Consider the following 71030-nt stretch of genomic DNA (forward strand, 5'->3'; position numbering starts at 1 on the left):
GTGTGATGGAGGGAGAGTAGACAAACAAAAAATAGAGAGAATAATAAATGGAAGGAATCCTGCTGCAAATGAAGCTAACACTTACCTCTCTCTCTCTCCAACTTTCTCCTTCTCCAACTTCTACTGCAATTTTCTGAACCGACCCTTCATGCTTCATAATATAAGTTGAGTCGTCCTCCTCGTTTTTTCTTCGCACTTGATCATGCTCTGATCAAATTCCCGAGTACATGTACTCCTCCATTGGTTTGCTGACCCACTTTTTTCCCGGTACCCCGGGGGCGAAAGCTAAACTTTGATTTACAGCGGAGATCCCACACCCAAAAGGCAAAACTATTCTACATTCTCAATTCCTCGGCGTGCAGCTCTGGTCCAGTCAAGCAGTAAATAATGTTAACTTGTATAGCTTGCTCTAAACAACACCTCAATGCCGCATCTCTTCCCCAACCCCAGCATGATGACGACGACGACGCCGCCACCGCCGCTATTTCCACTCCCTCCACTAGACAAGCCATCAAAGCCCTCACTTCTCAAGTACTGTAGTTTGATGTCCATCCATTACTCTGCCCTTTTCATTCTGCTACATAATTCTCTAAGGAGTAATATTTTCATTCCAGTTTTACATTTGTTGATCATTAGGCATTATTATTGTGTTTTAGATCAAGGACATTGGAATAAAGGCTTCGGGTACGTACAAGAACTGCAAGCCCTGTTCTGGCTCTTCCAACCACCACAATAACCGCGGGGATGACTACGCCGATTCCGAACCCGGCTCTGTCTCCGGCCGCTATCACTTCTCCTACACTAGAGCTGCTGCTGCTGCTGCTGGTAGCTCCAATTCTATGCCAAGAAGGCCCTGGGAAAGGGAAATGGAATCCAGATTGAAAGTGCTTTCCAGCGGCAAAACCATGCCCGCCTCCGTCAGCGGCCGGACAGAGTCCGTTGTGTTTATGGAAGAAGACGAGCCCAAGGAATGGGTCGCTCAGGTCAAGCCTGGCGTCCTTATCACTAATTAATATAATTAACTCCATTTGCTAATTGAGTTTTGTCTTTGCTAATTAGGAATGAGGGCACCAGAAAGAAAGCATGAAATAGTTTTTTATGAGTTTTCCTGCTTAAAAAAATGGAAAAAGGATTTTAAGTACGGGCATATGCTCTCACGTGACTTATTTCTATCAAAAAATGATGAAAACCCATCAATTGTCTAATTTTGAGCAAAATTGAATAGATTGGGGACCACATTTATTATATGCAATCGATTGGGGACTAATTTCGCGCGTCGGTAATAAATTGGGGACCAAAACTCTAATTCTCCTAATTATAAATTACCAATCAAGTATGCAGCTAACAATATAAGACTAAACAAAACCAAAAAAGCATTAGCATTGCAAAAGATAAAAGGAGATGACAAAAGATTGGCAAGTAGTTTTACAAACAGCTTGATATCTTCAAGTACAAGTTAGTCTTATAGAGAAATGAGATGACTTGCTGAATACTTAATATAAAGTGCAATGATAGGCTGTAATTACAAAAGATCACATATTGAGATCCATTAAGGTGCACAAAAGAACAATTTCTTAATGGATGTCAATATTATGTCAAAAGATGCAAGATTAGTAATTCAGCTGTAAAGTGCTTCGACATTAGCAAAATTAGCAATTCAAAAGGCTTCAAGGAAGTTCAGAGTTCATCATCACGCTGCCTTTTCTAAGGACTTGCAGGTGCATTGGTGGGCAGCAAGGTAGATGTATTAGCTTCAGCAAAATTCAAACCAATTTCAGAAGGCACGGTTCTAAAAACCAAGGTCGTTTTTGCTGTGGTCACTGGAGGCGGCACTTTGTTTGCAGTAGCAGAAGATTCAGCGATGGTATCAAGCAATTTTTTGGTTGATGGACTGAACAATTCATTTTTCTTGGCAGACTGCAGGACAGTAGCATGAAGGTCTGGAATTTTTTCATTCGTTTCTGCAGTCGTGATTGCCATTGGAATGTGAACTGATTCTTCAGTAGTGTATGCCTTGATAATATTATACTTTCCTTCCTTCTGGCCTTGATAATCTGCCTCATAGTAGCGAATGAAACACACAATCGAATGCTTTCCGATTGCATATGCTAGTTTAACAGAAAAGTTAAGCTCCAGCAATTTTTTGTTTTAAAGTATAAATAATTAGCAAGTGTATCCTGAAATATTAGTTATTTGTTTGGAAGTAGAAGTTTTTATTGTAGATTTTGACTTGGGCAATGATATTCAAATTCTGAGTAACTTCATGTTGCGTAAAAAGAATTGGATCCCAATCATAAGTTATGGAAGGAAACAAAACATATTATACCCAAGACATTATGGAATTACTGTGAATGATGGCAAAACCAAATAATTTTTGTTTCCTACAATCATTACACTTTTACATGGTGAGAGCAGTATTCATACCCAAGAAAAAAGCATAAAAATCAGATTATTCGGTAGTTATTACTTGTGCCTACTCATTAGACTATTCTGAGTCTGTTGAAATTATTTGACTCATTCTCGACATGCAGTTCCAATTCGCTTGAGATTGGATCTGTCATGCGAAGAATGTCCACTGCTCTAATTATCCAATCGTGCACAAACTTTATTAGTATCAAATATACAGTTCCAATTGTGCACAAAATTTCTATTTACTTATTTACCTAAAACTAATCAAATCTGGCAAAGAAGGGGCTGGAAGAGGTAACTCGATATCCAATTTACAGGATAGCTCAATTGGACTCAAATCTCAGAACCTTATCGAGAAAAATGTATCAATTGATAGCTATTATTGTTTTTTCCTGAATACCACCACCCCTCCTTTTGCTTTATGGGTTTCTTACAACTAAATTTCTAATAAATTATCCTCATACAACAGTAAGAATTTGACAGTTTGTAGCCTCAGTAACTAATAGAAAAGGCTACAAGCATGAAAGTTCAAATTAGCAGGAAAACCAACTGGCTGGGTATCACACACAAAAACAACAAAAAAATGGAAAACAAAAATGAAACTGGCAATTCCACTAGAAATATAGTCCACATGATATAGGAAACTTTCAAGTCAACAGAAATATAGAAAGCTATAATGGGCAGCAGAAATATAGGCACATGAAATTCATGGTAGTTGAAGGGGGAAATGAAGAAATCTATGAAGGGAAAAAGAATCGACAATATGGAGTGAAGCAAGCCATCTCTTTGGGATTTTTTGCTTCTATATCTTATAATTTTTTGGCTTCCATTATTTCTTATAGTAAGAAATTGATTTTCTAGAAATGGAAGTGATCTGCTCATAGATAGTTGGCTGTTATTTAGGCTTATAAGAAGCAAATGAGGCACATTAATTACATTTGAGAGTCCCGGACCACGAAGTCGCGACAGCCTATCTAACCGTTTTTGCCTCCATCTTTGAATAGCTTGTTTTCTATAACTAACTTTATCCATATTTTTCAGTCACCTCAAATGGAGAAATACCAGTAGCATTCTCAGAATCCTCATTTATAACAAAATATATAAGAAAAGAAGGACGCTAGTCCATCAAGGCAGACATGATAAAATAACTAAAAGAACTTCTCTAAGGTAATGGCTGACTATCAGACATCTCGATCACTATTTAGCCAACCATATAATTGCTTTATGTTATACGGTTATTTATATACTTTTATGCAAACAATATCAGACAATCAAATGAACAGAAAATAACGACAGAACAAAGGTAAAACCAACTAGACACATGACTAATTAAAGCTTAAGGAATTAAGCATATAGAGCCACCAAATTCTAATAACAAAAGCATAAAAAATCTTGAACTAAGGAGACAATATAGCTAATTACAGAGTTTTTTGTAAAAAGAAAAGTAAAAATTATTTATATAATATAAAAGTCAGAATGAAACATTAGACATACCTGGCAACAGTAACAATAAATCAGAGAGGGAAACGTACAAAGCTATGCGTCTAGGATGAAGTGTAGATTATCCAAGTAACAAAATACAAGGAAAAAGAAATATCAGGGAAAGAACATGAACAAAAAAGGGCAAAGAAAAACAGCAAAATAGGTGCATACATAATTCAAACTTTAGAGGCAAACACAGCAAGAGCAATGATGCACTATAAACAAAACAAAGTAATTTTAATAGGATATCAGCGGACACCTAAAAGCACAACTGAGCCGAATGCCAAGTTAATAACCTTTATTTTCCTTTAGAAATGTTTATTACATTTGATGCCTTTGGAGCCCAGCTTTTGGCTAGACTACAACAAGTACCACCATTCAAATCTTCGTTCTTAAGAAGTAATCATCAAGTTTTTCATTCTCCTAATGTTGTGTCTAGATTAGACAAAACAACAAGCATATTACATGCAACTTGGGGTAAAATAGGCACAATAACCTAAGTTGCTTAACTGATAGTCATATAAAGGAGTGAACGAGTTTTGCCTAAAAGGGTTACAATGAATAATAGCTGAAGGATGCTCTATATACAATATCCTTAAGAGGTGACCATCAAGCTTTCCATTGTCCTAGACAAGTCTAGACTAAACGAAATAGCAAACAAGGCACACACTAAATAATCAATTAGAAACAAGAAATACGAAGCCCTAAGTTGTTTAACCAATAGTCACTTAGATGACTAAACAAGCTTTGCCAATAACAACCTCTCTGCATTGACCTTAAAGTTCTCTAAAAAATAGATAATCAGTCTTATTCCTCATTTAGAACAACAACAGGTCACATATTTTAGATATGTCTATTGTAATTAAAGACAAAAGCACCAGTAGCAGGAGATTGAAATTAGTTAAAAATGAACTTATCATGTAATAATAACTTTAGCATAATAGATACAGCCCCAAAATCAGCACAAGCAAAAGTTTGTCTCACAAAATATATTGTGCTAATGATTTTGGCTCACAAAATATGTTATTATTGTCCATTGTTATAATCTTTTTTCTAGTATATATAGCAATTTGGCTGTTTGATAGAACATTGATCATATGCAAACCAATAGGACAGTTCAGTTGGCCATAATTACATTAGCAAATGGATCTCTCTTTTTTGTAGGTATGTCACTAATAATATATATATTCAAGAATTCACCAAATTTCAAAATAAGGATTATTGCACTGGAAGCTGGGTTCATATCTTCATTTTTTTGCTTATTTTTTCAGGTGAATAGGTTGCAGCAGCACAATTGGATTGAGAAAATATTAACACAATTACCTATTAAAATAAAAACTATTTGTTTCATAAAGGATTACACAAAACAAATAGCACCAGCAAACTTAAAATAAATGAAGCAGAAACTGAAGGAAAACTACTAAAAAGAAAAGGGAACGCTGAAATTTCACTTTTGAAAATACAGTCGCATAAATGAAGAAAAGCTGCTCATAGATTCAAGAAAGACAATAAGTTGACCTTCAAGTTAAAGGATTCCTTGACTAATGATATGAACCGTAGCAGAAAGAACCTATCAATTAAAGCATATGTGTATATTAGAATTTATTAATCCGTCTATTACTCATACGGGAAAAATTTGACAAAAAAAAAGGGAAAGACTTTTTCTCACCAAAGAGACTTCAAAGAAGGTGTAAAGATCAAAACGCTTCTTCTTGCAGTTCATAAGACAGACGAACCAGCACCATGCACTGATAAATACCTCTATTCCATTTTTTGATTTCATAATTTACTGGAAAATTTACAGGCTAAATGAATAGGAAACCTATTTCTTATCATAATTGGAACAAGGGAAAAATCACATCTGAAAAGATATTTCTCATCATAATTGTACGGCTGAATGGGAAAACTAATGAGAATAGAATGTCATACCTAATCTAACAAAAAGTTCCCAATTTCCCTCCTTTGAAGTACAATTATCACGTGACTGCCCCACAATTCTTGCAACATGAAATCAATAGAAAGAGAAATTGGTTAACATGAAATCAATTCTTGCAACATGAAATGGGTTAATTTGATATTAGAGAAAGAGAAAACCACGGCAAGTGTAGGCAAGGCAGTTCACCTGCTCCTAATTTTCCTCCTTTGAAGTACAACACCATGTGAGTGAGCAGCAATTTCTGCAACATGAAATCAAGTGTCTGGAGTGGCAGTTGAGCTACTGGCTTCAACGGCAATTTCTGAAAGAAGGAACTCACAAAACCCATCTCTCGAATCACATAAAAATCCCAACTTTTTGGCTAGAATAGACGTTTCGGATTGGGTTTGGTAGAATAGCCATTTGGAATTGGATTTGCTTAGAATAGGTGCGTCGAATTTTTGGTCAGAATAGCCGTCTGGTCAAAATAGCCGTTTGGTAGAAAGAAAAGAAGAAAAGGCTTCCCCGGCAATTTGAGAAAGAAAGAGTTCAATGCCAAAAGAAAGAACAGGTTTCGTACAATTTGGAAGGAATATTTGACTCTTCCACATGGCTAAAGAAAAGGAAAGCAATACTGAGAAAGAAACAGTTCAATGCCAAAAGAAAGCTACTAATCCCACTGTCAATTTGAAAGAAATATTAAGAGAAGGCTTCAACAATTTGCAAGAAATATTTGGCCTTGCCACTTGTCAAATAAATGAGAAGCCATTTGGCAAAAATAAAGGAAAGCACTAAACCTTCCTCCTTAAGAGAAGGCTTCAATAATTTGCAAGAAATATTTGGCCTTGCCACTTGTCAAATGAATGAGAAGCCACTTGGCAAAAGTAATGGAAAACACTAAACCTTCCTTCTTTCTTATATACAAGGTAGATAAAACAACGCACTCACAACAAGAAAGACATCTCTGAGCTTTTCTGCCGTCTCCCTCTCAATTCCACAACACAAAAAAAGGAAAAAAAACACAAACAACTCAAACCCAATACCCCAACTCTCGGTCCCTCTTTGCCTCTCTTAAGTTCACACACCCATCCACAAATCAAACAAAAAGGGAAACAAGCGGTCAGACCATTGAGGTTTAGAAATTTCACCACAAAACTCAACCAAGTGACTACAATATTCTAGAGGTATTTTTTCTTTTTTCTTTTCTTTTTTTTTGTTTTGTTTTTCACATTATATTCATATTTCGTTGCTTATTTCTCCTATTTTTGCTGTCTTGCATCATTGTTGTTGTATTGTTAAAAATTTGGGAAATGGCTTGTGCTAGATTAAGGAAAAGAAAATATTTTTTGTGCATGCATGCCAAGTATTTGAAAAAATGCTTAAATGGGAAACCAAATTAAAGTACCCATTATTGTGCATATTTTTTGTTAAAATAGATGATTATATGGTTAGTGCAAGGCCTGAAAACGTGGGGTTGCTCAAACATTTTGAAGTTTTGAGCTTTAGAAACATGTGAATAATTTTTCTTCATTTTTGGACTTTTATTTTAATTTCGTCATATTGTTGTCGCTTTTTATTGATTTCAGCTCATAGTTATGTTGTAAAAATCATAAGGAGTGTTTTGGTATAAATTGTATGATTTTTAGTGATGGTTATAGTGTTTTTAAAAAATAAAAGACTAGGCTGTTTTTTGGCATTTTGGCCACTTTCGGATTATTTTTTGTAAAAATTAACTTAAAAAACGAATTCTACGCAAAAAATCGAGTGGGAGGTGTATTTTGGTAAAATTTTGTGATCAAAAAAATCGCCGGCGACTGGCGACCAGCGGCGCCACCAGCAGCCGCCATGAAGAAGAAGAAACAAAAATAAGAAGAGAAGGAAAAAAGAAAAGAAAGGAAAAGAAAGAAAGAAACAAAAAAAACAAGAAGACTTGCTTCTTGATTTTCGGTTGGGCCACAAACCTTTGTTTTGGGTTTTTAATCTGGACTTTGGGTAATTTTTCATGAAAAACAGCCCACATTCTTCTTCCGGGCTGGATGGCTCTGGGCCAAGAAAAATTAAAAGAAAGGTCCGATGGCCTTTTGTTTTAAGAAATCAGAAGCCAATTTAGCAATTAAGTCCCTAGTCTTTCGATTAATTTCATTGTAGACCAAACATTTTAAATTTCTTTCAGTTAGGCCCTTAATTTAATTGAAATTTGGTCACTAAACTTTATCTTTTATTTAATTTTGACCTTTAAACTTTGAAAAATATATTTTTGACCATAAAATTTTTTTAAATTTTTGTAATTCAGTCCCTAGTGAATTTTGACTCTCTCTATTATAATTGTTTCTTTTCTTTAATAGCTAATTATGTTACTTTTGAATATATTTAACTTGTGATTTTTAGATGTTCTTAAATTTCTTTATGTTTGATATATTAATGTGAAATTAGTATTTTTATCATCATTATTATTATTTTCAATTAGATTGGTGCCATTATTCTTTTGTTCATTTTGAGTATAAATAAGATAATTTGACTCTATTTAGTCACCATTTCAAAAGGGAGGTACCCCTATTATTATTTAAATGTCAATTATGTGCTCTTATGTCCTCCTACGTGCTCCTATGTGTCTATATGTGTTAATCATCAGTGTATTTGGATAGTGGGTTATTTGAGATATTTTTACTGTAACACTTTTTGTGATGTGATGTATATGAGATAAAAAAGTAATTGGGAAGATAAAAAACTGTATTGAAAATTGTAATGGTGATATAAGCAAATATATTTGGAGAAATAACCCACTATCCAAACACACTCCATATCATTTAGGATTGCATCTCATTTAAGAAATTGCAAAATAAGTTAGTTCATTTGCTTATCTAAATTAGGAGAATTACTTTTTGAACATGGGAAAATGAACGATTATAACTTTTTAGTTTAAATACCCTATTTAATCCCTGTATAAGAAAATTATGTCACGAATTTTTGCCTCTCATACCTGTAATATTGTATCCCTATTCTTTGGCCACTTATATCTAGATATATAATTTAATTTTCTTTTCTTTTCTTTGAATTTCATTCATGCATGCTCCTGACCTCTTTCAAGAGATTATTTTGGATTTCGCAATTAATGCGATTGGTATCAATTAAACCCTTGAATGGACATTTTGTCCCTTCCGATATTTTCTAAATTTAGGTTTGCATTCATGTAGAAAATATCCAAACATGATAAATTTAAGGATTAGATTAGAAATTTTTTTGACTAAACATCGCAACTAGTTTAGACTAGATTGAAAGGGTGCCTTAGGTTTGAGTTAATTTAACCTTTGACTTCCTTTTCTTCAATCGTGACTCCCGAACTCATTTTCTCTTGTTTTTCAAAGACCTGGAGTTGTCGAAAAGGGTTTTATTTTATTTTATTTTGTAAAAAACATTTTTTGGGTGATTTGGTATACCCAAACTCAATGCCAAGTAGCGACTCCTATTTTTTCTTAAAAATCCTTTTAGACTAAATTTTGGGTCCAAATTGTCGCATTTTTCAAAGTCCTAATTTTAGACCTTTTTTTTTTACTTATTTTTTAAATAAAATCACATCTTTTGTAAATACAATTTTTATTACGAAAAATGGGGTGCGACATAAGCAAACATATATTATTGTCCAATTTTTATTTTTTCTTTTTAAGTATAAGTTGAAAGGTTTAAATCTAGGATCTCTCACTTATATTTCCAACTTGGAACCATCCAATTCATCTCTGCTCCCATTGTCCAAATTTGATTGATTAACTTTATAAAGGCATTTGAAACTTTGAATTCCAACCTCGATAAAAGTTAACTAATCGAACTTGGTCGGCAATTTATGTATATTGAATATTCAAACGAACTTTACCCCATTTCCCATAATATGCAAGTAATAATAAAGTAACATCGAACGCAACATGTCCTGAATAATTATTGAATGTGTAAAGTGGCAAAACTTAGACGCAAACTTTAGGGTGCAAAATATAACAAAAATAGAAGTTTGAGAGCAAAGTGAGAACTGTCAAGTATATAAGGGGTGCGAAGGGGAATTAATCCTTGCAATTTGCATAAATTCCAATCGCCCGTCATCTTTTCTGCACCAGTAAGTTTTGGAGACGTTCTTCTGAGTTTATAACGGAGTTACACATAAAATGATGGCGGAAGAGAAAGATACGACGGGAGTGCCGTGATCCCGTGAAGCCGGTTAAATCTTCCTCTAATTCTTTCAATTCTTGCACCCTTGCCTATTTATTATTGGAATGCTTGTTAAACACAATTTCAATGACTAGTTTTGAGCCCATTTCATGGGAAATTATAGTGTTTTGTGATTGTTATCCTTGTGACCCGGTTTGACATGGTATGGGAATAGAACCCTTAAGATTTAGTTGGATTTTTGTGATAGTTAAAGTTCAATGAATCAAATAAAGTTTGAATCTTAACTGGGGCATTTTTTTTTTTTGTTTCTAACACTCTTTCTAGTTTAAAATACCATGTTTGGGTATACTGAGAACTGCAGCTGATGGAGTTTGATTAATTGTTTCATTTTTTGTGAGATTAAAGTTTTTCATTACTGTCTGAAAGATGAAATAGTACTGATTCGAGGCTTTTCTTGACAAATCACTGCATGATGGAATGTTTTCTAAGCGATATTTGACTGGACTAAAGATGCTTCAAATCCAGATTCAGTTCACGATTTGGGACTTGAAAAAGAATTAGTGAAACAATTATTAGAGGGAAAATAGGTGTAAAGGTGAGAGCTCGGCAGAAACTAGTGAAACATGATTCAGATTGTAATGTATAGCCCATTTACTTGGCAGAATTTAGGTTCTGAATATCTGAGATAGTTGATGAAGGCTTTGATATATAATGACAAATCTGAAGTAGTTCAAGGATATGCGCATATGGACCTGTTTTAGATAGGTAACATTTTGTCTTTTGGAAAAATAATGTAACTTTACAGTCTAGAAGGGCTGCTGCTTCAGGCTAGGAATAATCTTCAAAATACTCCAAATCCCTACTTAATAATTGGCAGCAAACGGATCTTTTTTTCAGGTTGTCCACGCGATCTGGTTGTAAAACTTATTTTATCAGCTATTTAATTTGAATGCCATGCTGCTATTGGTTTACATAAAACCTTGCTGAAGATTTTATGTCGTTTATGCTTACAATTTATAAGTCTCTCCTACAGTTAGTTATGTATAGTCCCTATACATCCACAGACACTCAAGTAATACATATTCCTTATGTCAGTACTACTTGTTGATGCATTCCTTATATTTTTTATTAATCCATGTATGCTCTTGTATGTTCTTACTGATAGAGAATATGGGAAGAACAGTGATCTTAGTGATAATCTTCAAAATTGTGTCTTGTTAACGTCTGGATAGAAATTACTGTAAACGCTTGGTACAACTGGAACTTGAGAGCAATCACTAATATGTGCTCGACATTTGTCGTAGTCTACTAAAAAATTATACTGTGTCATTGACAAGGTCATCAATTTTGTGCATATCAATAGAACAAGGGGACACTCTGGGACAACCGAAAGTATAAAGTGGAATGGAAAAAATCTTACTCTGAACCACCAATTCCAGCCCTCAACACACCTTTAGACAGCATCACTGACCAAAAGGATGGAGAAGAAGAGCGATTTTAGATGTGTTGAATGTTCTTTTCCAATCAAGAGTCTCTACATCCAGTATTCTCCCGGAAACATCCGCCTCATGAAATGTGTATTAAATTCTTCTCTTCCCTTCTCACTTTCCCACTTTCTTTTCTCATTCTTTATTTGGTGAGAACCCAACTTCTTCTTCTTCTTCTTCTTTATAGGGGAATTGCAAAAAGGTGGCTGATGAATATATTGAGTGTGAAGTCATGGTAATTCATTCATTCCCACCTATAAAGTTGAAATATCATGTTTTTTGTTTTCATATTTTTTTGTTTTTGGGTAAATGTGTCTTTAGCTTGCTAATTTGTTCTTTCGGTGTGATGTAGATTATTCTAATTGATTTGATTCTGCACAAGCCTAAGGCATATAGACATTTGTTCTACAATATGTTCACCAGAGATATTCTGGATTTTGAGGTACATGTATGCCTATCTTTTTCACTTTTTTCCTTGAATATTTATACATGAATCTCAGTTTTTTAGATTGGTATTTGTTATTTCTATGATATCTGATGTGTGTGTTTTTTAATGGTATCTATCTACTGGGTTGTCTTATGTTCTTTGTTTTTTCTTTTGTTGGTTTTGCAGTGTTTAATGTGGAAACTACTATTGGGTTTTTTAATGTTGGATTCTTGTATCCTTCTGGTTATGTTATTGTAGTATAAAGTGGCAATGTTTCAAAGTTCAAGAAGACTAGAGCGACATGATTAGTATTCATGCATATCCAAGCACTCATTTTCCTTGTTCTAATAACTCTGCCTCAAATATATCACCTTTATTTGGTGATATCAACCCCATGTGTTATTGTGTGAGGTTGGTTGATCTATTGGGTTTTGTTAAATGATGTACTTAAAGTCATTTGGATTTATATGAATGGCCTTATCCATTTAAGACAGAATATGGGTGTTAAATGTGAATGACTCGGAAAGCATTTCGTTAATGAGCTTTGCTGCAGTATTGCGGTTTTCTGGAAAGGTTCGTATCCCTTTAGTCTGAAGTACCTGAATTTCGTATTCCATTTTGCTTTGAATTTTGTTTTTGATGTCAATGAATGAAAATGAATCTTGTGTGAAATTGAATTTTCATTAACTTAATTCAAATGGGATCAATTATATGGTTGCAGGTCTTGATTGATGTTGTTTTGGGAAATTTCTTGTTTATGTCTGTGGTACTCATCGGTTCTGCAAAGTTTCTGATGAATACTTCAGTTGGAGTTCTGGAGTAAGTGGTCCTCAAGCCATCTTTACTTTATTTTGTTGCAAATATATATGGCAGCATTTTCTTTGGACCATTGTGTTTGCAAAATTGCTCTTCCTCTGTCTGTTTTAGATGAATAGCGGTGACCTGTGTGTGCGAAGCTCACTTATTTATTTTTCTGTACTCTTTTTCTTTCACCTAAACTCTTTTATTTTTGAAACTCTCTTTCTCTCTCTCTTCTAAATACATATTTTATTTATAAGCAAGCAAAACAGTGGATCTTTGCAAGAGGAGTATATCGTGGTCAACTCTAGGCCTTTGTATTTGTTAAATATTACAATATTCTCCTTTTTTTTTAAACTGTGTATAATGACCCAAAACTTTTTCTAACCTGTTGTGCGTTTTCATTGGTTTTCAATTATGTGTATTTGTATTGTTTGACCTCTGGCAAGAAGTTCATTATTCCTTTTCAAGAATGATCAAATGCTTCTTATTCTTTATATCTTAAAGCTTTAAGTTTTATTTTTAGTTTCATCACAACCAGGAGTTTGTAAGCCTTTTCACTTAGGTTTTCATGGTGGTTGCATGCAATTTTTGGAATAGTGACATAAAAACGCTATCATTGCCCATAACATGATATCAGCTTTTTAGCTTAATTGCTTGGTATTCTTGCCATCAACTCTTTTCATCATTTTCATGATATCAGTCGTTTTTAGAGTTTATAGTTTTGGTAGCATTTTAAGTATCTAAAACTGAGCAGAGTAGTTTAGTATTTTGATTTTGTCAAGCTCTAGTCTGAACAATTACCTAGATGGCATGGTGTAATAGACTAATGTGTATTTACACCATCAGTACAACAAGTGTTTTGAAAGGATGCGAAGAGGCATGATTCAGGGGATTTATTCCTGAAACAGCTCCTCTATCTGTATATTTAAGTAATAACAGTTAGTTGTCTCTGACATGTGGCTTAATTTATTTTTAATTTGGTTTTCTAATTTTTTTATCCTTGTAATACTTGAGCATTTTCCTTTGCTTTGCTTTTGTTTTAGTTTTATTTGTATATATCCCAATCTATTTATTTCCTGCCTCCATCAATAAATTCGGTTCGCCGCAGGATCAATTCAACAATTTTTTGCACTCCTTAAGAAGCATGTGTGTAGTAGTCAAGAAGGATATTTGTTGGATGATTTTCTAAAATCTCATGCAGCTGAATTTTTTTGTCACGATCTAAGCTGACTTTCGATTGAATAAATTTCTAAAGTCACCTTTTATCTTTTTAACTGTAGAAACAATTTAGAAACCTAATGTCAAGGAAGATTAATTGCAAAAAAAAAAAGTGTCATCTCTATGGATGATATTTCTTTCATTGATGTGCTCTACTTTTTGTCTATTATGGAGCTTGTTTCTTTGGTCGACGTATTTACGTCAATGAGATAGCCAGTTCCTGATTGAGTTGGCTTGCTGCTTAGGAACTGTGACAGAACATATATTTATAGTTCTTCTCATAAGCAAAAGTTTTTAAAAGTGCAATTTGATCCTAGTAATATGTCCTTGCAGTTATTTGTATAGCGAGTAATTATTTGTGCATTGAGCTTTGGTAAACTTGAACTTCATTATCATGTAATACTTTATGGGAAATAACTGGGAGAAGGAACATGTTAAAGCTTGGGTATAGGCAGTGTATTTGGCAGTGTGTATATTTAAAGTTGGCATTGTATTTGTGGGCATTAATACTAATTCCTTGGTTAGTATGGAGTTTAGTTTACCTGATATCTTATCCTTGATAGCAAACTGTTGAAGAAATCATGAAAAGCATCAAACATGGTTATAGCTTTTAATGTACTGCTTTTGACTCTCGTGATATCTTTCATAGAATCAAAGTAATTGAATCTGAGCAGTTAAGTAATAGAACTTTAATATTGTCAAGCTGTGGGAGCTAATCTTTGTATTATCAACATGTCAGATTGTAATATTTTACTGCGTAGTTGCACCATAAATATAAAAGGGTTTGAAATGCTGTGTAGAAAGAGGCGTGATTTAGGGAAACTTTCAGAAAAAACTCTTCTATCTGCATGTCATGCTAAAATTTTTTAGTGATAATCGGTTAATAATTCCCTTAGCTGAAGTATCATTTATGTTTAATTTGCTTTTCTTATTAGTTTTTCCTTGTAGAAAATGAACATTTTTTTCCTCTTTTAGTTTCATCTGTATGAGGTAGAATTTTGCCTCCATTCGCAAGTTCTGTTAGCTGCAGTGTTAGGTTTAAGAAATTCATTTGCTAATTAGAATGCATACTTTTAGCTAAGAGTTAAGTTAAAAGGTCATATGTCAGTGACTTTCTGGAACTTCATACAACTGAGTATTGTTGACACTGAAATAGGCTTCTAATTTAATTAATTTGTGAAGTTTGTAGGCTTGTCAATTTATAAATGAGGAAAAACTTTAGAAACTTGATGTCAAGGAAGAATAAATTCCAAGATAAGTGCTTACAGATTTGGGCATACGGTGATGGTGAACCCCCCCCCCCCCCCCCAAACCCAAATTGATGTATCTAACTTTAATTTCGAGTAATAAGGCGGATTTATATGTCACAACGTGATAACATATCCCTGGACTAGTTGGCTTGCTGCTAAGAAACTATGATTTGAAATATGTTAATGGCTTAATGGGTCATTTTATGAATAAAAGTTCAACTTAATGAATTAGAAGTATTAAGTGCAATACTTCCACCTTAAACATTCTGAAATACAGCTATTTATGCCATTTTTTTATGAAAAAGAACTTATCTAAACTTGTATCTTGATTTTGTGCTTGTTGACCACGTATCAATCACAAAATGGCTAGTCTGGAGTTTGATTGCTTGATATCAAATTGTTACTTGATGAAATCATGAAAAGCCATCAAATATGGTGATAGCTTTTAGTGAATTGCTTGACTCATGATTTGTGAGGATTTTCTTGAGTTACTAGCATTTTTTTGTACATTAGTCACTGAGATGCTGTGCTGTGGGTTGAGTTATGTATAAAATCATTAGTCCAGATTTTGGGATATCATTATCTAGTTGTAATTAAGTTGTTTGGCTATCTGCTTGCATCAAGATTTAAACCTTGTCGTCTTAAATATAGTTGTTTCTGAACTATAGAGGGCACGAGAAAGAAGATGACTAAGAGTTGAAGAGCTAATAATATGTAAGAGAATGAAAAGTACTAAAGATCTAGTGGCCCTACAGTGGGATACCTGTGATCTTTGCATTTTGGATCAGTTTGGCATTTTATCGTAGGAAATTTATTGTCATTGTGAATTTTATGATATAGCTACTTTTGACAGGTAGATCATCTGGCTTGTAGGACTTATGAAATATTTCCTTTGATAGCTCTAATAACAAGTATCTTAAGTTTGCTTCTAATAATGAAATACAATGAATTAGAGAAGTTATTACTGGTAAAGTCACTTTCATTAGATTTTGAAAATAATGATTAGATTGATTATGAGTTGAAATTTGATTGTTACAAAATCTCTGGACATGCTTCTGGAAGATATAATGGTTTCACAGTACTTACTGACTTTATATTGGCCTACACTTTTGTGGATTAATTAGTATTGACTTGCTTGAATCATGAACACAGCCCGTGGCTTTATTGGGACATAGTAATAGTCAACCTGTCAGTTGCTCCTACCTAAGATGGTTAAGATACTTTTGATTGGTCTTGTTGTTAGTACTAGACTTTAGAGAATGAAAAGCAAGATAGTATTGTTGGCAAGTTAGAGGCACGCATCTTGTTAAGGATGAGCAAAAAAGCTTTCAGCACTTGATTGAAGATTTTGCTGGGAAACCTATCTAGAATTTCTGGCTTTCATCAATGGTGGTTGAAATTGCAAATTTGCATTAGTGTTTTGATGTGGATTTGAGATTTATCTTTCCAGTTCATTTAACAAATGCTATACTTGTGTAGGATACTAACTTGATTCTCAACTGGACAGGTGCAAAGATACAGTCCTTACTATGCTTGTTTCCAGTTACTTCAAGATATTTCTTATTGCCATGATGGTATATTCCTTAATTTAGCTGTATGCAACTATTTAGTTTCTTTAAACTGCATAAGCACGTATAATTATTTTCTTATTGGTAAAGGTTTGTATTGTGAGTGCATACGCGCACACACACACATGTATGCACAATTAGTGAAAATTTACCCACTTGATGTTCAGTTTGGAGTTTACAGGTATGGGAATTTCCTTCTTCCATGATCATCATGATTGATATGTTTGTTCTGTCATCAAATACAGTTGCTTTAAAAGGTTAGTAAGTATCTCTACAAGATACAGTTGTTGAGGCTTGAAATTGGTTGTATATTTGCTTTAATTCTGAAGTTGTGAATTCTGAAGTTGTGAGAATGCCTTAATTGGCTCATTAATGTGCTTGATTGTGCTTTGTAAGTGGTTAGAATATGATCTAATTGGCTTCTGTATGTGCCTGGTTTTGCTTTGGATGGTATCTGTTGGACATGTAGAATCCATTTACTTTTAGTAGGTGACACAGTCTGAAATGTTAAGCTCCTTTGAATGGAAACAATATCGAATCAGTCAAAGCATCTACATTTCTATATGCATATGATGACATGAGAACTTTTGGGACCTCAAAGATACGAGTAATGCTCATAAACGAACTTTCCATATATTGATGTCTTAATGTTGATAATGATTCATTTGTTTATAAGTAAATTTATGCCTGCAACTTAGGTAAAGTATATGATTCCTGAACTAGTGTATTTGCATGGCGGTGATATTAATGACTTAAACTGCACATTTTGTCTACCTATTCTGTATCTATTAGATGCTAATCTTATTTGTTCTATCAAACCAGTGATTGCCAACTCAGCTACCATTAGATGCTTTGGGGTCTGCTTCGCTGCGCATGCTGTGAAGTTTTTTGTCAGTGAATGGCTCAGAACACTGCATTTGAGCTAATTATATTCTTATTGGGACTCTGTTCCGTCTGAACATTTGGATCCTTATTAGATTTGAAACCAACCGAGAGCATCCTGCGCTGGCTCGCTGAACACAAGCTCTGCAATCTGATTTGAACACATCAATGCCTCGGATTGTTGACCACAGTCATACCTAGCAGTGCTGGCTTGCATGCATTGCTGGCCACGAGGACATTATCTGGAGACACTACAATTTGGTCCCCTCATAATCTGCTTCCCTATAGACGTGGTTTTGATGGATGGTAAACAAAAGCCTCATTAGGATGACACTCTTCGAAGTTTTCTGCAGGGGGTTGTAAAATTCCTACCTATCAGACGGCACTCATTTGAACTAAGCACTTGACTTTCATCAGTCAAATGTGAGTCATCAAAATTGGGATGCTTTTGTGGATGTGCACCACTGGAAGCAAACAAAATTGAAACTTTCATGTTACTGTATTTCATCCAGTTTTGATTTTGGTCACTTTTGTGAAATGGTTGATATTCATTTTCCCATATGACTTTACTGTCTCATTTGATGACTTGGATTGATTCAATAGATTGCTACGTAGCAAACAGAATTCTTGTCTAATCCAATGTTGGTTTTGGTGGGAAATGATTGTTTGCTATCCCCCTAAACAGTATGTCAAAACAATTGAGTAACTTGGTGCTGCACTCCTGAAATAGCTCACTGTAAATTCCTGTGCAGACTTGAGCTTTTACATGTACGCATATAGTTTGGTTCGTATGATCCCATCCTTCTATGTGTTTTTGTGGCTAGGCTAGCCATCTTTTCTTAATTGTCTACTTGGTGATAATTTGCAATTCTTGGAGATCTTTCAGGATCGAAGTAACTTTAAGAGGGATTTAATGATTCATCAGATATGTTTTCTGCTGTGATCCATTTCATGTCAACTCTAATTAGTTATCAAAGGACCTAATTTACAAAGGGAATGTCGGCTCTCAAGAACCATAAGGTTCTCAGTGACCGGCCGGTTCGCCCCCCGGTAACCTTCGTCACCGTCGGTTTCTACAACCAACCCTTTAGTATTACTGTAAATCAAAAAGAGCCACCTTAGTTGGGAATATAAGAAATATCAACAGCATAGCCAATCCCGCGAGCGAAACTTGTCTGCTACTATCATGTTAGATGGTTAACTTTGGATTCTAGATAGAAATTTATTCATCAGTTGTTCTCCAAAAAATTCCATGCAACCTCTCCTACTCGCATATAGGGTGTTATCCTGCTCCGATGCTTGTTCATCTGTGGCTTGGTCAAGATGAATTCGCAAAGTTTTGCTTTTAAAGTTGGAATTGCAAAGAAAGCATCATCTTTTGATTTTACTTATCACTGTGTGGATCAAGGGCCTTTACAATCACCGGATCTAATTGTACGATACAACGTAAATAGTACTCCCTCCGTCCCACTTTGATAGTCTTGTTTTCCTTTTTCGTCCGTCCCAAATTGTAGTCCACTTCCCCATTAAGGAATGTAATAATCTTTCAAATTGTCTAAAATACCCTTATTAAATATCTTGTTATTAATACATTGTTATTAAATACTAACTCACTACATTGAATACATTGAGCTTTTCCAATGCACTCTTCGTGATTAGCATAAGGGTATTTTAGGAAATTATTAATCTAAATTTATGTTTCCAACCAAATTAATTACACTTTCTTAATCTGTGTGAAAAAAAAACCAAGACTAATAAAACGGGACGGAGGGAGTATTATAATAGATGTAGATACTAACACAACAAATGTAGACACTGATACAACAATATATAAAATTACAACAAATTTTGTCACTTCTTAAAAATTGTGTCCTGCAATTAATCTCATCTATACACCGGAGCTTACCTATACACTAGATTGCCAAGGAAGTTGGCAGGAGAATAGGGAGTATATTTGCAGAAGTGAAGGAGGTAATTATACCACAAGGGGGAGGAAAAGAAGGGAAACATTTGAAACTATGGGTTACCATGGACTTAAACCAACCTCTTCCTAGAGGAACAGCTGTGAAATTGGATGGAGGTTATAAATGGTTACAGTTTAAATATGAAAGATGTCTAGATTTCTGCTACCATTGTGGAATGATTAGACATAGTGAGAGGAGCTGCAAGACACAAATAATACTAAGCAGAGGACAAAGTGAAAACCAATATGGACCTTGGTTGAGAGCAGGAGGAGGGAAATTGTCACCACAGAAGGAAAATACCTATTATCACAGTAAGGTTAATGATAGACAGCATTGGTTTTACAGGAATGGAGAACTCATTCCTAAGTTCCAGTCTCCCACACTACCACAAAAGGAACTCATAGAGAAATGTATGGCAGCAAGTAATATGGAACAAAGAGGGGAAGGGGACAGGAATCAAGAACCCATCACAACAAGTTTGCGTTCAGAAAGAGAAAGTGGAAAAGATGCAGGAAAAGCTCAGGAGATGGGGAGAGGACAACTGAGATGGGAGCAGGAGGGTGATGAAGGGATGTTAGCTGCTACTGATAATAATAACTTGGAACAATTGGTGAACAAACCAAGAACACTACAGCCTGAGAAATCATTGACAGAGGAGAAAGCAAAAGGAGACTCCAACATTGACCTGCTGGAAGGGAACAAAAGAAAAGATTCGGAATACATGCAGGTAGACTCAGATACGCAAGAGACTGTTGAGGCACAGAAACCAAAAGGAACAGGAAGGAACAAGCAAGGGGGTCAAAATGCAATACAGGAATAGACGACCTTTAATGGACATCACAGAACGACAGAATGAGTCACAAGATCTGGGAAAAAGGAAATTTCATTTGAGGGATGAAGAAATGGAAGAGTTCACAGAACAGGAACAAATAGGCAAAAAGATAAGATGTGAGAATGCAAATGACTAGAGGGGTTCACAAGGGGAAGGGATGGGGATCAGCCTTAACTGGTCCCCCAGTAACCCATGAAGATAATGGTGTGGAACTGTCAAGGAGCAGGGACCCCCTTGACAGCTCCCCAACTAAGGGAGTTCAACAAACTCCTCTCCCCTGATATGATTATGATGAGTGAAACCAAAAATAAGGAAACTATGATGCACAAAATACAAAAAAAAAACTGGGTATAGAGAACTGTTATACAGTGGATGCAGTGAATAGAGCAGGTGGAATGGCATTATTCTGGACAGATACAGTTAAAATAAAGCAACTCCAACATACTGAATTCACCATTGAAGCATTGATAGAAGATAAAGAAACAAGGGTGAGTTGGAGGATAATAGCAATCTATGCCAGCTGTAAAAGACAAGTGAGGAAACAACAATGGATCACAATAACTGAGAGGAAAAGATTGTGGGGTGAGAAAGTGGTGATTATAGGGGATTTCAATGATATAAGGTGTAAGGAGAAAAAAATGAGGTGGAAGGGACAGAGAAGAATGGACATTTAGAGATTTTAGAGATTTCATCAGTAGGAACAATCTGGTGGACATAGGATTTGAGGGAATACCTTGGACATGGAAGAATAGTTGGGATGAAGAAGGGGAAATAAAAGAAAGACTAGACAGAGAGTTATGCTCTCCTGAGTGGTTAGAGGTGTTTAACAATGCAAAATGTACACATGTTGAAAACTGGGCATCAGATCACAGTATCTTATTACTAGATACTTGCCCAGCAAATAGAAGGAGGAAAAAAAGATTCTTCTTTGATAAAAGATGGGTGCAATATGAGGATGGATTCTAGGTAGTCAAAGAGGCCTGAAAAACACCATGTGAAGGATCCAGAATGTTCAAGGTTACAAAGAAAATCACAAACTGCAGGATAAATCTCTTGAAATGGCACAAAAGCAAGATAGGTAATACCAAAAAAAAGATAGATGAAATCAAAAGCAAACTAGAAGGAAAAAGGGGGCAGGATAGAAAGCTATCAAAAGAGGAAGTGGGGTCTCTGAAGAAACAACTGAAAGTTGCATATTAGGAAGAAGAAAAATTATGGAGTCAAAAAGCAAGACTGCAATGGTTGAGGGAGGGAGACAAGAATTCTAAATACTTTCATGCGGTTGTCAATGGAAGAAGAAGAGCAAACAAGATGAACAACTGCAGAAAGTGGATGGGAGCTGGACAGATTCAGAAGAAGCAGTGGGGCAGGAAATAGCTAAGTACTACAGATAGTTGTTCACTGCCTCAAAGACAGCAACAAGAAAAGACAGCATTCATGAGATACTTGAGGGGATTCCAACAAATATCACAGATTAAATGAACAGAATCCTTGTCAGACCTGTGGATGAACATGAAATTAAGACGGCTGTGTTTTCTATGAATCTCAATAAAGCCCCAGGAAATGATGGTATGTCACCATTTTTTTATCAAACTTATTGGGAGATCATTAAAAATGATATTGTTGAGGCAGTTCAAGCTTTTTTCCATTCAAGTCAGATGCTCAAATCCATAAACCATACTATTGTCTCCTTGATTCCCAAAATCCCCATTCCCATTGGCTTAATGCACTATAGGCCCATTAGTTTGTGCTCTGTTCTATGCAAAATCATCTAAAAAATTCTAGTGAATAGGCTCAAACCTGTTTTAGATAAGTGCATAAGCAAAAACCAGTTTGCTTTTGTGGCAGGCAGACAGATTCTTGATAATGTTATCCTAGCTCATGAGCTCCTACACAATCTGAAAAACAAAAGGAAAGGGCATATGGGATGCATGGCTGTTAAATTGGATATGTCTAAAGCCTATGATAGAATCGAATGGGATTACTTGAGAGCTATGATGGACAGAATGGGATTTTGTGAAACTTGGATAAATTGGATAATGAAATGCATTACTACTGTGTCTTATTCTTTCAGTGTTAATAGAGAAGCAAGAGAGTTTGTAAAGCCAGACAGAGGACTAAGGCAAGGTGACCCTCTGTCACCTTACCTTTTTCTCATTTGCTCAGAAGGTTTTCAAGTCTACTTAGAAGAATAGAGGCAAATCAAACAATGACAGGAATGAAGATCAGCAAAAATGGACCTGCACTAACCCATCTTTTTTTTGCAGATGATTCACTGATATTGAGCAAAGCAGATCAACAGGAGGCCAAAAAGTTGAAGCCAATTTAAAAAATGTATGAGGCAGTTTCAGGTTAGCTTATCAACTTGGAGAAATCCTCAGTGTTTTTGCTAAAAAACACTGATCAGAGAATATTGGAAGCAACAAAGGAGGAGTTGGGAGAGATTCAGGCAGTGAGTCAAGGGAAATATCTGGGATTGCCAATGATAATCACATAGACCAAAGAACAAATATTTGGCTTCATAAAGGACAAGATCAGAAAGAAAATGGATATCTGGAAAACAAAATTGGTAAGCCTAGCTAGCAAGGAAACTTTGATAAAAGCAGTGACAATGGCTATTCCAACTTATGCCATGTCTTGTTACAAACTCCCAAAGAAGCTACGCAAGGAAATCTGCTCCATGATGGCAAGATGCTGGTGGGGACAAAACAACAAGAAAAACAAGCAACATTGGATAGCATGGGAAAAATTCACCAAGAACAAGGAAGAAGATGGAATGGGATTCAAGGATATTCAAATGTTCAACAAGGCTTTGCTGGCAAAACAAGTCTGGAAAATAATGACACAACCAAATCTTTTGGTAAGCAAAATATTAAAAGAGAAATATTTTCCAGAAGGTTCAATGCTAGAAGGCAAAGTGCCAAAGAGTGCATTCTGGATTTAGCAAAGTCTAATGAGTGCTAGAGAGGTTATCGAAGATTGCTGTAAAAAGAAAATTGGGAATGGAAGAGGCACTAACATCTGGAAGGACAAATGGATTAACAATGACAGAGGTGGGAGGATAAAGACACAGAAACCAAAGGGAAGTGACATGCAAAAAGTCTCACAACTCATGGTTCAATATAGATGGAACAGGACTCTGATCTACAAAGTCTTCAACAAGGAGGATGCATAACACATCCTGAGCATTCCAATAAGTTGGTCTAACAGGGAAGATAGCATGATATGGAAGCACAACAGCAATGGTCAATACACAGTGGCAAATGGATACAAAACTTTGCAACAAAAGGAAAAGGAAAAGAAGGCAGAGAAGCAAAGATGAGGGTTGCAGCTCTCAACAAACAGACAGGGAACTATGGAAAGCACTATGGAAGATGCCTATTAAACACAAAATGAAAATATTTGTGTGGAAATGCATCAACAATGGGTTACTAGTCAAGGCTCAAATTTTTAACAGAACAAAAAAAGGAGATCCTGTATGCTGTGGGTGTGGAGAGAGTGTGAAGACCATTGAGCATGTGCTACTGCAGTGTAAGAAAGCAAAGGAAATCTGGAAATTTGCATTGGTACAATGGGATAGACTACAAGACCAAGCTGGATGCTTCAAATAGTGGTGGAACATGATGATGAATGCAAGAACTAGGAACGAAGGTGAAGATCACATAGCCTTGACAGTTAATGTGCTTTAGCAGATTTGGAAAGATAGAAATGCAAGAATTTTCAACTCCTCACAACAGGAGCCGTTTAAAGTTAGTGAAAAGGCAACTGAGGAATGAAAGGAACACATGGAAGCAATTCAACACAATCTGAGAAAGAGCACAGCAGAAACAAGAAGGTAAACTGGAAATGAACAAGGGGAACAAATAGATGCTGAGACTATAATTTTGAAGCTTGCAGTCCAACACCAGAAGGAAGACAAATCCTTTGGCATTGGCATCACAGCTTTGAATACTGCAAACCAAGGGATAACAGCTTGGTCACTAAGAGAGAGACAGTCAGGGAACAAAGATCAAGACCTGGCAGAGGCAGTGAGATTATGCATGGTCAAGGCAGCAGGGAAAGGATGGAGGAAAATCAACATACGATTTGAAAACAGAAAGATGATGACACAATTTCAGAATGGGAAAGATGGGAATATAGCAATAGCTGCTATTATGGAGGATGTCCAGCAAATGTCCTTATGGTTTCGAATGTGCTCTTTTGAGAGGTTGAATGAAGGTACTGATAGCTTATGCTACAGTTTGAGCAAAATTGCTCTTTTGAATTTTTGTGACATGGAGTGGAACTATGCCATTCCATAGTGCTAAATGCACTCTTGTAAATATCGGAGCCCTTGCTCCAAAATTGTATTGTTTATGATGATATAAAATTCTATCGTTTCGAAAAAAAAAATTAATCTCATCTATCGAATTTCAAATTAAACCCATCCCCACCATTAATTGCACTCTTCAATCAAAACTGTGATCGTAGGAGCCCCAGCAATTTTCTTGTATGATATTATCAGTTAAGTTTTGCTTCTTTCAAATGTATCCATTAATAGAAAAGAGAGCTTTATCTAGATCATCAGCTGGCCACTACAGTAAGCAAACTATAATTCTTACCTTTAATACAATATTTATTATATGGGTTTTTTCTAGCAGTGCCCATTGGGCATCCGTTGACATACTTAAAATTCATCTAACTTACCATATATATACATATATTAACAATTATTATCTTTTCTTGTATTTATATGCTTTTCCTATCTAATCTTACTTAACCTTTCTTGTATTTATTTATTTTTTCTAATTATTTTTATATTTTAAAAAATATGATACCTAAAATATATCTTAACGAGTGCTCACGGACCCTTATTATCATCATATGTGTACGAGTTAAAAGGTGAAAATGTAAGAAGCATGTACTTTTAGAAAATTTTTGGTAGTCTCTCCTTTGTCTGTTGACTGTTTCCCATGGCATTATTGCAGTCAAAATGTTAGTTCCATTTAGCTCACCAATATCCATTGAAAAGAGATGGTCAAATAGATCTTCATTCGGTTTTTTTTTATCGTTCAAATTCTAGAAGAGAAAATAGTAACTTGTATTTCCAATCCCAAAAATTTAATGGTGCCAAATAAAAGTTTGAAAAAACTGTGCTAGTTTTTGTTGCGATGTCCATTAATTATGCCTCATAAATAGATGGGGATCCTATCTATAAGGCTAAATGGAGATTTCTATTTGGCAAATAGGAATAAATTGTGAAAATTATTTTCAAAAAATATTTCAAGATATTAATAATTTATTTTATGCTTAGTATGAGCTATATATAAATATTTAATTTTGAATTTACATGTTGATCTAATGATAAATTAATAGCACATTTATCTACTCAACAATATCAACCTAATGGTGTGCCCAAATTAGGTTTGTAATATTTGATAATTGAGACATAAATCTCACAAATTTCACTTCTATTTCGAAAAAAACTGAATATTTGGAAGAAATTCAGTGCAATAAATGATGAACAAAAAGAAAATCTCACAAAATCTTTTCCCTTATAAAACTACTAGTCCCTTTCTAAAGAAGAATTTTTACTATTTTAATTGTAGAAAAATATATTCCTTTTGTCTCAGTTTTTCATCACTTTTTTAAATTTTAACTTTTCAAGAATAACATATGGATTTGTTAGAGTTTTCGTTTCCTAATTTATTATCCAAAATTTGAAATTTGAATCTGAAATATACATGACATACAATTTTGAAAGAAAGAGACAATATTGAAAAATGTGATAAATAATAACTTTAATTTTAGTAAGATAATAATAAACAGTAACTTTAATTTTAGTAAGATAACAAATATTTTGAGACTTCTCAAAATGAAAATTATAACACTTTTAATGAGACAAGAAAGGAGCATTAAATGTTTTTTTCAATATTTTCTATTAAAAAAGGGAAAAAAAAAAGGAAAAAGAATATTTATAGAAAGCTACCATTACCAGACACGGGGACAGATCACCTAACAATAACAGCTTCTCAAGGCAGTTGAGAAGTTCCACCTCTTGGTTAAAAAACGTCGCCGTTTCCTCTTTTGTCTGTTTCCTCCTTTTGCCAGTTACCCACATAACAAAGCTTAGAATCTTAAAAAATTCTTCAAAGCACCATAGAATTCTCTGAAAAACGTCTCAAAATTCAAGCCCTAGAAATCTCTAGAATTTTCTAGGGCTTAATTCATCATGCCTCTGATGTCAAAATCATCCAAAATCCAATCCATCTTCTTGCTCCTCACCGTTCTTTTCATCGCCGTCCGATCGTCCCAGTTCAATCCGCTCTTGTTACCCTCGGATCTTGCCCAAAACAACAACAACAACAACAACGATGGATATGATGATCATCTTTGCCCTCGGGTCACGGAACCGGCACCGGATTCTTGCCCCGTGAAGTGCTTCCGGACCGACCCGGTTTGCGGGGTTGACGGAGTAACCTACTGGTGCGGCTGCGCTGACGCACATTGCGCCGGGACGCGTGTGGCTAAATTAGGGTTTTGCGAGGTGGGAAATGGGGGCTCCGGGTCTGTTTCTGGGCAAGCCCTCTTGTTGGTGCATATTGTTTGGCTCATTCTGCTTGGAATCTTTGTGTTGTTCGGACTTCTTTGAATTGGATGGTTGTTTTGTGGGGGTTTTTTTTTGGCTATTTCGCGGCTGCTATTGGTTTGATTTCTGGTGGAGAGAGGTTATAAATTTCGTGATTTTTTTTATGTTATATTGCTAATGAATTTACTGATGTATCGTTGTATATGTGTGTAAGTAGGGACGTCCATTGATTACATGAAATTAGTGTTCTATTCTTTGGCTATTTGGTAGAAATGATGATATTCATTTGTATTTCTCAAGCCTACTTTGGTTCGTCGATATCAGGATTTGATGTTTTTAATTTGTCGATTTACTAGCTGTTTTGATTATTATGCACTTAAGTCGTCCCAGTTTGGTGAATTATGAAATGGAGTAAATTCTAGGTAAGTGAATTTGGTTAGACCTTGCTGGATTATTACAATGCAATAAGACCTTATGAAGTTCATGTCGAGAGCAAAAGGAATGGCAATGAACTTATGAACTGCAACAGTAAAGGAGTACATAATCTATGGCTTAATAGAAAATGGATGCGAGAAAGGTTTCTAACATTTTTAAACATTTACAGACTACTGCGAGTCTTTGATTGTCTCTTCAGAAGATACACAAGCAGTTGCTTCTATAGACTAGTGCTTTTGAGAAGCCTGGGTTATATCAGCAATTTACTGTTTTTGTAGCATAAGTAAATGCAGAGCAAATTTTATGCAGAGCTCAGGATGGCGTTGAGTGGCCACATGTTTATTTTGTTTCTATGCATACCTGTTAGGAATTGCATTCTCGGAATACGGGAGAATTTCTGGAGCTGTGAGTTAGGTGACTGATAAGTGTGCTTGCTTGCCATTACTCAGTTGTTCTATATGCTGTGTGAATGTTCATCAGTTGTTCATGATGTCGGAGAAGCAATTAACATTTCAGTCATTTTTTTTAATCTGTTGTTTCAGTTAGATCATATATTTAATATGTAAAGCATGGAATTTCATCAGCCCGCTGAAATAGCGTTTGATTTAACTTAGTTTGGTTTGCCTTTTCTATCTCTCTGCTTTATAACATTTCTGTAGATTCCAGATATCTATCGGGTAGTTGTGCCAAGAAAACAGAAGTAGGTTGCCACGTCGTATGTTTATTATCAGTTGATGTACATTTATCTGTTCAATCTTAAAGAGGGAGATCCAAAAGGATAAGATAGGGAAGAGTTCTGTTTAATTAGCTTGTCCTTTGTTCCCCACCTGCTTCAGATCACTAATGGCATTTTCCAGTTTTCTATAATCATGAGTGCAGAATATCAGTTGTCCTCTGTTAAGGATACGTTATCTAAAATGTCTCTCTAGTTGCAAGGTTTGGAGCTTCCCCAAATGGACAATAACATATTGACAATGACCATTGCTCCAAGAGACATAAATGGAGATCAAGTAAAGTTTGTGCTTGAAAGAGGACTTCTAGCTATACTTGAGGACTTGGTGCATATAGGCCCTTCCAGCAACGTGTTTTGATATGGTTCATTGTTCGCGCTGCCTTATTCCATGTGCTGGAAAAAGGTTTGAGGGCAATGTGCCCAAAGACCTACCAATCCTCTTCACAGTTCCCAAAAGTTAATTACTTGGAGAGCTCCCTAGTTTTTGATAATCGTTGTGATCGTGCCTGGAAAGTTGGGTAATCAAATTGTGTCTAGCCTATGAACAAGAATGGCAACTTGCTGGTGTTCACGTAGTGGATGAATGCTGCAATTGTGGCAACTAGTGTAGTTCCGTAATGATATTTGCCATTTAGAAATGGTGCGTCGGTGACCAATTTTACAACTCACCTGTTTCATTTTCAAGCAAAACTACCTTTGTGATCGGATCCTCCACCTCTTCTTATAACAGTTGGTTCTTTGATTGATTTTTGAATTTCCATTTCAAACTTTGTCCTAACCGAAGACAATACTTGTTCATATGATGCATTGCTGGATTATTTTGATTTGCAGCTAGGTAAGGTAGGTTGAATCATTTTGGTGATATTGTTATTATGTTCTTTGTATTTTCTTTAAGGGTAGGGGTAGGGTTGATGTCTCTAGGTCTTGATTATGAATCTGGATTCTTTTGGTTGGATGCACCTTGAATGTGGGGACGACTATTCATATCCAACATGGATCTGTTCATGTAGTGGAACCTGGATCTTGCTTGCAACTGTAGTGGAACCTGGAGCTTGTTTTTATACACTATGAATGCATGTAGGCTACATATACATCACACCTACATGGAAAATGTGGAAAATGTTTTCCATGATGAAACGAGGAAGGCTTAGAGAATGCTTAAAGATCTTGACACAACTCTTTATATTGTTCTCGTGGAGGATCAGTTGGAAAACGATTGTGTTTCATTCTTGATATGTAGCTGCCGTCTGAAGTTGTGACAGGGCCAGATGTGGTCCGAACTTCTATATGTGGCCTTGAGCTTCCACCAGCAATGCATACACATATCTCTTGAATCATAGATGGAATTAGAAAATTTCTTTTGAGCTAATGTCCAATTCCTCTCATTCTGCAAATAAATCGATGTGTTGCGATTTAGTGAACATTGATTTGAGCAAGTTTAACTTGTTATTGATCCACATTGGACTTGATATTTTTAGCAACTAAAAAATATTGCCTATTCGTAAGTTCCAACTTCTCCAATTTTCCCTCTAATTTTAAAAATTACATGGACCTCCCCTAGCTTATTCAATTACCAAAAATGACCTTCACTTTCTAGCTATTTTAAATAAAAAAAAATTGTATTCTTTAAAAAAAAAGAAAAAAAACATATTCAATTTTTTTTTTTTTGCAACTCTCAAGACAATTGCCGATTGGAAAAGCTTATTTAGTGGATGCTTTGGTTAGGAATGTTATTCAGAGTAATTGATAATATAGAAGTGGAAGTAAAAACCATGGCATATAAAGAGATGTGAAGCCTGCCAGCCGATGGGTTTTGAATTGTTGAATCATCTTTTTATGTGTTTTTGATTTTTTGGAACAACTTACTTCATAGGATTATGATGATAAATGGAATTGTTAGTGGTGGCGTGGCTCTAAGGTAGAAAAGAAGATTATTTGGAGGGTTTTTTTTATTGTCTTTTTCTTTTTTCTGATCTAGTTAAGTTGGCGGCCTGTGATAGTAGTAATGGAGGTGGCTTTGATGGTGGTTGTGGAGGTAGAAAATTGTTAGTGTTGATAGCTTTGGTGTTATAGAGATGAATGCAAAAGAGGCTTTTTTTTTTTACATTTTTAACATGAAGGGTTTTTTTTTTTTTTGGATTTTCATTTGAAATTCGTGCGTTTTTTAAAATTTGTTACACAAATAGTAAATATAAGAGAAGTTAGAGTAATTTTTAAAATAATAGGAGAATTAGGTAAAATTATCAGTAAGCTCAAGAGATGATTATGAATTATGTAAAGATAGAAACAGGATTAAGAAGTATGTACAACGATTATTGAGTGTGTTTAGATAGCTCAATTTTGCTAAATAATATTTCGCTTGAATTATACATATATTTCCCAATCCACCCATTTATATTTTCAACCACGTTTTTATGTCACATATATTATATTACAAAAAGTGTTACAGTACTTATTCTAAATAATATTTCAAATAATACTCTATCTAACGTTTTTTTAAAATAATGTCCAAATAATAGGAATCCAGATCAATCTTTCCCATCATAGATGCATGAAGAATAAGGCTGTTTTTTTTTTCTTTTTTAAGATTTTGAATCTAAAACCTCCTACTTATAATTTTTTTCACTTTACCACCTAATCCAACCCCTTCTCCTCGAATAAGGCTAGCTTGATTATAAGTTTGCCTGTCAAATTTTTAGAATATTCTAGTATTACACCACTTATTTATAAGGAGTTTTACAGTGTCTTTTGAGTACCATACCATTACATATCAATTTACCGCTACTTATTTTAATACTCCAGTTTTTTAATACACACTAATCTACCGGTCCTCGAACCATAGTTTTCTTTCCGCCCAAAAATCCAACATTTGATGGATCTTAATGGTTTCTTAATCCTTTCCACATAATTCAAACTTACTTGTTAGGCAAGACAAATCCAAGTACTCAAATACTTTTTTTCTGTTTATTTTTTCCAAGTCCACCAATGTTTTGAAATTTGAACCGGACTAGCCGGTTCGGCCAAGCAAATTATGAACCGATCATGACTTTTGGTCTGATTTTATATTTAACTCAGGATGTCAAATGAATAGATCAAATCTAGTCAAGAGCCAATCAAATTGGTAAAAACCGATAAAAAATCGACATTTGAACTGGTATTTCACTAAATATTTCTTTTTTTTTGTATATTAATTTTATCCAAGTAATTTAGTATTAAAATAATTAAAAAATTTTAAAATCATTGAATCGGAGTTTAATCTGTACGAACCGAAAGGTCATCCAGTTCACTTGCTGGTTTAGATTTGAAAACATTGTAGTTCATAATTTTGTAAGAGTAGAAGTAATGATATTCTTAGACCTGACAATTGCGTAATTTGGTTGTTGGGTCAATTTTGGGTTGGATAATAAAAATTCAAATATATATTTGGGCGGTTTGGATATTTGTGTTGGGCACCCATTACCCAACTTAAATTTTAAAAACAAATAAAGAAATTATGATTCAGATACATTGAAAAGGAACCGTGTTAACGCAAACAACTTGCATCTTCCAATAGAGATAATACAACTATATAAGTCTTTTCACCCTTCGCCATCTTCCAATAGAGATCAATATACATCATGAAATACTTCTAAAACAACGCGTTAATTATAAGGTCGGTTGAATTAAGATATAAAAATATAAGGCGCTCTTTCTACCCTTTCCTTTCTTTTCTTTTTCTGGATAACAAACAAAAATTATAAAAGAATAAGAAAGTAACTGGAAATTTTGGTGGAGAAGTTAATGCTGCGTTAATTTCCACAAGAATTTTCAAATGAATTGGATAGTGACATTTGAACTAATTGGTTGAGAATTGTATCTCTCTCATCAAAATTTCAGTTTAATTAAGGCGTGATTGGATCTTTTATAGAACTAGAAATATGTTTGGTACAGCTAATACTAAATCAAGTAACAATACTTGAAAAATCGTATATTGGTATACCATTTTTTCATGCTATATCCAATCTGAACTAAAATTGTTGCTTCGATCTCTTAGTTTGGACCAAAGCTATATCCACTATCCAATTTAAAAATCTTTACTTGTATAAAAAATAATGAGTTCATCCAAATAATAAACAGTTAGTACGTGCGTGTATTTGTGAAAGTATATCGGTGTGTATTTTAGTGTATAAAAATAATGTATTTCTAAAGAATTTAAAAAGTGAGTGTGTGCTTGTATCTGTGAAAGTGTTTTAGTGTGTGAAAAAAATTTTTTGTGTGTAAAAATGTATTTGAGAGAATTTATGTATCAAAATTTATTAATTAATATATTTGGTCATATTTATGTCATGAATTTGAGATGATCTAATATGATCTAATCCAAAATTAACCCAATCTAAAATTGGACGGATTGGATATAACCCATTTAAATGAAAACCCAATATTAATCTATCCAAAATCTGTCCCAATCCACTCAATTGTCCGGTATATATATTCCTAGCGTTAAAGTTGGAGATACCCGCCTAGAAAGACAAATCTTCAAACCCATTGTTAGGCACCTCAAGAGAGAGGTTGGTCCGCACACTCAATTTAGACCATTTGTCCCCAATATTGCTCAGGTCTAGTTCCTACTTGATGATAACGCATGCCTTTGCTCACCACAAATTATTTAGTTGCTCGTCTCTCTCTTTTTTTTTTTTTTGTGTAAAGATCAATTGTGAAGAAATAACAAGAAGCCCATATATTGTATGAAGAAATGATGGATGAATATCGAAAAAACCAATGGTTTTGGTTGATAATTTAAAAATAAGTCGCATCATTCGAAGATAAAATACACTTCTATTTCCTTCAGATTTTCCCGTATTTTGTTACTGCCAATTGAACTACAGTCATAGCATCAAACCTATGTTACATGTTTTGAGGAAACTTATTTCGAAGGCCTTGGATAGAGATTCATCATTAGCATAGGTTTGATAAACTTATTTCAACTACCTTAATCAATTGTGGTTAGCATATTTTGTAGATTAAAAGCAGTATTATCAGAATATTCAGGTTTGATCGTAGCACGAGAAGAAGTTATTGTGTAGTGCCATGTGTACTGATGTAAATCAGTAAGTAACAATTAGGGGTGCAAATGAGTCGAATCGAGTTTTGGTCTAATCGAGTCGAGAATCAAAGTAATTTTATGAAGTTCAAACTCGAACTCGAGGTCGACGAGCTCTCAATGTAAAACTCAAGCTCGAGCTTAAAAAACCACAAAAATTAAAATTTTATTTTTAAAAAATGAATAAAATAATAATTTTTCTTAATAAATAATAAAATATTAAATATATATATATATAATTTTATTATTAAAATAAAAAAAATAATCGAATCGACTTACAAGTTAACGAGTTAAATATTTTTTAACTCAAATTTGACTTGATCAACTCCAACTCGACTCAAACTCATACCAAATTCGAGTCAAGCTCAAACTCGAGCCATCGTTTGATTGGTTTGCATCCCCGTAGCAATCAGACGTAAGAGTGAAAGATGGAAACAAGCAGTACCTTAAACTTGCTACTACCTAATTAGGTGATCAGATGGACCCAATCATGTAGGATGTACATATGAAACAAAAGCACATGAGGTCATAGAATTTGGCCTTTTTGACTTTTTCTTTGTGGTCCTATGTTCTCTACTTGATTGTCATTGCTACTTGATTGCCATTGCTACTTCATCTTGATCTTGACATAATTCATCCTCACAAGAGCAGAATATAGAAATTTCTTAAGAGGCTTAAAGAGCTTATGATTTTGGCTTGTATTTCAGCATGTGGACTATATCCCAATTTTAGATATTTTTTTAACATTCCCCAATCCTAATTCCCAATTCTCTGATCATTGACAAATGGTCACTCTGTCAGTGACTCTTTATCTTTCTTCTGAGTTGCCATTTTGTTAGCCAGGCTCAAAAAATGCCTACTCTACCATCACCAGCAACATTCAAATCACCTGCTCAGAACCTTCTGAGGAAACCACTGCGCAAAATTCTGCTACTCACCATTTTCTGCTCTTTCTCCTACTTCATTGGCTCCTACACCAACGCCCCCTACTCCAGCTTTTCACATTCTACAGCTCGTCTTGAAGATACAAATTGTGATTTTCAGGTCAAGAAGTACAGCCTTAACACAAGCCGCAAAGGTGTTCAAGAATCACTCAACTTTGGGCCAAAGCACACGCTTGTTTTCCCACTGGAAGACACCCCAGAAAGCCAACATCTGCCTTATCCACCCTGCCCGAAGAATTACACAAACTACTGTCCCTGTCAAGACCATAATAAGGAAAGGTTGTTTTCTGCTGAGAGAAGGTTTCACAAAGAGCGGCATTGCCCGGAAAAAGGTGAAAAATTGAGGTGTTTGGTGCCAAAGCCAGCGGGATATAAGAGGCCATTTTCATGGCCTATGAGCAGAGATTATGCTTGGTTCAAGAATGTGCCTTTTAAGAGCCTAATAGAGTCTAAGAAGACCCAGAATTGGGTAAGATTAGAAGGTGCCAGGCTATTTTTTCCGGGTGGAGGGACTTCTTTTCCCCAAGGAGTTAAGGGTTACATTGATCAATTGAAACGTGTAGTGCCGCTCAACGCTGGTGCCATAAGGACTGTGCTTGATGTTGGATGTGGGGTGAGTATAATTCGGAATTTTGGTCACAATTCTAAGTTGTGGTATGAGAATGAGGATGGCTTTGCCTTTTTGAGTTCATTCTTTATTAGTTTCAATGAGGTGGGAAATTGTGATACGTGTGGAAATTGTGCTTCTCTGAGCTTCTTGTCAATGTTTAGAATCACAGATATGTGAATTAAGCTGGATTAAAAACTTAAATCCTTCAATTGTTTTGCTAAATTAGCTGCTGACCTAGAATACTCATTTTGCTTACAACTTTTGCATCTTTTTTCAGTAAGCTACTATCTTCAAAATACACATTCTAGTGTGTCACACTTTATAATTTTCCACCTTCCTGGCTAAATGCATCTAGGTGAAGCCATGAGTCTGCTATGCAGACATTGTTCATTAGGGTAGTTAATTACTAGCTAACATATTATGAATGCAAATCAAATAGGGTTATACTACTCCAAAGAGAAGGAACTTTTGTTTTTTAAACTGTTTGGCCTGCATAGGCATCTTTTCTTGATTCCTCTAGACTCCAAGAGAGTAACTTCTCATTTGGATGCATATTCGAATCCTCTCTTTGAAATTGATCTAAGGGAATTTAATGTTAATCAGAATAAGGGAGTCTTAACTTTTTTGTCATCTTCGAAAAGTTAATTGGTGAATTTCTCCACAGAAGCTAATCATTTGGTTTGATGAATTTGAGCATGTCGTCCCCCAAAGGGTTGAGTGAAACTCTCTTCAGTTTGACTGGTGAATCAGATTTTTCTGGACCATGGTCATAAGTTATTTCAGTCTCCTTTTACAATTAGAGAGGATGCCAAATACTTTATTGGAAGATGTTGAAATATGAGGTGCTACCAACAATTTACTGTTTTGGTAGGATAAACAAATGCAGTGGAATGGTACTTTAGTTTTCTGGTGTTTCAGAGTATGACTGTGACAAAAATGAAAAAAAAAAAGCTAAGATCACAGACATTAATGAACTTTTATTCTGTTCTTGTCTCCATTCAACCCTGCAAGATTTTCATTGTATTCATTTAATAATCAACATATTTGACAATAATAGGCATATAGCTGCTAGCATTTTTAGTTTTCCTGTGCATAAATTTGTTCTGGACCAGGAGCAGATTTTGTGCTTAGTTGAATAATAAGATGGCTACTGCTTGGTCAGCGATTCACTTTTCTTCTATGCATACCTGATAGCATTTTCATTTTTGAAATACGCAAGAATTTCTCAAGCTATATGTTGGGTAACTGACGAGTTGACTTGTGGTACTTCTTTGTTTCTATATGCTGTTGCTAATGTTAATCAGTGGTTCATGGCGTAAGAAAATGCATTTGTCTTTTAATTCTATTTTTGATCTGTTGTTTCATTTCGATCATACATTTAGTATTCAGAGTATGGAATTAAAACAGCTAGCTCAAATGCCTTGTCAATTTTGTAGTCCTTCAGGTCAACACAAACCAGAGCTATAAAGTAATTTTTTGTAGAAAACAATCAACCATTTATATTGCGGAGACAAGTTATTCATCTGTAATCATTTTAGGTAAGTTCATGTTGTTGCTAAGTATTATTGCAATCACTTGGTAAATTAAGATTGTTAGTGATCAGAAATATCCAAAGACATGAAACCTTGTCTCAACCGGAAGGGACTGGGGATGAGGACACTAAGAATTATTTCACATAGCAGTTGGCCTCATGTTGACTTGATTTTTTTAGACAAATGCTGCACTGCAGTTGATACTATCCCCAGTATCTGATTTGAGGTAAATTGTTGAATAACAAATACTCCTTTCTTGAAACTTCATTCTTTGAGCAATGGACTACATTTTGCTGATGCTCAAATCCTCTTTTATTAGCTCCAAGTAGATTTCTGTTCTTCCCCTCTAGATGCATTTAAGATTTACAGGGAAAAAGCCGTGACTAAAGGAGCAATGCAGCTGAAACTCTTTCTTCTTGAATCAATCACTGGACCTTCTTTTATCATTATGGGGGCCTTAAAACATTGAATTTGCAATTGGCACATAAATAGAGGTCCACCTTCATAGAGCCTACTATTTTTACTATTCAGTTATAGTTAGCTTCTCCTTTTATCGTGTGACAAGTAAAAGGTTCAAGGATGTCAATATTTTCTATTTCTCAGATTTATAACAATTTGGACAGCTGCCAAATAATAATCTTCTAGTTATTAGTACTTGAATTATATTTGTTTAGCAACACAAGCTTCTAGTGCCAGCTCTAAAAGAATAAGATTTAAGAAGCTCTGTTTTAGTTATGATCTGGCAAGAAGTTGTTTTACCGTGTTTATTTGTCGTATTTTGTTTAGTACCTCCTTCAGTTTATTATTTGACATTTCCTGTTGCTATCATCTAAAGCAGAATATCAATTATATCAGTTGTCCACTGTAAAGGATAGGTGATAAAAAATGTTATTCTCAGGTTGCAAGCTTTGGAGCCTCTCTAATGGACTATGACATATTGACAGTGTCAATTGCTCCAAGAGATGTACATGAAGCTCAAGTGCAATTTGCACTTGAAAGAGGTGTTCCAGCTCTTCTTGGAGTACTTAGCACATATAGGTTGCCGTTTCCATCAAGATGTTTTGATATGATCCATTGTTCTCGCTGCCTTGTTCAATGGACAGACTATGGTATACATGCTTATTTCTAAATTTTATGCAATGGTTCATAAACATTCAACCAAAGCTAATTTCTGAAGTGCAAAATGTGCTTTTATTGAGTTAACTTGTACTTGTTTGACTTTGTATGTTTTCTTAAATGTATTGGTGACGACTAAATAGTATATCTTAATAATACAATTCTTGAATCTAGCATCTTCATTATTGATGAATATGTTGCCCTGATGGTCTTGATAACTATGACCACAAGAAAATCTCTCTTGTTTTGGTTGAAGACTAGGTTATGACAAAGGAATTTCTCTTACTTTCTGTTGTAAAATCTCAGGTGGGCTATATCTCATGGAAATTGACCGACTATTGCGTCCTGGTGGATACTGGGTGTTGTCTGGACCACCTATTGGTTGGAAAATCAGCTACAAGGGTTGGGAAAGAAAGGCCAGTGATCTTGAAATGGAGCAAAAAAAATTGGAAGATCTTGCCAGAAGGTTGTGCTGGAAAAAGATTCGAGAGAGTGGTCCAATAGCAGTGTGGCAAAAGCCTACTAATCACCTTCACTGTGCCTCAAAATTAAAGACTTGGAAAGCACCTAAGTTCTGTGTTGATGACTATCCTGATCATGGCTGGTAAGTTTAGTATTCAAAATTTCATCTAGCCTATGAAATGATGATGACAACTCACAGGTGTTTGTGTAGTGGGTGAATGCATTCTCTGGCAATAGTCCCATTTGGAGTTCTGCCATTTAAAGAAGATGCTCTAGGGACAAATTCTGTGAAGTTACCTTTTAGTTAGCATTATTGGTTAGAGTATAATTCACAATGTGACTATAAATATGTTAAGACATTTCATTCAAACATAGATTTCTTGGTGATCAGATCCTCCACTGCTACTTTATCGTTGTTGGTTCTTTCTGAGTTTTCTTTTCAAACATCTTCCTGGCTAAGACAGTACTTTTTTCATCTGATTAATTGTTGTTAAGAGTATTTTGATTTCAGGCGGAGTAAGGGAAGGGAGAGTGAATTTAATGATTGTCATTATTATTATGTTGTGTTTTTTTTGTTAAGGTAACTCTAATGCTGCTTAGTTGTATGGTTGATAATCTGGATTTGTTTGGTTGGGTCCAATTTGCGTGTGCAGATGACTGTTCATAATCAATCTGGATCTGTTAAGGTAGTTTAGTACACCAAAATCTTATTGAATCTGGATCTTTCTTCTGAATCCAGGGGAACCTGGAGCTCATTTCCACTATAACTACATGTCAACAACCAATAGAGCTTTCTACATTTAGAATGTGGAAAAAATTTTTATGATGAAATTAAGACGCCTAGAATGCTCCAAAATCTTTGAAACAAATCTGTGTATGTTATATAAGGGTGAGAAGATCGAGTGTACCATAGGAGTTATCAGCTGGAAAACAGATTTGGTTCAAAATTTTCATTTGTGACTAGAAATGGTGACAGGCCTAGATGTGACATGAACTATCTTTTTGAAATCATAGTGGCAAACCATCTCTGTGCAGCAAGAAAGCTTATTTTGCAACAGTATATATTGTTTGCATTTGTCTTCAAAAGTCCAATATAGTCGAAGGTCTATTTTTTTGTCTTTGACGATCATTTTCCTTTTCCTTCACCGCCTTCCCACCTCTAAGACAAAAAGGTTTTGACTTTAGAAACTATTAATCTACATGAAAACTTTTACATGCCAAGGCACACCGCTTTTCTGTTATGCTATCATATTCATTTACCTGTCTTTGGCTGATTTTATCACCTTATAATTATTTCCCTAGAGTTGTGTTCCAAGTGATGGAGGAATATTGTTGTAGATATATTGCTGCCATTAGAGATCCTTAATATATCACTCTCTTTCATAGTGGAAGGAGAAGGTTTTGGCACATGTACTTAAGTTAATCGATTGCTTGAAACAGCAGACAGTAAAATGGAGAGGTTTCCCTTTTCTGATGTGTTTAAAGAAATAAAAGTTGAACTAGCCGTCTAGGCTTTTGTTTATTCTCCTTGTCACTGGACATTGATGTCCCATAAACAATTACTGTGTAAGCTATCTCTCTAGAAAATAGCTGCTTGACTATATTGATCTATTTATTTTATTGCACAATCATTTTTAGGTACATGAAGATGGAAGCGTGCATTACTCCTCTTCCAAAGGTGGAACATATACGCCATACATCTGGAGGGTCCCTTGAGAAGTGGCCTACAAGGTTAAAAACTGTTCCACCAAGGATAAGAAGTGCTACAATTGAAGGGATTACAACAAAAACCTTCAATGAGGATGATCAGCTCTGGAAAAGAAGGGTTTCGTACTATGGGAGCGTTCTCAAATATCTGAATCGTGGACGATATAGGAATATCATGGACATGAACTCAGGCTTAGGAGGTTTTGCAGCTGCTCTTTCACAGTATCCAGTTTGGGTCATGAATGTGGTTCCTTATCACGCAAAGAATAACACACTTGGTATTGTCTACGAACGTGGCTTAGTTGGAACCTACATGAACTGGTAAGGCTGGAGCAAGATTTCTATGTCCTGTTCATTCCTTATATCAGTAAAAAGTTTAGTTGTTCTTCTCATTTCCCTTTCCTTACCTGTCTGTATTAGGTTTCTCTTTTATGAATACTGATGCCTTCACCCTTCAGCCATTAAAAAAATGTGCATAGGAGTAGAGGTTTTCTTACTGTTGAAAAGCTAGCACGGTTAAGTTTTCTCTCTGTTAGCAATCACATGCAACATGCAACAGAATAGAATAGAGATATATCTGTTTGAATTACAGATATTTGCATATAGTCATGATGGTTCATTGACATTTGACAGTTGTCAAGTGTTGCATAATGGGCTTATGCTGCTAAAGGCCTAGATTATGGATCAAGTGAAGTTGATTTGTTGGACTTTTCATAGAATGTCATTCTCTACAAGCCATAATTGAATAAAATTAAAATTGTTTCTTCTGCTTCCTGGTAAGCAGAAAAAGAAGATCAGAGAAAAAAATGCATAGAGTAAAATGAAGAATAAAAAGTTGCTGATTATGTTAGCTCTGGTTGTGTGTGTATCTTTTTCCAGTCATTGCTTTGCTTCAAAAAATATCACGAGTTCAACTTTTTAGGAGAAGCCATAAGCTGTAAATCATTTTTTTTGTTGTGCACTGCATGTACAAATATTCAAAGCATCATGGACTGTGCCTTCCTCCGGAATAGGGTAATAAGTTTGTCATCTGTATGTAAGTTATTTACTTGCTTTTTGGTCATAACTACTAAGTGATCTGATAGAGAATGAAGATAATAAACATAAAATGATAAGTTTGTCAACTGTATGCCACTTATTTATTTGTGTTTTGGTCATAACTACTAAGCGATCTGATAGAGAATGCAGATAACAAACTTTTCTCCCTTCTTCACCTTTAAAAGTTTTCTGGATTCTTACAATTTCTTGTGAACAGGTGTGAGCCCTTCTCCGCATATCCAAGAACTTATGATCTAATACATGCAGATGGTTTGTTTAGCATGTATATGGAGAAGTAAGTTCCTACTGATATTGTTACTATTTAACTGTTATATCTATGACTAATTCTCGAGCTGAATGTGATTAGAAGAATGAATGCCCATAAAAAATCAGCTTAATACATTAGCAATTCAGTCTTAACATGCTAGCGTCAACCTTAGGTTGCCTTGTGCTATTCATTTCAAACAGGAATTCATTTTTGGTCAGTTCCAAATAGGAAAAATTAGATCGTTGGATGCATTACGAAGATTGAGAATTCATCGATTGTGTACTTTATTAGTTTCTAGGATTTCGAAGTTTCTTCATTAGGACGGAGGAAATGAAAACAAACATCAACAAAGTATGTCAAGAACTTTTATTCTACAGTACATCTGACAAATGCAGCTTTAAGAAGGCATTCATAAGAAAAAAGGGTTTACAGTAAACTTGTCAAATACTTGGTTATGGGTTCCTCCTTTCTAGTATAAGTTGCTAATGCAATACACTGAACATCATAAGAATCTGAGTGAATGTGTTCTCAATGCAGATGTGTTTATGGTGCTTGAGTGTTTCCAAGGTTTATTCTAATGATTCAAGAACTTGTAAAGAGGCTTTCAAATTCTTAAACCTATCCTTATGGTCTGATAAGATCTTTAAATAGCATTTAAAGCAAACTCCATTCAACTGGAAACTAGAGAACAGAGTCAATTACTTTCATTACATCTTCCTGAATGGTTAAATTGAAGAATTCCTGCAGGTCCAGAATGATGTACATTACCAAATGATTACATGCTTTTGTACATCTTTATTTGTGAACCAGATGCACTTTTTCCACTCATTCTTAGAATGGCAAGTTTTCACATTAAGCGATCATATTTACTGCGGTTGACTGGATTATGCTCTGCATTTTGGAGACAGAAAAACAGATTCAAATTGAATAAAGAAACATTATTTGTAAACTTAATGATTATAACTTTATCTTCATACGTGCAGGTGTGAAATACTTGACATTCTTTTTGAGATGTATAGGATTCTTCGGCCAGAAGGGGCCATTATTATAAGAGATCATGTTGACGTCATTGTGAAGATAACAAAAGTTACGGATAGGATGAAATGGAACAGTAAGATTTCACACAATGAAATCAGCTCTTTCCATCCTGAGAAGATATTGTTTATTGATAACTCTCAACAATAATGTCTTGCTAATTATACTTCTTATCTGTCTTATTATTCATGCAATATCTTGATGAAGTGAAGAATATCACAGCATTATCTTCTGTAGCCCTCTGGTTGGAGCAATACCTGTTTGTTAGTCCATAAAATGTCCTTAAGAATCTAATCATGCTAGAAAGCCAATGAAGTTCTGAGACTTGGAGCCTGCTTGAGCTTTAAATTCAAAGGAATTCATATGGCAGTAAACATGAGTCCTGGGACTTTCTACCTCTATCGATCCTTACCTTTTCAATATCTGACAAGAAGGGGCTTTGAACGAAAGAAGTCTTCTTTTCTTGTGTGATCTAACCAAAGATCCTTCAGGTTGTTTAAATCTTGAGGCTAGGCCAATGCTTATATAGAGTTAAAAAAAGGAAGTTATCAGATTTTCAAAATTTCATTGTTCTTCTACAATTTCAGAGTGATAAATCTCCTAATGAAGATGATCAGGAGACTAACTTGGTTCGGGATGTTATTATTCGACATGTTACAGAATTAATATAGGAATTTATTATGAATAGCTTGATTATAGGGATATCTTAATTATAGGACTCTGGCTGGTTGTCAGTTAACTTTCCTAACATAGAGGTGTTAGTTCGTGTATATATATGTAACATTTTCTCTCAATAAAGATGTGAAAGATATTCTATCCAAAATTACCATCAAGGTTAGGGTCTTTGTCCGTTGCCAGAAAATTCATTAGTCATCATTCGCTTCATCTGGTTCTGTATAGCACACATCTGTGTTTTATTTTTCACTCTTGTTTTAAAGAGTTCAGATCTGTCCTTTCTTTTCTGTTAATTTTGAACCCATGGTAGAAACAAAATCCGTCGTTAACTCTGATATGGCTCCTGTGACGTCTAAGATCATGGACCACAAATTCAATAATTCTAACTATCTTGATTAGAGTAAAATGGTTCGTAGATTTGCGAAGTATTGATAAAGATAATCATCTGACTGATGATCCTTCAAAAGATGGTTCACGACAGACATGGTTAAGGGAAGATGCTAGATTGTTCCTGCAAATACGGAATTCTATTGACAGTGAGGTAATTGGCTTAATTAATTACTGTGAATTTGTTAAAGAGTTAATGGAGTATTTAGAATTTTTGTATTCTGGTAAAGGAAATATTTCTCGCATATATGAGTTGTGTCAACCCTTTTATCGTGCAGAAAAACAAGTAAGTCCATCATGACTTATTTTATGGATTTTAAGAAAACTTATGAAGAGTTTAATTTGTTATTATCGTTTAGTTTTGATGTGAAAGTTCAGCAAATTCAACGGGAATAGATGGCGATTATGAGTTTTTTGACTGGTTTTTCACCTGAATTTGAAGCTGCTAAATCTCAAATTCTTTCGAGTTCTGAGATCTCATCCTTGCAAGATGTGTTTAGTAGGGTATTTCGCACAAAGAATTCTCAATCTGTTCAGTCCAGCAGTGCTCTTGTTGGCCAAACTAACAAATATGAATTTGGAAAACAACAACAATACAAAGGTGATGGTAAAGAAATTGACACGCGGGGACAGAATGCAGAAGTGATTGTGTGTCACTATTATCATAAGTTAGGTCATATGAAGCGTGATTGCAAGAGATTGCAGTACAGGAACCAGAGAACTCAATCCACGCATATTGTTTCTACCAATGATGCGATTAACCATGAAAAGTCTGTTACGATTTCTGCAGATGAATGTGCTAAATTTTCTCAGTACCAAGAATTATTAAAGTCTTCATCTACTCCTGTAACTGCTATCACTGAGTCAGGTAAACCAAACACATGCCCTGTGTTCTCGTTCTCCAAATAGGTAATTGATTCTGGTGCCACAGATAGGACTGATGTTGGATCGAATACCTTGACTCGAGCTCGCAAGCTAGTCGGTCAGCACCTCGACTCGAGCTCGAGTTGCTTGATAGAAGTAGCGAATCGAGTTCGAACTTTAATATTTTACACTCGAAAGCTCGACGAGCCTAATCGAGTTTTTTTCTAATACATATTTTAATTTTTATTATTATGAAATGTCAATAATATCCTTTATTTAAAATTATACGTAAAATATTAATTTTTATTACGTGAGCTCGAATAGGCTCGATTGAGTTTGATTTGAATTGATTAGATTTAATTAAACTCGAGATCGAGTAACGTAAATTGACGTCGAGTTCGAGCTCGAGTTTGAATTCTAAAAGCTCGATGAACTCGAGCTCGATCTCAAGCTTAGTTATTTTACTTACTACTCGAGCTCGATTCGATTCGAACGCACCCCTAGCCACGGATCATATGACAGGTAATTCTAGTTTATTTACTCCCTTTCAGCCACACACATCTGCATTTACAGTTACCTTAACTGATGGGTCAAAATTTCGTGTTCTTGGATCAGGTTCAGTTAACCCCACTCCATTAATCTCATTGTCATCTGTCTTAAGTTTTCCTGAGTTGTCTTTTAATCTAATTTCTGTGAGTAAACTTACTCGTGTCCTTAATTGTTCTGTCCAATTGTGATAGCCCCACCTTCCCCTAAGGCGAACCAGAGGGGTTAGCGGACTGCCTGCCCAGCTCTCGCCAGGACTAACGGTACAGTTTACGTCAATCTATAACGTTTCGGAACATATCGTTGCGCGCAAACAAGTCAAAATCGCAAAATAAAAAAAAATGAAAATTGAAGCCGAAATGAATAGCAAAATGCCCGCCAGAATCCGGCCAGAACCTGGCCGGATTTCCGGCCGGATTCTCGGCCGGATACTGGGCCAAGAGCAAAACCCAAAACTTTTTTTTTTTTTTTCCTTCCATCACAATCCGGCCGGCAATCCGGCCAAGATCCGGCCGGATTGTCTGGCCGGATACCCGGCCGAGAGCAACTGGTCGGGTTCCATTTTTCCCCAGGCAATCCGGCCTGCAATCCGGCCAGTTTCTGGCCGGATTCCTGGCCGGATTCGCCACTGTTTATCCTCGGCAAAAATTTCCTTTTCCGTTTGAAGTCGTATCGATCCGAAATCAATCCAAACACTAACCAAACATATATATACATTGGAAATCAACATTTACAAGCCAAACGGCCTACCAAAGTATCCATTTAGTTCATACATATCCAAGTGGCCAATTACACACCAAACATTGGTGGAATCAAAGTACTTAGGGTTTTCACCCTCAAGGAGCTATTCAAAATACATATACATAAGTGTGCATAATAGCAAACCAGAAATTCGAAAATGGCCTTAGCCATGGCCCCCATATAGAAAACTGTTTTACACTCATTATGCGGTAATGGCACAACTCTCATTACGAATATCGGTTGGGGGTGTAAGACCCACCGTCTCGAAGCTATGAAACAGGGCTACAATAATGTAGAAGACCACTCAATCCAGTTCGTAACACAACTAGGTCAACTATGCCAAATACTAACCCAGAATTCCTAAAACAGGTTCGCAAAACACAAAAAAACTGTAATCGGTATATCTCAGTCCTTACAAGTCCAAATGCCGAAATTCCAAAGGCATATGTTAGCTAAGACACTCAGCTACATTTCATCAGAAGACACCAACTCCAAAATCCAAACCAATTCCAGTCAAAATAGCCAATTACTATCGCAGTTTTCGCATTCTGGTCAAAGCAGAACAGCTACAGTAATTTCGTCATAACTCATTCTACATTAATCCAAATGACCTGAAATTTTACAGGCACATCAACCTCATCAATACCTACAACTTTCATGTTTTGAGCAAAGTCAAATTCGGCCTCTAACACAGTGATCTAAAACCGGACAGAATTGGGGCTTCAAGAACCCTAACTTTCCAATTTTTCCATCAAAATCCAAAATTAGTTGCATTTTCCTATCCAATACACCTCATAGAGTCATTATCAACCATTACAATTCATCATACAAGCCCCCAACATCAAGATCATATTAAACTAGGAAAATTCTCAATAAAATGAAAACTTCACCAAAACAACCCAAATCAAGAAACAAATCACATATTACTTCTCTCATGCCCCCATTAAGCACAAAATAAGCATCATTAGAGGTAGTAGAGTGTTTCAAGCTTCACTTACCAAGAACCAAGAGAGAGAGGGATGTTGACCACCTTAGGCCTTCAAACAAAGTTCACCAAACAACTTACTATCACTAGAAGGAAGAGTTTTATGGAGTGGAATTGGATGTAACCAATGGTTTTGGTTGATTTGCTCCAAGTAGAAGCTTGAATGTTGAAGAAAGTTCCTTCCTTCCTTGCTCAAGGTGGCCGGCCAACAAGAGGTAAGAAAATGGTGAATTTTGGTGAAATTTTGGATATTTAATCCTTGGGTCAAAAGGTCAAAAAAATGTCAAAAGGTGAATAGTACTTCTTAAGTCACAACCAATGAGATTGTGACACATGGCACCTTATTAAATGCATTCCTATCCTTCTTTTCTCTCTCACATCAATCACTTCACACACTCCACTTATCTCTTAACACCCGATAAATTATACACAGTATCCGAAACTTAACCTTATTGGCCGAATTTTTTCGAACTTTTCGCACTAGTGGGTCCCACGTCCACTATTTACTCTTAATTTTCTAAAAATTCTCCAATGCTAGAAAAATCCTCTTAAAACTATAACTGCTCATAAAATCCTTTCAAAAATATTTCTAAGCCAGAAAATGCAAAATTATGCAATTAAAAGGGAAATAACCCTAGGAAAAAAATATTAGGGTTTTACGGGCTCTCACACCAATTCTTTTCTGACTATTGCTTGTTTCAAGATCTGACGACGAAGCAGATTATTGGTAAAGGGTATGAATTTGGAGGTCTTTACATCTTTGACACATAGATGCATGTCCTGAACCAGTTCCTCCGTCATCAGATCCGGTCTCAAGTGATGATTTTCCTATTGCTCTTAGGTAAGCGTCAATGCGCTTATCCTGTGTTTTCGTATGTATCTTATAATCATTTCCCGTTCAGGACATACATTTGTGTGTCAAGGATGTAAAGACCTCCAGATTCATGCCCTTTACCACTGTTTCATCGTAAGATCCTGAAACAAGCATAATCAGGAAAGAATTGGACAGAACAATTAAGAGCACGAGTAAGTTTATTCACAGAAATTAGATTAAAAGACAACTCAAGCAAACTTAAGACAGAGGACAATGAGATTAATGGAGTGGGGTTAATTGAGTCTGATTCAAAAATACGATATTTTGACCAATCAGCTAAGGTAACTGTAGATGCAGATGTGTGTGACTGAAAGGTAGAAAATAAACTAGAATTACATGCCATATGATTTGTGGCACCAAAATCAATTACCCATTTGGAGAACGAGGACACAAGACATGTGTTTAATTTACTTGACTCAGCAATGGCAGTTACAGGAATAGGTGAAAACTTTAATGATTTTTAATATTGAGAAACTTTAGCAAATTCATCTGCAGAGATCGTAACAGACTTTTCATGGTTTATCTCATCATTGGTAGACACAATATGTGCGGATTGAGTTCTCTGGTTCCTGTACTGCAATCTCTTGCAATCACGCTTCATATGACCTGACTTATAACAATAGTGACACACAACCACTTCTGCATTCTATCCTCACGTGTCAATTCTTTTACCACCACATTTGTATTGTTGTTTTTCAAATTCATATTTGTTAGTTTGACTAACAAGAACACTGTTGGATTGAACAGATTAGGAATTCTCTGCGCGAAATACCCTACTAAACACATCTTGCAAGGATGAGATCTCAGAACTCGAAAGAATCTGAGATTTAGCAGCTTCAAATTCAGGTGAAAGATCAGCCAAAAAACTCATAATCGCCATCTATTCCCGTTGAATTTGCTGAACTTTCACATCAAAACTAAATGATAATAACAAATTAATCTCCTCATAAGTTTTCTTAAAATCCATAAAATAAGTCATGATGGACTTATCTTGTTTCTCTGCATGATAAAAGGGTTGACACACCTCATATATGCGAGAAATATTTCCTTTACCAGAACACAAAAATTCTAAATACTCCATTAACTCCTTAACAAATTCACAGTGATTAATTAAGCCAATTATCTCACTGTCAATAGAATTTCGTATTTGCAGGAACAATCTAGCATTTTTTTTTAATCATGTTTGTCTTGAACCATCTTTTGAAGGATCATCACTCAGATGATTATCTTTGTCAATATTTCGTAGATAAAGACGAACCGTTTTACTCCAATCAAGATAGTTAGAATTATTGAGTTTGTGGTCCGTGATCTTAGACATCACAAGAACCACATCAGGCGTAACGACGGATTTCGTTTCTACCATGGGTTCAGAATTAACAAAAAAGAAAGGACAGATCTGAATTCTTTAAAACAAGAATGAAGAATAGAACGCAGATGTGTACTATACAGAATCAGATGAAGCGAATGATGACTAATGAATTTTCTGGCAGCGGACAGAGACCTTAACCTTGATGGTAGTTCGACACATTATAAATATTTTATTCTTAGTTACTGGATGGCAAAGCTCTAGGACCAGATGTTTAATGAAAAGTTCTAAAAAGTTGTTGGCCTATATTGCACATGAAATTACACAAGCTCTCATGTCTTCCTCTAGAGATGGTTAATTGTTGTAGTTAAATTCGACCATCAGTGCATTAATTCCCAAGGTTACAAACATGTGAAAATGATGCCACTACAACATTCTGTGACAGGAAAAAGAGTAATAATCAAGAAACCATGAACAAAATATTATTGATGTTGAGCTGATGCAACAAAACCAGCACTAGTACAGGAGCAAAAGACAATGTCAACTTTTTAGTAATAGTACAGAAATGGAACTCAATCTGATATTGCACATTATTGTACGATCTAAAATTCAAATGGAGTGATTCTAGTAGACTTAGAAAGTCGAGTTCCGGGGTCTTGTTCTGAAAGCTTGCATTTCAGCTGGCAGACATTTGGAAACTTGTTGAATATCTTGTCCATGTTTTCCCAAGAACAGAGGACTATGTTGGAGAAGGTATCCAACTCGTACAATTTTGCGGATTTGTCAAGATCAAAAAAATACTTGTCCTGTATTTGTAAATGCTTTAGTTTCTTCAGATTCCATATAGCATCTAGAAGTAAAACTATTGGATCGAATGTTTCCATGATAAAGTTTCTAAATTTGAGAGATTAGCTATTGATGATGGGATGATTTGTATTCGAACTAGAACTGCCAAGTACCTTAAGTGAACAAGCATTTTGATTTCTCTGGGAAAATCATGACGCAGACTTGTTTGGCTCAAATCTAACACTCTAACCAGCTTGAAGATGCGAAAAATGAAAGAAAGATCATAGGAAACCCTGGACTACTCTTCATCTTGAGTGAAGAACAATAGACAATGTATGATGGGAGAAAATAGCTTTGACTTGAGAAAGTGCTTTCGCTTAGCATTGATGCACAAGCGGCATAAGTAGTGTGGCACATTTAGTGTATACTGTTGATCATACTCGCATATGGGCTGCAAAAAGCTTTCTTCTTTGGCTTTTGTCACACAAAAATCATATAACTAGTCATGAATACGATAAGTTTTGATCCCACCAATGGATCTTTGTTTTGAAACCATGACTAAGCTTCTGCCATTGGAACCCATCATGTAATCATTTGCCACATCTTCTGTGCTCCTGAACTGAGCCTTGAGATTTTCTGGTAAAGTTTTGTAGCTCAACACTAATGTTGCAGCGCATTGTTCTGTACTTAGAAAGAATGTTTGAACTTATACTTTCCACAACTTTTTTCCAGTCAAGTTGATCCATATTTGCTAGTATCCCAGCAAGAATGACAATTGGTAGAGGTAGTCTTTGACACCACAATTTGCTTCCAAAGTTTACATAATCTTAAAGGCAACTCTTTTCCAGGAAATAACTTTCCTTTCAAAAAATCCCAGCTCTCATCATGGGTAAGTTGGCAAAGAGAGTGAGACTATTTGTCAAGTTTATCTTGCAGAGCAACATAACAAAGTCGACTTGTAATAATAACTCTACTTCCAATTCCATCATTGGGGAATAAGGCTTCCTATCCATTCCATTTCCATGCTTCAATATCCCATACATCATCCAAAACAATGAGATATCTGTTCCTAAGCAAAGCTCTTTTGACTTCTTGAGCCAGATCTTCTTCAGTCATCTCAGAAACTTTGTTAAGAAGGTTGGAAATAATACAACTCAAATTTTCAGGCAGCAAATTTTTCTTGTGATGAAATTGAGATACAGAGCACAACAACACACATGAAAATGGGACATTACTTCAGAATCATAGTAAACTTTGTTAGCAAAAGTTGTCTTACCAAGTCCTGACATTCCCACAATGGAAATAATTTGCACTTGGTGAGATCCTATCGTGAGCATGGTTCAAAGTCGCGGTTGCAGCCCGGACGTTCCACATCGGTTTGGGTATATTGGTCGCAGTCTTGGTAAGACTGCAATATTTGAAGCATTTAATATTCTAGAAATTGTGCATAATATAACAAAAATATAATAAACAAAAATAATAAATAATTAGAAGAAATAATAAAAATTCGAATTCACTCGGGATGACTTAGGGCTACTCAACCATTTCTATCCTTCTTGACCGAGTTCTCGGTGATTCAGCCGAGTTTTTGGCTCAGGGCTACTCGGCCGAGTCTATCCGTCTCGGCCGAGTTTTTAGCGATCTATTATCTCAAAATTATCTCGTCCCGGTATCGGATTGGAGAGCCCCGTTCCGGTGATGCCCGTGAGTCGATTGATTATCGATGCTGCCTCATCCTCGTATCACACCACCACGTCGTTGATTATTGGCTTACTTCCTTGTGATGGTACATGCGAATGAATCCTTTAGTAGTACGTCCTTAAATTCGATATTAGGTCTTTTGCTTTCAAGGTTCAAAGGCCTCAGCTTTAAGGATCTTAATTTCTTCTGCAGTGGTGGAGATTGAAGAAGAATGCAAGATATCTCCAACCATTGAGGAGTCAGTAAGAAACTCGCACCTTATATGCCATCTCTACAGGTCATCTTGCTCATGTCCTTTACGTGGGAGGTGGACTACCCAACTATGCATGGCCAACATCATCACTTTTATGGATCTTGTTGCTTATTGTTGGTTTAATTTGATGTAAAAATGGGAAAACATACCATGTTTGTTAGGTATTCTCAAGTGTATGCTTTTTATTTTTATTTTTTGTTTTTTTCCCTTCTAATTTAGACAAGAATTTGTCCTTTGGAAATGGTACATAGTTTTCCTACTTAACGACAACAATACCAATGGATCTGTCTTTTGGTTCTTCAATCATACTTCATAAGTACCTGAACGTCCTTTCACTATATTCAGGCTTAATTTTCAATGGTTAGTGAGAGATAGTTTAATAAGTTTCCAATGCTTAGTGGAAATTGGCTTGCTAAAGAATTCTATCACAAGTCTAGCCATCCTGAAAAGAAAATTTGCAACATAAAATTAGACAAGTAAACGAATGTAATCAAATGAGTACTTAGTATTCAAACTTGTTTGTTTATTTTAACGAGATTGAAGTTGCATTCGAACTTCACTTATTTATCTATGGAGTCAAAATTAAACTACTTTCTATCGAGCCAACCTCAAATACCTTAAATTATTTATAAATAAACTCTAATCTTGAGAAGCTCGAGCAAGAGTTGCAAGTTTAATGAATAAGTTCATGATTGATTTGATTACTTGGTGAAACAACTCATTTACATCCAATAGATAAAAGGATGTAAATGAGTTCCATGAATTTAGTCCATCTCTAATTTAGTTTAACGATATTTTTTTTGAAGCCAAATTTATTCCCTTAGTTTGTCACTCTTGAAAGCCTAGAAGAATAAAGTTATTCCAAAACTTATTTTGTTAGCTTGTAATTCATATGCTATAAGCCCTTTTTACTTGAAGTACCCAATTGGAGTTTCGGATGTTAGCTTTGGATGTCAAATTTCTTTTATTTTCTAACCGTTGGCTTGAATTCGTATCCAACTAGGTTAGCTCACGGATACGTGGCTTTTTTTTAAAATATTTTTTATCGTCACCATCTACACTCACTTTAATCTATATTAGGGCGTGACCCAACAGATACATGGCATTCCCAAAGTGTTTTTGGAACAACACGTGTTCATCAATGGGAAAAAGTAGCATTGTCAAGTTTATAATTGTAAATATCAGGTAGAGATGAAACACTGATTTGAAAAAAAAAAAGAGTATAGTCAAGAATGACAACACAAAAGATTTAAAATTGTGCAAAAGATTTGAAGGCTTGTAACTGAGGCCCTTGCCACGAGTAGTCCTCTCTGTCTCCAGTTTTTAGTGCAGACTCTCCTTCAGATTTCCCAAGGTTAGAGGCACTTGATTCGATAGTCATGTTTCGATTCAATAAATTAACCTCAGTATCAACTTTGATATCATTGTCACAGAATGAACTAATTTACTAACTCGTTAGCCCGTGCGTTGCTAGCACAGACTCGAAGGCTGAACTAGCAACATTTCGTAGCTTTAGTAGTCAAGTGTGCTAGGCCCGCATGGAATATTGCGTTAGTGCATCCATAATGGTTTACCCTCACATGGAATATTTAGAGTGTAATTCACATGTCACGTTACCATTTCATTTTCTTTTCTTTTATTACATTTCCACTCACAATGGATTACACTCCACAAGGTGTAATAGCATGGGTTCACAATTAAATCAAATATTTATTTTAATAATGCATAACTCATATCCCATAAATAAATAAAGTCATTTTTAAAAATAATTTTGTTATTTTAAAAAAATATAGTATTAACTTTCATTAAATTTTTTACTTTTTGAATTTTTATTTTCTAAAAATAATGTTATTAATTTCTAAGTTTGAACAATATATTTTTTTTATCTCTCAAAAATAATATATTGTTATTTTTTGAAAAATAATTATGCAGAACATTAAACAAATATGTGATACTTCAAATGCGAAGTTATCATAATAATCCATACTTAATTAATAATTCTTTATGTAATTAGTTGAACTCCATAACATAACATTACATAATTTAAATCAAATAAAATACAAATAATAACAAAATAAATACTAGTTTTCATTGTTATTGCCTCCAAATCGTTCCCAAATATGCTCGATCAAATCTGTTCGAAGTTGATGATGTACTTCTCGATCACGTAATTCTGCGTTTCACTCAAAGTAATGTTGAAAATTTTCAGAATGATGCGTGTAATGGGTATTACACGGCCATAATGGATGGCCGTATAATGAACCCATATTCTATCAGATATTGCACTCCTTATTCTCCTCCGTTGGAAATGCTCTTAGTAAATTATTCCATTTCATAACAAGGATAAAATATTATTTGAATAAAAGATTCAATGCAATACATTTGGAGATTGTTTCTTCACATAGTTGTAATCCTTGAACCCTAGTTGTTACTCGTTCCATTTCATGTGTGGTTTTGTGGAAGATTAGCTTATAGGACTGCCACTACAAGGATCAGTTTAAGGCGTAGATTAGAAAGAATTTTTACTCTAATAATGAAAAAAAACTTTTTCTTAATAATGAAAAATGAATTTCAATTTGTCTAAAATTCCCTCTACATTTCAAACACTTCTTCACCTTTCTTCCCTTCCTTTCCTTCCCAGCTAATGAAAATTCTTTCTCGAATTCAATTTCAAAAAGAGTTTCTCCTTTTCTCTTCTTGTCTTTTCTGCCCTTTTTTACACTCATCTCGACCTTAGATTTCCAGTTCCCTCAGAAGACCAAACCTGTAAATCCTCCCGTTTTCCCGGTCGATCAAAGCTCATGAATTAGGATTTTCAGGCATTTTCTTTGATGCCCTTGCTCTCGAGAAGATAAAAATCTGCTACAGAACCACGGTATATATATATATATATATATTTTTTGGTGTTCTACATGTTTTCCACTGTATTTCGTTTTTCTCTTTTTATTAATTAATGCCATTTTTCTCAATTGAAATTGTATTGGTTTTTTTTTTTTTTCAAAAATTTTCTCCTAGCATAGGCCAATAAGATTGGTGACTTGTTGAGATGAAATTTTCAATATTGGTGCTGCATTTTTCTATATCGTTTGTTAGTCAAGGTTGGTAGATTGTATTGGGTGATTCAGTTCATAATGGAGACTTGATTTTTGTTTCAAATCTTGCTTTTATGCTAGCATTATAATATTTCCAGATATTATTGGGAAAAATCATTGACACTGATTATATACAATAGGGTGATACTGGGCACAGGAAGCTATAATCTGTAAATCCCTGCAATGGGTGAGAAATGGGGTTGGAGGAAATGGGGATTTATGGTATTCTTCGGAATAATGCTACTTCACATCACTGCCATTCTTCTGTTCACCAGAGGATTTCTCCTTACTCGAACCGAGCTTTCTCAGTATAGCCAATGCTCAGACGTTTCCGAATCTCCATGCTTGTCACCTGAGTACCAAAACCCTGAATTAAATGAGGAAGAAGATGACTCAGACGATGAACATTGTTGTCGTCATCATCATCGGAATCAGAATCAGACTGTTAACCCTGACATTCAGGCCCAAAGTTGTTGGACAAAACCTGCTGTTGATCGAATTGTCATCATTATTCTTGATGCCCTCAGGTAGTTTGATGTTTTGACTGTTAGACTATTTTAACGTGATTAATGCTAATAAGTAGTGTGATCACAAAAGGATTTGATTTATGAAGTTTCTTTCTTTACCTATGAATACGTTGAATTAGGAAATAAATGGGATGTCTCTTATGTCTTATCTACAGGTTCGATTTTGTTGCTCCTAGTTCCTTTTTTGAAGGTAAATGCCTTTTCTTTTTTTTTTTTTTTTGTTTTTCTTTAAAAATTATATTTTAATTATTTATTGTGATTTGTTTTGGTTTTCTGAGATGGATTCAAACTTGGCACTGATAATGTTCAACAGTCATGTCATTGTCCAGACCTACTCAACCATTATGACTGGACGTTTATTATGTTGATTCTATCTCTTTCTGGTTGGTGATGCATAGGGAGGGATTGTGGAGAAGCGACTCTGACTGAATTGTTTAGGATATATGTTTTTGAGTTCAGTCTTTCCATTCATCTTTTTTTCTCTTCTTTATTTGGATTTTCTATTTAAGAAAGAAAACCCTGGATGGATAAGTTGCCGGTGCTGCACAAACTGGCCAGTAAGCCTGGATTAGCTGCTAAGATCTTTAAAGCAATTGCAGATCCACCTACCACCAGTTTACAACGTCTGAAGGTAGAGAACACTTTTCTTCAGTGGACTGTTTTACTGTGGACCTTGAGGGAGGTTTGGCTTGAAATCCAAATTGTTAACCTGTTTGACTGTTTAAGGTGGACTAAAGGTTTCAATTTTCAAAAACCAAAAACTTCTGATAGAAGCAATCCTTTACCAGCTTCTTACTCTGAAAAGACCACTTACAATGAAGATTTTGCTAGGTGTGAATTATTTATTGCCATCAGCAGATTCTTTGCAAATGTTACTTTGCACTATCCTTTCACTGGTTCTTACAATTTTGATTTTTGACAGCTAATGTTGTTAAAATCAGGTTTTTCAGATATTACTCATTAGGGTATCAATTAATCATTAATTAAAGATCTTTTCATGCAAATAAAATTCAAGGTTTTTTATATTAGTTAGGAAAATGTTTGTATGCTCTCACAGTTTGTATTTTTTAGGAAGATGTGTTCAATCAAAGAATATGCCTTTAGTCTCTTTGGATGACGTTTATTTGTAGCCGTTTGACAAACCAGTGGATTGGACACGCCATATTCTGGAAGGACTAACTCTTGTTATGAGTTTCTGTTTAGGCTGAATATGTAATATCTTCCAAATTTGGTTGCCAACAGAGGACACCACATTCATTACATATTTAATATATATTTTTGATAAGTAATTCTATTTTATCTCAAGCAAAGAAAAAAAGCTTGTGCACCATTCAGGAGCTCCTTAGTGGTGAGCACTATGATAATTAAGCATTGAAAAGACTGATTAGATTCTACAGTGGAATGGCTTTAGGACTCGAATGATGCATTCTGCAAGCATCATTGATACAGTGGATTAGGGGTTTCTCTTGAGTGAATTAAGCTAATTTTGTCCTATGGCATTTCATCAACTAGATAATTGTGCCTTTTATATCAGGGACTAACAACTGGTGGACTTCCAACTTTCATTGATGTGGGTAATAGCTTTGGTGCACCAGCAATTATTGAAGATAACTTGATATATCAGGTAGGGACTCATATCTGGTCTCAGGCTACTTTACTAACTGTGCTACAAGGCTTGGTTGTTGGGCATACATTCTTTTTTTTTCCCCCTCTTTTGTCTATCTATTTGTTTACCTTTTTATCCTTTATTTGTCCTCATCTTTTTCTCATAAATAATTCACAGCTGGCTCAAAATGGAAAGCGAGTGGTGATGATGGGGGATGATACATGGGTGCAATTATTTCCTCATCATTTTCATACATCTTATCCCTTTCCCTCCTTCAATGTTAAAGATCTTCATACGGTACTTTTTTGTTAATGTTTTTGCACACACATAATGGTGAAGCTACATTCATTTAATGATTAATGCACTCTAGAAAACACTTTTACTGGTCTAATGACATTTTTTTGAATTTTTCACCTGTTCAGAATGTAAATGTCAGTAGATGTTCCTCTAATTGAATTTTTACAATGCTTTACCAGGTAGACAATGGGTGCATTGAACACTTGGTCCCGGCCTTGTACAAGCAAGATTGGGATGTGCTTATTGCGCATTTTCTTGGTGTGGTATGCTTGTCCTGTTTAGTAGTATTTTATATGGATTTTTGAAATTGTTGCCCTGGGAAAGCACTTTGTGAAAGCAGGCAGTTTAAACAAGACAAAACTTTCTTTGTAGCCATCAAAATGTAGAGAACTTTCTAGGATGGATGTTGCTTCTTAGTGATAGTTTTCTGCATATCTGAGGCTGCAGTGGTGATAATGGGTCTTAAGTTGTTCTAAATTGGTTCTAATAGAAATTCTTTTCTTGTGAATGTGGACTGAATGCTCATGTATCTTTCTGAATGCTTCCAACAGCCAATTCCCAACAAAAAGAAATTAAAGTGAAAAGTTATTCAGAGTTTTTTTACAATTAATGATTTAAGGGATCTCATTCTCTAGCCTTTTTTCTGAGCATGCAAGGGTAATATGCTTTTTTATTTCTTTATTTTGTAAAGGTATGCTTTCATTTTACCATGTGTAAATTTTGTATTCTGCAGTATAAAGATGATGAAAAATGTAAACCAACACTGTCAAACTAGTCTATTAGCTTTGTTGATTGACATCAAGAATATTTGGAGTTATGTGAATTTTGAGACTACCTACATATGAAGGAGAAAGGTTATTTACGTTGAAAATTGGTCAGTTGTCATGATCCCATGCTGGCATCTGCTTAATTTTGTTATTTTTGGCTCTGATTTTAGCCTTAACCTCATTCCTTGTCTTTTCCCTTCCCAAACAGTATAAGACGGCGTGAATGGTTTGCCAACTGCAAACTGTCTGATATGAGATGCTTTCTGAAGTCCCTAAGCAAGAGCCGTGTGTTTTCTAAAGCTCCTATCTGATTAGTTTTCTGCGTGATAGCTTGAAGAGATTTATGTTACATTGATATGTTTTCTTGACATCACATGAATAAATATTTTTTGGCATTTGGTTTTTATATTTGTTGCGAGATGACATTTTAAATATTTTAATGCTCGCCAAATATACAGGATCATGCTGGGCATATACTTGGTGTTGATTCCTTGTTGATGACAGAAAAGCTGGAGCAATACAATGGGGTATTGGAGGCAAGTTTGAACTTCATCTTATTCTACTTTGGGGCCCTATCTCAACAAGCTTGGGTGAAAAAGTGACAGAAAAGTGCTTTTTCAAACATGCATGCAAGTCTAAATATTTGAATTCAATCTGTTGACTGCCCTATATTTCACTGCTAATTGTTGTTAGTTGGCTTTGTATAAAGCTTCTCCAGAATGGGGCTCTTTAAGAACACTTTTTCAGCAAATATGATTATCATTTATACACTATCCAAGTTTCTAAATAGTTCAGTGGACATGTGCAAGTGGACTTGATCGTGTTCAAGTTGTGATTAAGCCAGATCACTCTGCTTATGGGGTCCATTTAATATGCATAACTCTGCTCATGGGATCCACCTACATAAGCACTATCTTGGAGTTGAGTTTTGTACTGATTATATCTCTTCGTATTGGAACTGTAGAACGTTGTAGAAGTGTTGGAGAGCATGAGTGGTCCAGGAGGCTTACATGAAAATACTATGTTGCTTGTTATGGGTGACCATGGGCAGACCATCAATGGGGACCATGGTGGAGGAAGTGCTGAAGAGGTCTGCATATTTGTGGTTATTTATTGCCTACAAATGTTATGTTCGACTATTTTGCAAGCTAAAGAATGACATGATGCAGGTTGAAACTGCATTGTTTGCATTAAGTTTGAAGAATTCATCTTCTTCTCTCCCCTGTGAATTTGAGAGTTCATCTTGCCAGCTAGAGAAGGTATTTCTTACTCCTTTTCTGTGAGCATCTCCATATCTGTCTAAAATGCCTGAGATGAACTTCGATATGCTTGACCTCTACCAAATGGTTGGAAGTTAGCTTCAAATCTAATTTATATCCTTTTCCCTGTTTTTATACAAGTAAAGGCAGGAATCTGAATAGGGAAATCTTGAGAACAAGTGATATACTTTCTTTGATTTTGGATGATCAGCTCATTGGACTCATGGTTGAGATCTGACTGAATTGCATCACCAATCTTCATGATATCTTTCTATATCAAACTGAATCTGGTGTTAATATCAGGAAAAGCCTTGAAGATACCTCATAATTGGCAAATATGTGTGCAACTTTTGCTTGGTTCAGTTATTCAAGCTGCTTATAATATTATAAGCTCAATATTATCAATACAAAGCAATACGTGATAGTGTGCTGCTATATTGTAACTTGAAGTGGGATGGAGAACATAAGAAGATGCAAAATGGACTATCTTGCTTTGCTGTGTTCAAGGATAGTTTAAACTATAGACCACAAGTGGACGTAGTGAGCTTAATCTATTTGATGCAGAATTTTAACAAAATTGAAAGTAGTCCGAGTCTCTAAGAAAAACAGTGGACTATAGCTCTGAACTTGCCTATGCATTGGTGAGAATCAGTAAAAGGTAGTGAATATGCCCATCATCTGCATAACTGGGTGATTGCTTCTACTGTCTCTTTTACCTGATATGACTTCTTGTGAATTTCAGTATATTCTGCATCAACTGTAAGATGAAGCCCTGAATTCCGTCTTGCTTATTTTTGATCCACTTCCAAAATGCATTTCCCAGGCCAGAGAAGGATGATCCCGAATAAGCATTGTTAACATCATTTTGTTGACTGAAAGGGTTTAAGGACTCAAGAAGGAATTAATACATCACTGGAGATGAGAATCTCTGGCATTTGAAAAGGGAGGATTATGGGCAAACTGAAATAAAAGCATGATCTCTATTTGAGTTTAGATTGAATTTAAACCTGTGATAAATAACAGAATCATAACTTGATCAACTTGAATAGAGACTGGCTATTGTAAATTTTTCGTTGCGATGTTGTTGAAATATTCCTTTTGTATGTTGTATCTAGTGTTCATGGATGATATCTTTTGCATGCAATGGTGTGCTTCATATGTCACAGAAGAGTTCATGTTCATAGAGTTTCTTAGTGCATTTCCTTTTTCCATTGTGTTCAAACTGCGGAGATTTTGGTCAGACTCTCATTTGACCTGGAACTTTTCAAAAATTTGTAGTCAAGCCTTGTATAGCAGTTCTTTTAGCCCCAAAATTTTTCCGGGTAGAAAAATCATTGCCATAATAATTTATCCATGCATCCGTTCATAATTTTGCCATTAAATGGTAAAAAAAATCCTAACAAATCTGAATTAGGGGAAAAAGTTCGTTTTTCATTAGAAGGGGAAGGCTCTGTTGGCAGAAACTTTGCTTATTAACATAGAGCAAAGCACAAGTCTTATTTCTGGGGATTGGGTTACCACGTTAACTCAAATGATTTCCAGGTGCTTAATGGCCTTTTATCAAAGGCTTCAGTTCCTCCAGATCTACCAATAGACTAGAAAATGATCCTTTGCAAGTTTTATCTGATTGTTCATATTTTTGTGAAACTTGAGTATATTTTTAGAAGCTTTGTGGTTGAAATCTTTTCTCACATTTTCAGGAAAAGAAGAGGATTTCCATTAGCTCTATTTATCAGGTTGGTGTATATCCTTTTTTTTTTTTTCCAGTTGAGTAATAGAGTGTTTTTTTAACCACCTTTTGATTCATTGAAATGAGTGGATGGTTATATAGTTATTGCCTTTTTTTTTTTTTTTTTTTTTATCTCTTTTGGTGTTAAGTCATGCTCTACGTTTGCAGCTTGACTTTGCAGCTACGGTGTCTGCTTTGCTTGGTCTTCCTATTCCTTTTGGAAGGTGCAGTGTAAGAGATCTATCTAGACATCTTTTGTTTACGTCTTCTCTAGCAGCTTTGTTGGGGTAGGATGAGACAGTGATAGCATGGGAACAAAATTAGAACACCTAGCTTTTCTGAGGACATTTGGAAGTGGAATAGGAGATTGTTTTGGCTTTATACCAAATTGCCTGGGCTGGTGGTATAGGCCATCTTTTGTTACATTCAACTGCCTTTTCTTTTTCTTTTTTATTTTCCCTCTTCATTCTGCATTTTTGTGTATGTTGCGCGTACAAGGATTTCCCCATCTATCACACTGTTAATTAAACAACACCATCTAAATGGGAAGGAAGAGACTTTGTCTCATTGACAATACTAGATGTCAATCCAACAATGCTGCTGTTCCCAAAAAAGTAAAGTAGAATAAGAATTAGATCCTGAGGATGGAGTAGCTGGGAGGTGAAAGATGCAAGGTAAAACAGAATAATGAGTAAAAGACTGGTATGTTTGAGCTGCAGAAATAAGCAAACTGTCCTTATTAATGCAGGCTTATATGTCATAACTATTTTTTATGTGTTTATTGTTCAAATCCACAGTTCACCTCTTAAAGTAGTTGTATGACCAATGAATTGGGCTTTGGTTTCAGTATCGGCCGTGTTGATCCAGAACTTTATGGATTAGCAGCTGGTACAGGGGAACCAAGAATTCTTGGTCTGAATGATCGAAGTGACTCAGGATTTGAGGAGTGGATGAAAAGTTATGTGAATGTCCTCTGCATTAATTCTTGGCAGGTACTTGGTATTCTTTGTTTCCCCGTCTGTTCTTGACTGCTTTTTGAACATTGTCACCCTCTGTTCTTTGATGGTTTAGTTTTAGGTTGCAAAAGTACTGAAAGAAAGTAAATAAAAGTTCTAGAATCTCTTTGAGGATATTATGCTAGAGGACTTCCCATTCTCTCAGTTGTATTTTTGCTGTTGAAATTCGTGTTTAATTGGAGCAAATGTGAAGATGCTTGCATTAAACTACTAAGTTTGAGAAGATTACTTCTACAACCTGTTGTTCAAAGTTTCTGGTCCTCTTTGGTTCCTTTTAACCGGTTAGTATAGGCCTATCAAGGTGTGCATTTGCTTTTATTGGGTCATGTACTATGCCACAAGGGAAAGACTGGTAACTGCAGAGAGATTTTTATAAGCATTTAATTTATGGAACTGATAGATGCACAGAATTGCTTGATCATATATGTTTTAACAGTGGCCTACATATCCTTTAAGAAAACTCTCAAGGAAGTTGCAATTTTGTGCTTTATTTATTCTTTAACACTATTATTTCCATCATAAAACTAAAGAGTTTGTATGTAGAATGAATTTTAGATGCTGCTTTGTATATTACGTTCAACTGCAACCTACTGATGCATAACTATTTTTTGCTATCATCTAGAATATAATGATTCATGTTGAAGATTTGTTTTTATTCTGGTTCCAAGATAATGATCATTGGGTAGGATCTGAATTTATATTTGTTTGCAGGGTAAAGTACTGTTACATTTGTTGATAAATCACTTTCATCTGGAAGGTATATATGAAATAAATCCCAGCTAAGTCAATCATAATGCAGTCAAGAGTTAAGGAAATGTTGTGGATGTTAGAATTGATGTACACGTTATTATTTTACGCATTGGATTGTACAGCAATTTTGATTGTGGTTATCTCAAAACTTTTCTATTTCATTTTTCAAGTCTAGTGTTTAATTCTGAGAACGGATAACTTTAAAGCAGTAGAGTTTTCTTATTCTCTGCTAATCATTTTTCATCCAGACACATGGTTTGTATAATGTAGGTAAAGCGATACATGGATGCCTATTCAGCTTCATCAACAATTGGATTCTCTCAAAAAGATTTACTGCATGTATCAGAACTATATACTCGCGCCCAAGAGATGTGGTCACAGAATATTAAATCTTCATTGCTATGCAATACCAAAAGCTGTAATACATTATCATCTGCAATTATGAATCAAATCGATGCATATTCTGATTTCCTGGCAACTGTTGCCGGGTTGGCACGGTCCAAATGGACTGAGTTTAACATAAGGATAATGAGCATTGGGTTGTGCTTGATGGTGGCTTCTCTTTTTACTCATGTTTATGCCATTAAGAGGTTGGACAACCTATTTGGACTTTATTTTACTCATCCTGGCAACTCTGGGATTTCATTCATGGCTGTGTTTGCTTATACTATAGTGCTGATACGGGCATCCAGTTTTCTTTCAAACAGTTACATATGTAAGTTCTGTATACAGATTACATCTCAGAGCAGGTGCATGTTCTTTTACTAATTGTTGCTGTAGCCTGACTGGTCCCTGTTTCATTTTGATACAGTGGAAGAAGGCAAAGTGGCTAGTTTTCTTTTAGCTACAACTGGAATTCTTCAACTGCAGTATGCAATAGTTAAAAAGAAGATGGTTTTAGAGGTAGATAGTTGGGCTATTACTTGTAATTTGGTCCTTGTGGTAAAAAGTTTTATGGTCTTGTGTCGTTGAACATATTTATTGCTTTGTTTCTTGTACTAAACTGAATTTACAAATATGCAGGGGCTTGCATTTATTCTTCTAGTTCCTATGCTTAAATTGGGTATTGAACTGGGGCAAGCCAAACAAGCTGTGAATTCTTTATTCTTGAAGTTTCAACCTTCATGGACACTTGGAATCCTTAGAGACTCTCAAGTTTTGATGCATGTGGTTGAAATCATGCCACTCTTAGGTCTGATTTTGCTGGCCTGTATGCTTTACAAGTGCATTTTGTGTGGTGCCTTGAAGGGGATCTTGAAGTATGTTGTTAGTGGAACTATATTTAACTATGTTCTAATAGCCCTGATTTGGGCTTCAGATTCTGACCTACTGTCTCTTCCCATGGTACTCGAGGCCTTTAAAGGAAATCTGATTCCTCGAATTGTTTATGCTTCTAGCCTTTTGCAACTCTTATCATTAGCCATTTTCCAAATTTTGTCTAGAGAAACAGGTTCAGGTCAGGAAGAAAGTACAGTTTATAAGGCATTGGCCATGTTATCTTCATGGAGTTCGACAGTGATTCTTCTATCTGGGAAACAGGGTCCTTTGGTTGCTTTATCTTCCGTTATTGCAGGTAGTTGCTCTACAAAGTGGAGATAAGCTTAATTTGATTAGCTTGCTGTTATGTTAGGATTTATGAACTTGTATGCTGTGTCCCTTGTGATGACGACGAATAGTAACTCATATAACTACTTTTCATGACAATTCTTTTTCTATTGAATTAACTTATGGTTTGTTCTAACCTCGTGCCTCATCTTTTCGTCTAAGTTGGAAAATTTCTGAACTTCTGATGCCAGGTTGGTGCGTAATTAAATTGACGAGATTCAAACAGGACTCTGATAGTTGCTGTACTGAGGATTCATCCTTTTATTCTTTTCCTGTGGTACAGTGGAGCCTGCTTGCTACATCTTTATTTTTCTGCACTGGCCACTGGTATGTTGCCTGCAGTCTGTATCGATATCATCTAGTTCTGATACTCTAGCGGTCAAGTAAAGAGTTCTAGAAAACAGTTTTTCAGCTTTGTGGTGCTATTTCTGGTTGCTTATTTTAGAACGGTTTCTTTAGTTTCTGGACACTGCAATGCTCCAAGGTTAAGATTTGCCATAAATTACGTTTGATTGGGAATAGTAACTCACAAGGTGCTTAAATAAATGTTGCCACTTGCCAGCAGCTTAAGTTAAGCCAAAAATACTTCTAACTGAAAGGACTAAAATGATGAGCAGGTTCTAAGTTTCTCTTCTTGTGGTCATGCTGTTTGATTTCTTCTGCAGGTGTGCCTTTGATGGCCTACGGTATGCTGCTGCATTCATTGGGTAAGAAGATTTTTCAGCTTCTGGGAACATCTAAGAACTTGTCGATCGTTTGTTTGTTTTCCTCTTTTTATCTCTTTATCAAATCTTTATTGTTCCTTGGCATTTTCTTCATTGTGTTTTGGGGCCTGCAAATTGGTCAAATGGATGTAGCATCACTACTGGATTAGTGGTAGTGCACATGAACATAACAATTTAATTGTTTGACAGGTTTGATGAATTCAACCTCATCCGTCAAGCTGTCCTCCTCGCTCTTGATACTTTTGGCTTTTCCCACATTTTACCAATACTCGGACTTCCATTACTTGTTGCATTATTACACTCAAGGAGAAAAGCCAAGCAAGGAAACAATTTGTTTCCCATACAGTTGTGTCAAGTAAGTTTACATCATTTGACTTCTAAATTAAGTGAGGGATCTTAATTCTTAGATGTAGCATGCGGAATTCTCAAAATGTTTTCTCAATCTATTTTGTTTCAGGTGTATTTGATGTACGGGCTCATTATGGCTGTATCTGTAACATTTACAATTCTTTGCGTTACAATACAAAGACGGCATCTAATGGTATATTGACATAACAATTCTTATAATGGACTTGACACTTTACATTCACAAAAAACCATCTTAGAAGACGCTTGTGTGTGTGTGTGTGGGTCTCTATTTATGTGTGTCATATGTTGTTATCCACTACAATTCAATACAATTCATGTTCTAAATCTCAAAGCAGGTATGGGGTCTATTTGCGCCTAAATTCGTTTTTGATGTGGTGGGTCTTATTCTCTCCGACTTCTTCATCTGCTTGGCATCCCTGTACTATCTTGTATAGGTATGTGTTTTGCACAAAGATGCCAACTTCTACTTTCACTTCCAGCTGTTGGGCTCATTTTCATGTCTCCTGTTACAGTGAAGTTGGGCATCTCCTTTGTTTGATCAATTATGGAGTTGGAAGGATGTCTCATCGATCATTTGAAGAGTCAGAGAGGGAAGCTGGGGAAAAGGTGTCCAAGCTTTTGGGATGGCTTCTGTGTTACCTGAGCGGTCAGATGTAAGAAACGGAACAACTTTCTTGTCTCTGTGGAATGACTACAAGCCTACAAGAGTAAGCAGCATTAGGCCCTTTTTGAAGAAAGATGGTTCATGGTACTTTTCCACTTTTGGGCTTAGTCTTTTTGAATGATTGATTGAGTTTATGAATATCCATTCGCAAAGTCAGACGGGGTTTGGCTGTTCTATTGGTCTGCACTGAATATTCAGTTTCTTCAGCTCCAACATTTATGATTGGGGTATGGATAATGGTAAAGCAGTGATGTGAACCATCAATGTTGTGTTTTTGGTTGGTATTATATATTTTGTATAATTGTACTGCTCGGCTAACTATTCTTCAGAGTCTGGTTAACATTTTGTTCTGATTTTTTTTATTAAAAGATGTTGAGATGATATTGAGAAATTTGGAAATCTATTTCACTGCTTACATGTACTCGCTCAAGATCAAAGGTTGGTCACTAAAATTATTGTTGGTTTTGTACATATTGTTTATGGTCAACTGTTCAATTTCACACTTCAGAATTGTAGTGTCTATGATATTATAGACTTGAAAATAAGCACAAAAAGGGCAAGAGCCAAGCATGTCTTGCCTTTGAACATAAAGAGTTATCAAATACAAACACAATAATGTTGTACGGAATCAAATCTATCAAGTCCCTCGATGAAAGAAGGCAAAGAACCAATGTCTACAAATTGCTTCGAAGACTTGAAGTCAATTGCAAAGCTTGTCAGAGCATCAAAAGGCAAAGAACCAATATCTATAAATTGCTCGCAAGACTTGAAGCCAATTGCGAAGTTTGTCAGAGTATCAGCCACTAACTTTGTTCCAAAAAGGGGAAAAAAAAAAAAAAGGAATTCAGCCAAGTTAGATTGTCGATGAGGATGGTTGGAAGGAAATTGGCCTGATTAGAGTTTTGATCTGCATCGTTTGGTGATAAAATCTTTGAAGGAGGTTATTTGGACCCATTAATGGTGTAGAATTGAATTTTGCTTTCCCTTTCCACCATCAAGGGGGAAAAATAAATGAGAAACACAATTGAATTGATGATAGATAAAGTTACCATTTCAAATTAAATTCGTACTAAGAAGACATAGATTTTACTATCTTAGTGGATATTTTTTGGGTAGGAATTAGAAATTATGCCAAGGTGGGGATTTGTTAAATTTCAAAGCCAACAATTGTTGAATTTGAAATTGTTGGCCTAACATTCTAATATCCCACATCGATTGAATTGGTTTTTGTGGAACAAACTAATTCAAACATACCAAGCAAGAGCATCATAACTTGCTTTCTTCTTTTTCTTTGTTATCTTAGCGGATCCCTAACATATGCGCTACATATACGTGTGAAGAATCACTTTTAGCATATCTCAAACTTCTATGACAATTGAATTTGTAAATTTTTGACTTTAAACTGTTCTAAAACCCTTAGTGTATTGTGGCCTAATAACTTAATCATGATGAACTATTACAGTGCCAAGAATAGATTTAGTCTAGGAATGAGTCAAAGATTGAAATGTGCAAACAGAAAGCCCAAAGGGACTAGGTGGCAAAGAAACACCACCCTTTCTCCATGGTGAACAAGTTGGGGTTTGGTGCCATGGTTAGATCAATCGCACCAAATGATTGACGCTGTAGATTGAGCCAATTGAAATCAATTCAATCTAAATCATTTACTTCAAATTTTCAAATGGATGCTTCAGGTTGAGTAACCCTCATTTGGCTCGGACATTTAATCATATCTGCAATAACACCTACATCCACAAAGCTCCAGATCCATGATTGACATGCAATGTAGATGATTGGCAAAAGAGTTCATTTGATCTATATACAGGCTCTAAGGACAAGTAAAGACAAGACAACACTAGGAGCCAATTAAAAACACATGAGAAATTTAATGGCCTAGTTTTCAGTATATTAGAACTTGTTAAGAATAAATCACACCACAATGAAAGTTTTGTGTAGAGAGAAGTTGAGAAGTCTGGTGGTAGTAGGCTCCAAATCTAGCAACACTGTAAAACTGAAGCACAATTTACGGGTATAAGTAATGCACCTCCAATTTCATTCCAGAGAGGTAGGGAGGGAATGGATTATATGAGTATCACAATCCATAACTTAAATTGAAGTTACGTGCACATCCTAACCACAGATTTCTAGTGCACGTTTTGATGGGGAAGGACAATTGGTTTGCCTGGTTCAACGTAGAGATGAGTAAACTCATCTTCTTCTCTTCTCTCTATACTCTCTTCAAACCGGTCTGTCAATATTTTCTTCTCACTCCTCTTTCTCACAAATAACACCCATCATTTCTAATTTTTCAATTTTTTAATCTTTCTCTTAGTAATTTAACAAGTCTCCAATCCAATCATGCAATTCTTATTCTCCTTCTTTGGAGGTAACGTATATAAGAGAAGATACAATGCTGTAAATTCAATTCTTATTCAACCGGATTTTAAGATAGTAGGATAGGGATGGAGGATCGAGTTAGTGGCGGGGGTTATTGGGGAAGAAGGTTTTGTGGGAGAAAGGTTGTGAAGCAGCAAATGTGGTGATGGGAGTTTGACAGGGGTTCTTTTGATAAATTTGGACTAATTGAAGGATTCTTCAAAAATTAACACCTACTAGTAGCAATGCCAATAGCTCGGTTGTCACAGACGTTTGTAAGTTTGACGTCTATGAGTTCCAAATTTGTAGACATCGGTGATGCTACAATTGTCCGGGAGGGAATTTAGCATAATTATTAGGGAAAATCGTTCAAAACATTACTCATATTTTGTAAAATAATTTTTGTCGTTCATCACTTTTAAAAATATAATTTTACGTCCCTTATAAATTCACATTAGTCAAATTTGGCCCCTATTTAGGTTTTCGACTAGTTTTTGATCGGAATTTACCACATGCCTTGCACATGATCATTTTTAAACGCAAAATTGTTAAATCAAATTTTACATAATTTGATTCATAGTCCCTCACATTTCACAAAATAAATTTTTTTCGTCCCTCACATTTCACAATATAAATGTTTTCATCCTTCACATTTTTCAAAATTAATTTTTTCATCCTTTATTGATCATGTGTGTGAATACTTTTTTTAAAATTTATGTATATATCCATTTGATCTCATCTGAGTACGGCAAATAGCATGTAATATATCTCTATTCCATTTCATAATCAAATAAAGATATATTACATCCTATTCACACTGCTCAAGTGAAATCAAATAGATATATCTATTGGTTTTTAAAATATTGTTAGTTTTTGATTTATATTCATTTTCTTTTACTCAAAAATTGAAAATAAAGAAGATATTTAATCATAAATATTATCGAATATTTATATCGAATTAAATTTGGAGAGAAAAAATAAACAAAGGAAAAGTATGATAAAAAGAAGTGACTGATTGGCACTTTCAAATTTTAAAACAATCACATGATAAGTAATTCAACTGTTAGTTTTAAAAGTGGTGAGTAGAAACTTCATATTTAAACTATAATTTGTTAGCACGATTATAGAATTTGAGTTAGGACCCATTAATTAGATAGTCTTATTATACAACTCAATAAATAAATTATTACCAAAAAGAGAAAGGTCACAAATATTGAATAGGTTCACATGGTGAAATCATATAGATATATTCATGGGTTTAAAACAAAATTGTTACTTTTAAACCCTTGTATGTATCTATTGAATAGCATGCGTATAACTACAATTAATATGATTAGGTGAAATCAAATAGAAATATATTACATGCTATTCGTACTGTTCAGATGAAATCAAAATAGATATATGCATGGGTTTAAAGAAAAAAAAAAAGCTATTCGTACATACGATTAATGAGGAATGAAAAAATTCATTTTGAAAAATATGAGGGATGAAAAAATTTATTTTGTGAAATGTGAGGGACGAAACAATTCATTTTGTAAAATGTTAGAGACGAAAAAATTCATTTTGTAAAGTATGAAGGACTATGAATTGGATTATGTAAAATTTGATTTGACAATTTTGCCCTTAAAAAATGATCACATGCAAGGCACGTAGTAGATTTTGGCCAAAAACTAGTCGGAAACTTAGATAGGGACCAAATTTGACCAATATGAATTTGTAAGGGATGTAAAATTACACTTTTAAAAGTGAGGGACAAAAAAAATCATTTTATAAAATGTGAGGGATGTTTTGAGCGATTTTCCCTAATTATTATAAAATCACTTCAATTTCTATTTATTTATTTTTGACACATCTCATGAATGTGGCAGTGGTAGGGCTGTAGTCCGCAAGTAAATAAAGGGAGGGGACATCTAGTAACCTCTAATATATATATATATATATATATATATATATATATAAAATTAAAATTAGGGCTACTAATTCGTCGCCTTCATGATTCATCTCTTAATCAAAGGCAAGCCTATACTATCCACAGATCTAGTTCTCATAGACAAGCCTATACTTTGGTTTCTAGTTTTTTTTTTTTTTTGGCTGTAATGATTGTTTTCACTCTCAATTATGAGAAATTAAATAAGAGTTCAAGAACTACTTTGGGCTTTGTTTCGTTTGGACGAAGTCTTTTTTGCTGCGTCATTCTACTATTTTGGGAATTTAGATTTATAGTTTCCAATGTTATGTACAAGTATCTATGGCACTATATGCTTTAATTTGTTTTAAGTGAATTTTTAAGAAAAAAATTAACATGCGTGGTCAAATTTGATTGATTATAATATTTTAAACTCAATTATTAAAACATTATCTTAATATGTAAGTTATAGACAAAAATCTCAAATTTAATAGTGTAATTATCCAGCACCCTACAAATAGTAGTCATCCCACTAGACCTGAAGTTGGGTTTTTAAATTGTGATCATAAAATTGGGGTCGTAAAGGTGGGATTGGGATTTGCCACTATGTTTAAGTTAACATAAAAACCAAAAATTTATCCAAAAACTTGCTTAGCAGTGTGAAAAAGCTTCTAGACATGCATGTACAAAGTTATTTCCACGCTATATATGTTTGACAATGTAAACATGAAAGAGTAGAGCGGGAGGAAGTCGTTTACTCCTATGTTTATTTCTTAGATTGCTTTCGGACCGATTTTTCGTTTACTCCTGTGTGTGGTTTAATTAGTTGTGTGTGTGTGTTTATTTCTGTTTCAGAAAAAAAAAAGGGAGGAAGCCGTTTACCCAAGAGGATATTTTCGTGAGATGCAAGTGTCTCTGCTGATGGAATCTAAACTCATATCGAGTCCCCTTCCCCTATTCTCCAAGATAAGCCTAGATTAGATTATAGGAATCCTATCATTGTGATAAAAAAAAAGTGCCTCTGCAATATATATGTATGATAACATGATACTTAGTGACAATTAATTGTCCAACATAATATAATAAATGTATGCTAACAGAATAGTTAGATGCAAAACTAAAATAACAAGTATAGGCACTAAGACAATAACGTGCAAAAGTATAGTTTCTTTATGCATTCACTAATTATGTTAGTATGTTTGATGTAATTTCTACATCTATTAAGTAGACATCTGGGACAATAGTTATGTGCTTTTGCAAAGGATGCCAATCTCTTGAAACCATGTACGAGAGCCTTTCCCATAAAACA

At 35.1% G+C, this 71030-nt stretch overlaps 6 protein-coding genes and 1 long non-coding RNA gene across 15 annotated transcripts; 6 read left to right on the top strand and 1 right to left on the bottom strand.

Annotated features, from left to right (window-relative positions):
- Positions 1 to 387: 387 nt before the first annotated feature.
- Positions 388 to 1013, top strand: LOC140037841 (protein Brevis radix-like 3). Its single transcript, XM_072082984.1, has 2 exons — positions 388 to 531; positions 657 to 1013. Exons 1-2 carry the CDS (start codon positions 388 to 390, stop codon positions 1011 to 1013), a joined length of 501 nt encoding a protein of 166 aa, XP_071939085.1.
- Positions 1014 to 1412: 399 nt separating this feature from the next.
- On the bottom strand, positions 1413 to 6744 carry LOC140037655 (uncharacterized). 2 transcript variants are annotated; one of them, XR_011841610.1, is made up of 3 exons: positions 5561 to 6613; positions 5410 to 5461; positions 1413 to 3953 (listed from the first exon to the last, which is right to left on the bottom strand). It is a non-coding gene; the product is annotated as an uncharacterized lncRNA (long non-coding RNA). The 2 variants fall into 2 exon arrangements; XR_011841609.1 differs by having other exon boundaries at positions 1413 to 5461; positions 5561 to 6744.
- A 5-nt stretch (positions 6745 to 6749) lies between these two features.
- LOC140004025 (protein ARV 2-like) lies at positions 6750 to 18393 on the top strand. Of its 6 annotated transcripts, none has more exons than XM_072082373.1 (10): positions 6750 to 6990; positions 11299 to 11538; positions 11636 to 11683; positions 11801 to 11890; positions 12062 to 12107; positions 12366 to 12448; positions 12597 to 12694; positions 16652 to 16718; positions 16894 to 16969; positions 17535 to 18393. In XM_072082373.1, the coding sequence occupies exons 2-10, from the start codon at positions 11440 to 11442 to the stop codon at positions 17636 to 17638; spliced, it is 711 nt and encodes a 236-aa protein (XP_071938474.1). In that variant the 5' UTR covers positions 6750 to 6990; positions 11299 to 11439; the 3' UTR covers positions 17639 to 18393. The 6 variants fall into 6 exon arrangements, 5 of the variants coding, with proteins under 5 accessions (XP_071938474.1, XP_071938473.1, XP_071938475.1 ...); XM_072082372.1 differs by having other exon boundaries at positions 11325 to 11538; XR_011841608.1 differs by lacking the exon at positions 6750 to 6990 and adding an exon at positions 9793 to 10009 and having other exon boundaries at positions 11325 to 11538; positions 16880 to 16969.
- Positions 18394 to 23001: 4608 nt separating this feature from the next.
- On the top strand, positions 23002 to 23565 carry LOC140037842 (uncharacterized mitochondrial protein AtMg00310-like). Its single transcript, XM_072082985.1, has 2 exons — positions 23002 to 23250; positions 23335 to 23565. Exons 1-2 carry the CDS (start codon positions 23002 to 23004, stop codon positions 23563 to 23565), a joined length of 480 nt encoding a protein of 159 aa, XP_071939086.1.
- A 2833-nt stretch (positions 23566 to 26398) lies between these two features.
- Positions 26399 to 27298, top strand: LOC113734775 (uncharacterized). The gene has a single exon (XM_027261447.2). The coding sequence runs from the start codon at positions 26602 to 26604 to the stop codon at positions 27019 to 27021; it is 420 nt and encodes a 139-aa protein (XP_027117248.2). The 5' UTR covers positions 26399 to 26601; the 3' UTR covers positions 27022 to 27298.
- A 6519-nt stretch (positions 27299 to 33817) lies between these two features.
- On the top strand, positions 33818 to 42150 carry LOC113734776 (probable methyltransferase PMT19). Its single transcript, XM_027261448.2, has 6 exons — positions 33818 to 34763; positions 37191 to 37401; positions 37715 to 38012; positions 39509 to 39898; positions 40833 to 40910; positions 41867 to 42150. The coding sequence occupies exons 1-6, from the start codon at positions 34059 to 34061 to the stop codon at positions 42066 to 42068; spliced, it is 1884 nt and encodes a 627-aa protein (XP_027117249.2). The 5' UTR covers positions 33818 to 34058; the 3' UTR covers positions 42069 to 42150.
- Positions 42151 to 53302: 11152 nt separating this feature from the next.
- Positions 53303 to 65863, top strand: LOC140004028 (GPI ethanolamine phosphate transferase 3-like). Of its 3 annotated transcripts, none has more exons than XM_072082376.1 (22): positions 53303 to 53911; positions 54269 to 54655; positions 54811 to 54845; positions 55165 to 55286; positions 56190 to 56279; positions 56439 to 56558; positions 56738 to 56821; positions 57784 to 57861; positions 58290 to 58415; positions 58495 to 58584; positions 60285 to 60320; positions 60482 to 60537; positions 61161 to 61305; positions 62350 to 62794; positions 62891 to 62982; positions 63103 to 63652; positions 63876 to 64011; positions 64350 to 64391; positions 64599 to 64764; positions 64867 to 64950; positions 65114 to 65212; positions 65291 to 65863. In XM_072082376.1, exons 2-21 carry the CDS (start codon positions 54312 to 54314, stop codon positions 65210 to 65212), a joined length of 2940 nt encoding a protein of 979 aa, XP_071938477.1. In that variant the 5' UTR covers positions 53303 to 53911; positions 54269 to 54311; the 3' UTR covers positions 65291 to 65863. The 3 variants fall into 3 exon arrangements, with proteins under 3 accessions (XP_071938477.1, XP_071938479.1, XP_071938478.1); XM_072082377.1 differs by lacking the exon at positions 53303 to 53911 and adding an exon at positions 54011 to 54134; XM_072082378.1 differs by lacking the exon at positions 55165 to 55286.
- Positions 65864 to 71030: the final 5167 nt, after the last annotated feature.

This window comes from Coffea arabica, chromosome 3c (assembly GCF_036785885.1).
Source record: "Coffea arabica cultivar ET-39 chromosome 3c, Coffea Arabica ET-39 HiFi, whole genome shotgun sequence".
Classification (NCBI taxonomy): domain Eukaryota; kingdom Viridiplantae; phylum Streptophyta; class Magnoliopsida; order Gentianales; family Rubiaceae; genus Coffea; species Coffea arabica.

Coding starts and splice junctions, on each gene's coding strand:
- LOC140037841 (XM_072082984.1), top strand. CDS start 388: ATGTTAACTTGTATAGCTTGCTCTAAACAACACCTCAATGCCGCATCT. Junction 532..656: donor TCAAAGCCCTCACTTCTCAA/GTACTGTAGTTT, acceptor ATTGTGTTTTAG/ATCAAGGACATTGGAATAAA.
- LOC140004025 (XM_072082373.1), top strand. CDS start 11,440: ATGGAGAAGAAGAGCGATTTTAGATGTGTTGAATGTTCTTTTCCAATC. Junction 12,695..16,651: donor ACTTCAGTTGGAGTTCTGGA/GTAAGTGGTCCT, acceptor TCAACTGGACAG/GTGCAAAGATACAGTCCTTA. Junction 16,719..16,893: donor TATTTCTTATTGCCATGATG/GTATATTCCTTA, acceptor TGGAGTTTACAG/GTATGGGAATTTCCTTCTTC.
- LOC140037842 (XM_072082985.1), top strand. CDS start 23,002: ATGGCTATTCCAACTTATGCCATGTCTTGTTACAAACTCCCAAAGAAG. Junction 23,251..23,334: donor TGACACAACCAAATCTTTTG/GTAAGCAAAATA, acceptor TTCTGGATTTAG/CAAAGTCTAATGAGTGCTAG.
- LOC113734775 (XM_027261447.2), top strand. CDS start 26,602: ATGCCTCTGATGTCAAAATCATCCAAAATCCAATCCATCTTCTTGCTC.
- LOC113734776 (XM_027261448.2), top strand. CDS start 34,059: ATGCCTACTCTACCATCACCAGCAACATTCAAATCACCTGCTCAGAAC. Junction 37,402..37,714: donor TGTTCAATGGACAGACTATG/GTATACATGCTT, acceptor GTAAAATCTCAG/GTGGGCTATATCTCATGGAA. Junction 39,899..40,832: donor GTTGGAACCTACATGAACTG/GTAAGGCTGGAG, acceptor TCTTGTGAACAG/GTGTGAGCCCTTCTCCGCAT.
- LOC140004028 (XM_072082376.1), top strand. CDS start 54,312: ATGGGTGAGAAATGGGGTTGGAGGAAATGGGGATTTATGGTATTCTTC. Junction 63,653..63,875: donor TTTATCTTCCGTTATTGCAG/GTAGTTGCTCTA, acceptor TTCTGATGCCAG/GTTGGTGCGTAATTAAATTG. Junction 64,765..64,866: donor TTCCCATACAGTTGTGTCAA/GTAAGTTTACAT, acceptor ATTTTGTTTCAG/GTGTATTTGATGTACGGGCT.